The sequence below is a fragment of the Cupressus sempervirens genome, chromosome 11 (genome assembly GCF_028749045.1).
Source record: "Cupressus sempervirens isolate cs-2001-9-10 chromosome 11, ASM2874904v1, whole genome shotgun sequence".
In the NCBI taxonomy this organism is placed as follows: Eukaryota; Viridiplantae; Streptophyta; class Pinopsida; order Cupressales; family Cupressaceae; genus Cupressus; species Cupressus sempervirens.
Window position 1 is genome coordinate 63,514,475 of NC_143128.1, and position 72,089 is coordinate 63,586,563.

Sequence of the window (72,089 nt, forward strand, 5' to 3'; positions counted from 1 at the left end):
TAAACTTAAGTGTAATAAGTAAATACTTATTTACACCAACAGTATGAACAAAAATAGGATATCTGGTTACATAATGTCTGAATTTGTTCAATGCATAAACTACAACTAAAAGTTCTTTCTCAGTTACTGTGTAGTTTAGTTCAGGACCATGGAGGCTTTTACTAATATAGTAGATTGCATTTTCAAGATTAGTAGGCTTTTGTCCTAATACAACATAGTCTAATGCATCAGTATGGATATGAAATGGAATTGACCAATCTGGTCCCTTCAGAACTAGTGCTATGGTGAGGAGTTTCTTAAGCTATAGGAAGGCTTCATTACATACAGGTGTCCAAATGAATTCAATTTCTTTAGTCAACAACATATACAAAAGACTAGCTATTTTACTGATTTTTTATATAAAATGCCTATAATAGTGAGCATGACCAAAAAAGATCTTACATCCTTTGGTTTTGTAAGTATGGGCAATGTTAGAATTACCTCTATCTTAGTTGGGTCCACTTGTATCCCTGCAACTAATATAAAATGACCAAGCACCACTCCTTCTTGCATGAGCATGAAACATTTCTCACTATTGAGTAATAGATTATGTTTTTTACATCAAACAAGAACCTTTTCAAGATTCATCAAGGATTCATCAAAGGTGACTCCAAATGCTCTGAAATCATCCATGTTTATTTTCATGCAGTCATGCGATATATTAGCAAAAATGTTGATTACAACTCTTTAAAATGTTGCAGGAGCATTACATAGGCTAAATGGAAAGACAAAATATGCAAAAGTACCCAATGGACATGTGAATGTAGTTTTATCCTAATCTTTTGGAGCTATACTTATCTGATTATAAGTATTGTACCCATCAAGAAAAGAAAATTATTTCTTACCAGTCAAAGTGTCCAGAACTTGATCGATAAAGGGTAAAGGAAAGTGATCCTTCTTGGTTCAATTCTCTATAATCTACACAAATTTTCTATTTCCCTCCCTTTTTAGGTACTATTACTAGAGGTGAGACTCATCTACTATCAGATATAAAGTATAGAAAACCAACATCAAGCAACTTTTGCAATTCAATTTTGACTATTTCTCTAAGTGCTAGATTAATCCTCCTCTAGGATTGACAGAGTGGTAGGCACCCTTTATTGATATATATTTTATGAGTGCATAATGGAGGACTTAATCCTTTCATATCCCCATAGTCCCATGCACAAGCCTTTTCATGTTTTTGATGAAGCTCTGTTAACTATTTCACCTGTTTGGAAAGCAATTTGTTATTGACATGGAGATTATGACCTTTTGACAACTCAATAGTAGTTGTGAGATCAACCATAGTAGCTTTAGAGATTGGACTTATATCTAGTTCACATGGTAAAAGTCGATGGATAATGTTTGGCTCCTTGGGTAGAAAACAATTCTCATTACATTCCTCATATGTAGTTAGTTTCAACACAGAACTGTCAAATACATCCTTTTCTACCACACAAGTATTATTAAGAATACTCTAAATTACTGAATCCTCCTCCTGCAACTTTAGAAAAGACTGTCTATGTCACATCATAAGTGGTGCTATAGAGTTTAAATCTTCCTCTCCATCCCCTAAATCTAGCCACACAAGTGTGCTTAAATCTGGTTGGGGTTCTGTTGGAGGATATAGGACAAATTTCTTTGTTGCTTGTCCATCTGATATGGTCATACTCCCTAACTTATAACTTATATTTGCATCGGTTGTATCTAACCATGGTCATCCTAAAATGACAGGTTAACCAGCTAAGTTGATTTTTGGGGACAGAATCATGAAATTTGTAGGGTACTCTAGAGAGTTTAGGGTTACTACTATGTCTTCTATCATCCCATCAAGAGTGACAATAGAACTATTTGCAAGTTGCAAAATTGTTGGGGTAGCCCTTAGTCCTTCTATATTAATCTTTTTCATAGTATCCTTGGTCATAATATTTATAGCAACACCAAGATCAATCAAGGCATTTTTAACAGACTAACCATTTATAATCACATTTACAATTGGATTTCTTGGATCAGAATATTTAGATATAACCAATTGTCCTAACATATTATCAACCAATTATCCTATAACATGGACTGTGGTTACATCCTTTTTCTTTCTCCCAAGTTTTTTTAGACAAACTTCTCTGATGGCTTTGCCATAAATAGGAACATCTTTAATAGCTTAGAACAAAGGAATCTGGACATGCATGTTCTTTATCTGATCAATGATGTCAAAGGATTGTTCCTCTATTTGTGCAAGTTTACTTTGTATGAGCTTTTGTGGAAAAGGAGGTTCAATTGTTGTTTGAGTTTGAGCTAAGCTAGTTACATTGGTTGGGTCAACCATTTGTGGTAGAGAAGTTGTTGGTTTTGATGCTACAGGAATATCTAGTATTTCAATTATGAGAGGAGGTTTAGGCACTAGTAGGGTTGTACTAGATCTCAAATGTATATTTGCAATATTTAGAGAATAAGCAGGATATTGTTGAGCATTAGAAAAATACACGGGTTGTTGTGGCTATTGGCTATTTGGATTTGGCTGAGGTTGTGTAGGCAACTGAGTCTACTTTTGAGGTCCAAAACTTGTAGGTGGTGGCATTAGTGCAGGTTGTTGGACTAGAGGTGGTAGTTGTGGGTTACCATGATTTTGGTTAGGCCATTGTTGAGGTCCTCTCCATTAGTTTTTAGACTATCAATTCCCTTGGGGTGGTTTCCATTGGTTATTTTTTTGGTTAGGCCATTGGTTGTTTTGTTGGTTTTGCTAGGAAGGTTGGGAGTACTAAGGCCATTGAGGCTATTGTGGATTATTTTACCAAGCATTATTCCAATTGGGTTGACTATATTATGGAGGACCTTGGACACTACAATTTTGCCATTGATTACCATATGTATTTGAATTTTATAAACAGTCTTGAGGCATACCTTGATGTGGGACCCATGGTTGGCATTGAGCAACGAAGAATACTTGCTCATCCTCTCCTTATATCTTGAGGTGCTCAGTTGGAAGATGTTGGTTCTCCACACTAGGGACTAATTTGCATTGACAATCTTTCTTTTGCTTTCGACAGTGTGGACATTACTCAACTAATTGCACCTCAGCCTATGCATGCTTCTTCTTTGTAGTCATTGTGTCGAGAAGTGTAGTGACATCATTTATGATGTCCTACTTGAAATCTAAGAGTAGATTAGATATCTTGATATTTGAAATACCCTGACTAATCCCTTTGCCAAGTGTGGACTTGTATCCTCCACCTTTCTTCATAGTTGACTTTGAGTAGTTAAGATAGATTTTCTTGAGGTCATCCCAAGAGGATTGATTTACATCACCACCAACCATCAAGTGTAGTGCCTCTAGACAATTATCATTTACCCCTCTCAAGAAAACTAGTTTCTATGAATCCTCTACTAGTACATGCTAGGGATTCTTTTGTAGTGTATACAAGAAATGTGAAACATAGTCTTCCAATGTTTCATCCTCCTTTTGTGATATTCTAAAGCTATCATCTCCTCTTGGATCATTCCCCTTGCAATACTCTTTGTATTTCTCCAGAAACAGAGTTTCCATTTCATCCCAAGTACCTGCTACATTGGCTCCTAAGCCCATGAACCATCGTAAGGTTGATTCTTTTAGTGTTGCTGGAAATAACTTGAGCTTATGAGCATTAGTGTTATAGTCAAAGTTACGTCAAAGTATGTCAAACTCAAACAAGAAAGTATTAGGATCCTTAGTTACAAGGCCATAATACTTTGGAAGAGCAGTTACGGGTATATTTTGAGATTAGCATTGGTTATGAGGCTCGGGAGAGGAAATGGAAAAGTAGGTTGTGCCATTATTGGAGGTATTTGATTATGGGGTTGCTACTAAAAAGGAGTTTTGGCTATAGGATTGTTAACAACAGGGGGATTTGGACCAGAACTATCAAGAAAGTTGGCCAAAATTTCAGCAAAAAGTTGAAGACCGCTTGTGTCCAAGGTTTTTTGCTCTACAGGAAGATCCTACAGGAAAATTAGGGCTTGTGTCCTCAAAAGGCAACTCAGCTTCTTCTTCAATTTCTTGGTTCAAATTAATAGACTCCCGTGGAAGAAATCTATCATATTCATCTCATTGTCTTCCTCTTTGATGCATGCAATTGAATTGGTGACTTGTTAATCAAGCCCACAACTTTATGGTTTTTAGCTAACAAGCTAATTTGAAAATAAAGGACTCATGATGGTTCCTAGTTTGACAACATCCTTGGCAACGGTGCCAAAAATGTACAATTTCATAATAAATGAAGATAGTCACACCATTGTCTTTCTCGAGGATACTATATCTATTCTAAAAACTACCTCTTCCATCATGAAATACGCTTGAATTTTCAACCCAAGGATGTAGGACTTGAAATGGGTCAGCATGGTATGTGCACTAAGTTCCTTTAAGAGTCTTAACACCTATGCTATAGGAAAGTAAAATGATTGAAAATAATCTATACTACTATTGCAAAATAGTAAACAAATTTGGATTAACAATATATAACTGTAGAAAGCTTTGGAAAATGAACCTAAACTAGTTAACAACTCAAAACATCCACCATGATCATTTTCTACAAGTGCTGTGGGAACTTTCACAGTAACAATGTTGTAGGACTAATACAATAATTCTATCTTGAAAATAGGAAATTAAAAAGAATGAATCTACTCTACCTAAATCTATGCCACCTCCCAAGTGGGCCCCCTTCGTTGGTTTCAAATAACTACAAACACAACAAATATTCCAATATTACTCTTTCATTAAAATCCTTCTTGGATTACATCAACTGAATAATTCACGAAGAACAGAAAAAGAATAACTTTTGAATTTTAAACTAGCATTGCCTATATTCTCATTAGCTCACTAAGACGATCTAAATTCGTAATATAGAGGATTGGATACTTATTAAAAACATGACATAAAAGTCTTGAACAAACATCGCCAGAAAAGAAGGCAGAAGATCAACCATGACATAGTACATTTATTTACTAAGCAACAATATAACAACTTGTAGGAAACATAGCAAGTTGTGTCTCCTAGATTTCCTGGAACAGAAACTCCTCTGCAAGCGTAGCTTATCTATAGGAACTAAACTATGCTTTCCTTGCCATGATTGGCCTCCATCATCCTCTTCCTTTAATGAAGTAATCACCACCCTCTGCATCACTCTTCATTTTCCTAAAAGTTAGAAACATCTGAAACATATATGCAAGATAACACTCCTACTTTTATTCAGATATTAGAACATAGCTTAAGATATTTATATGAAATATTGCATTATATGTAAAATATTAAGCAAAGTATGTCATATACACTACCCATAGGTTTAGTAAGCTATAGCTATCTCTGGCATAAGTTCACAAGAAATTTACACAAATGTTTTGGAAATATTTTTGACAAAACACAAAGAGTAAGTCCAAACCATTAAATCTATATCAAAATTAAGACATTAATATGCCTCATCACTCACTAGTACATGATTTTCAAAAAGTTTGGCCTAGGTAGTTGTTAGAAATGGAAAAAGAAATATGTAAATAAGCAATACCAGGAAAGAATCTAAGTGAGTAAATGCATGAAAAGATATTACCATAAAATAGGAGAGAGAAAGCTTCGAGCTCCAACATCATGAGACAAGATATTTGGAAAGGGGAAAGCAAAGAAAACCCCTTGTGACATTATGAATGAGGCATGAAAAGCCTAAGAAGGAAGAGAGAGAGCAAGAGAGCAATCGCTCATACAATATTTGAGAAGAGGAAGAAAACCTCATTGTGAAATGAGAGAAGAGGGTCATCTCTTAAATAGAGATGAGAGAGAGGAGTTAGAATGTAACTCCCATGTCTATGAATGCCACCATTCATAAGTGTGTGAGGCCAAGTGTGAGATTCCTCTTAAGGAGGAATAATCTAAATTACAAATTACAATAAATATTTGTCCTCACATATTCCACTAGAGGATAAAATACAATGTAGTGGAAAAAGGACAAAAAAGAAATATATTAGGATACCTTGGCTTATATCCTAATATATTACAACAATAAAGAAAGAAGGTCTAACTTTGGTTTATAAATATACCAAGGAAAGATTACAACTTCTAATAGTAGTGGATTCAACTAGTATCTTCTTCAAGTCATCCTCTATGAGGAGATTGATGTTCTGAGTGATAGTATCAGAAACATCCTTAATCTTTACATCATCACATTTTGTATTTACCTCATGTTGAGGACTGATACTTGGTACTAGTGTATCTTGTACACTCTATTCTGTCTACTGCTCTTCCTCATCCGATGCTTGCGTTTCTTCATTATGTTGCTACTATTATGGATTTGAGTTCATATGTTGTTGCTGATAGGGCTTGAGATTTGGATATCATTGCTGATCTGATTTTCATGTATGAGGATGATGTTATGGATGATGCTGATGATAAATTATAGATGGAGCATTGTGATTTTCAGTTGAGTTCATATGTTGATTGGTTGGATGAGATTCTGATTTTTGAATGGATGAAGCATAGATGGTTGATTTTCATATTTGATCTTGTAAGAATTTACCTAAGGGCAAAATTCACCCAGGAACTAAGAACTCAAACACAAGCACATAGTAGACCAAAGAGAGAGAGAGTATGATCAGAATAACAATGTATTCAATAACTAGTTCCTCGTAAGAGTACACTAGGAGTACCTGAATATAAAGGCCTCAGGAGAGCTTCTAGAATGCATAGAAGTTAGCATCATGATGTGTCATAAAACCAAGCACATGTCCACTAGATATGAGTTATCCTCCATTAAGCACGGAAGTAAGTGTGGTGATGAGAGGATAAGCCTACAAGGGTGTGACATGCAAAACAATGTTGTAGACACCATGTGCTTGAATAGAGTTGCGTACTCCTGTGTTGTCTACATGACAACTCATAAAGGTGTGCAAACTCCTAAGTGTCTCACAAATAAAAATAATAAAATAACGTAAAATAATTAAATAATGCATTAACCTAAGTAAACTTAAGTAAGTGTAAATAGTAAAGTATGTATTTACACCAACAGATCTCTTTTCTTTGATGGAGTGGAAACCTTTTGTGAAAATGAAGTTGAGTATAGAATTTTCTTTCAGAAGCAAAATATGTGACACATTTTTCTATTTACCTAGGGAATTTGATGTAGGAGCATCTGAGCTCTTTTCTATTTACCTCGATAGTCTAATGTAGGGGCATCCTGGTCATCGTGTTATCTCATTAATTCCATTGGTTACTACCAAGTTACAACAATTACTAAGTGCCAATAAATTTTTAGTCATTGCTGAGTTAAAATTATCCCATGTCTTGTTAATATATTGGTTAGCATGTTATCCCATTTATTCTGCCAGTTTCGATCGAGTGATCTTTCAAGTGTCGAGTTGGTCAGTTGTAGTGTTTGTCAAGTTGCAGTGTTTTTCGAGTTGCAATGTGTTTCAAGTGTTCCTTCATGTGTCGAGAGTTTTCCTGTATGTGTCGAGTGCCAATATTAGTTTTTTGTGTCTGTTTCTAGTTTAAGCTAACCTTGCACGTATTTAATTTTGTGATGGGTATTTAATATTTGTTGAGAGTTGACTTGTGGCTTGGTTATGCATTTAATGTAAGGGTTTATTTATTTGGTACTTTGTAATAGGTCGACTTGTAGTTGTGCAAGTCTTTAAAGGGTTATTGGGTAGAGTCTTAGGCATTATGATTCAATGTTGGATTATTGTTCAAGCATGGAGATGTAGAGAAGCCTGAAGAAGTCATTTAGTTAAGGGATCTTACCGTAGAGTAGCTTGAAGATAGAAGTTTGCATTTGAGTTTGAAGATCTGTCCTTCTTTGAATTATGTTTTCTTCTTTGTAGTGGCTACAACTCAGAAGGTCATGCAGTTGGGCATGTTGGATGTAAACTTCTTGTTCAAATATATGAAATATTGTCTCTCTAGATTTGAATCTTGTTCCTCTTTTTCATTTTCTATTGTGTATTTTTTTGTTGGTTTCTGGGTTACCTTATTTTGGGTTACACCCAGATTAGCACTACATCAGTTTCAATGCCTTCCTCTTGTGTAATTGTCTCAGTGTCAACTATGATTACCTCAATTACTTGTTTCTGCTCAAATTTGTTCTCACCTACCTAAATAGGTGCCTACATGATTGCCTTAGGTGTTGTCAAACCAATTTAAGATTTCAAATCAAAGTGGTCTTTTGTACAATATCCTCAACCTTGTTTTGCAATATGTTGAATGCCCTAAAGTTTGGTGCATAATTTCTAGAATGCTTCTTTAATGCCTTGGCCATTGTTTCCCTGTCCAATTCTAGCATTACTTGTGCAAGTGTAGTCTCTCTTATTTGTCTATGTTTAGACTATACTGCCACTTCTGCTCAACTCTATTAGATAATTCCTTTGGTAGAGAGTTGGCAATTTCAATTGGAGTTTGTTTAAATGCTACCATCATGTCATATATTGACTCCTCTACTTGGTTCATCTCCACTTTTCCAAGTGTATCAAATTTAATATGCGTGAGACCAGATAAATCAACATTATTCCTTATGTTCTCACATATATTGTCTAAATTTGAAGAAGGATAGTGACTTACCACTTGAAATTGGTTGTTATCATCAGATTTTGTCTTCTCTTCATCAGATTCAATTAGAGCTATGTATTTTCCCCTTGATCTCTTCTCAAGCTCCTCTTTATTGCTAGTTGATCTAGCCTTCTTCTCTTTTGGCTTGTCTTCTTCTTGAGCCTTCTTTGCAGTATCCCTTGTGTTTCCTCTTGTAGAGGGAACTGTAGGCTTAGGTTTTGCAACCTTCCTTGGTTTGCTAGCAGCTGGAATTTTAGCTTACCTCTTCTTTTGCTCAGGTGCTTCACTAGCTTCTTCTCCCTTGGCACCTTCTTCAATTTCCATATCTTCTGTTTGATCTTCTCCTTGACCTTGAGTTAAGGCCAATGGTGCTTGAGCTAGTATATCCTCTTCTTCTTCTACATCATATGCTCCTTCACCAAATTTCTCTTTTAACTTCTTGACAATTTTGTTCTTCTTCCTAATGATTGAGGCGGTCTTCAAATCCATTGTTATCTTAGATTTGGCTATGTCATAGTTTCCAAAGGTAGTAGCTTTAGCATCTACATCTTCTACAAGTAGTGTTGTTATTGCTACAGAGGCTTCATCAACATTGATTTCATAGCCTAGTGGCCTTAGCCACCTTACCCTTGAAACAACAACCTAGACATATGTAAAATCAGTGTCAACTAGAAATCAAACATCATTGAAATATTTCTCAACTAGTGAAATAGGTATCCTTAGTCTTAGTCTTTTCTTTATTTATTGCTTGAAGTCCTCAAAGTAGTTGGTCATAACTAACTCAAAATTGTTTCCTAGTTGTTCAAGAAACTCACTTATCTATATTGTAATAGATTTGTTTGTTTTCCAAAAAACTTTACCAAATGTGGGGAATGCATTATGTACATAAAAGAACATACATACAAGAATTGAACCAAATTTACATTATGCACTTTTGGACTTCCTTATAACTCCCAAAATTTTTGTCAACTATTACATCTACAACTCGGCAAGGTCATAGATATGATCCTTCTTTACTATCTTATAGCCCATGTCAACATCAATATATGGTACACTATTGAGCCTGCTTGATTGGTAGAATTTATGTGATATTATCCTCACTGCAAATGCAATTAGACGATTAGAGATAGTATCAAATGTCATGCCTCGTTTGTTCCACATTGCCCCTGTATACTTTCAATGACCTCTTTAGATTCACTTCTCATGGCTTTAGGTCGGTCAAGTGTTGGATACCCTATTACTCTATGTACAATTTTCTTTGTGATTTTCATTGGTCCATTATCCAACCATATAGAATTGTCATGAATTATACTTAGGACTATCTTAATCCATTTAGTCTTGAAAACATTTGGAAAAATCTAGGGCATGGGTCAACCCTTTTCTCTCTACTATTTTGAATTCATCCTTCAATGCTTCATTTTCACATAACTTCCCATAGATCTCCCCAATCTCCATGTCTCCTATACTATCCACCTTGCATGTGTAGAAACATCTTACATTTTGAATCAACAAAACTCAAGGTGGTATCATTGGCAATGCACCAAATGGATCTTGCTTGTAAGCAATATCAGGAATGGCTTTGAAGTTTAGTTGTCTGATCTTATTGCTTACCAATTGCACATTCAAAAAGTCTTTACCCTCTTTAACCTTAAGAGCTAAAGAACTAGATTCCATTATGTAAACTAGGGTTTACAAAAATTCAAACTGTGTAGCTCGACACATGATAAATACCTTTACAAATTAGTTGTTATTGTGTTGAGCGACTATTAAATTCTACTTGCAAACAATGGTATGATCGCTTTCAATTCGCCTTTCGCTCTTCATGTTGTCCTTCAAATTTGAATGATGTCAAATGAGTAGAAATTGATCATATAGACCTTAAAACCTTGCATTTAATGCTCAGTGCTTGTGTAGTTGTAAGCTTGGCTTCAATAAAGATTTAGACTCACTCGACTTCCATGAAGTTTCCTTTTCACTCAGCAACCACTACAAGCTCAGCCAACACTATCACCTTTGATAGCTCGACATCTATTAACATTTCACTCAACAACCATAGTGAAACTTTTCATGCCCGGTAGTAACATGAAAACTACCACAACTTAAAGATTTCTTGTAGATTATAGTCAATACTTTGCATCTTTCTTCATGCATATGTAATCTTTTTAGAACTTAATCCTTGGAACTGATGTATAGTATGTCCTTTTAAATATTAGTCCCACTTACCTTTTGGTTACTTAATTTGAGGAAGTGTGATCGCCTGACCTATTGGGTGAAGTGATCCCTTCTAAACTTGATGTGTTGCAATCTTCTTTTCTCTTCCATGTCTTGTTTATCTCATCTCTAACATTCTCAACATCTACCTTTCCTTTGCCTTTGTTGAATTCATTGCTTGGTGCCTTTGACCTTGTTGGAAATTTTTGCTTATGCGACCAGTCTTCAAACAAGTAAAACACGCGGTTTGACTCAACCACCTTTTGTATTCACTTCTGAAATGTGTTCTTATGCAATTTTCAGCAACATGTCCATACTCTTGATAGTAGTGACAACTATACCTTGTATTATAATCTCAATTATAAGAGTTGTCATTGTGCTTTATCTTTGTCTGCTTGTTTGATGATTTAGGCTTATATCTACACTCATATGTTCTATGTCCATTTTTTGACAGTTATAATAGTATCCTTCAAATCTTTGTGTGCTTATGGTCTTGGTTTGGCATTCATGTTCCTAATGCCCTTGTTTGTTGCATTTAGGGCAATGTCCCATGAACTTTTGCTTAGAATTATGATTTTTCGTCTTACTCCTGCAAACATTAGCAATATGACCTATCTTATCACAATTATGACAAGTGAGTTTGGAGTTCTTGCCTTTTTTATTTCTTTCTTCACCACTTTTGGATGATTCTCCTTTTTTAATACTAGTGTATCCCAATCCATAAGTATCATTGTTGGATCTAGGGGATCTCATCAATTGTTTAGAGTACTTAATGACTTCATTAGGTTTGTTGAAACTATCAACAAACTCTTTTTCTCTTTTTAGATCATTTCTCAATTGTTCATTCCATAGCTTTAGTATTGTGATCTCAATATCCTTTGCTTCTAGTTCATGATTTGCAATCATCATTTGACCCAAAGTTTCCAATTTCATATTATCAATCCTAGTTACCTTTGATGTTTTCTCTTCCAGTCTATTGGTCAAAATCTTTTTGTCATCTTCAATCATGACTTTGTCCTCTTTAACTTTTTCTTTTTTCTTAGTCACCTCACATAGCAATACTAATTGGACTTCTTGTTCTCTCTTTAGATTTACGACTTCTTCAGCTAGGATTCCACACTTTTCCATCATATCTACAATTGTTACATCAAATTCATTGGAGTTTCCATTTGCGAATAATTCAGCAGTGTCAATCTCTTCAATAGCAATTTCCTTCCTTCTTTTCAATGATTTCTATAACTCATCTCTTGCTTCATTCAACATGTATAAGGAAAGTTGTATTTCAATCATCTGGTTCTCAATAGTCATTCCCAACTTGTAGACTTCCATCTTCAATATCTTTCCTCAAAGTTGCAAAGCTTTACTTTTATAGAATTGTGCTCTGATACCAATTGTTAGAAATACAATAGGAAAGTCAACTCTAAGGGGGCGGGGGGTGGGGTGAATCAACACTTTAAAACTTTCAACCTCCAAAACTATTCACCACACATCCATCTCACAATCTATGCATATAAACTGAAATACCAAATTAAACATATACATCCATAACATGAAAGTAAAATATTCAACACGTGTATGATACAAGATATTTGGTTACCTAGAAACCCTCCAAGGAGAAGGTAAAAATGGTGTGGGGATGATACCCACAAATCTTCACTACTGTAGTAATAAAGTGCATCTAATGAAGGTTACAATGTTTAATCATGAAACATGATCTACCCTGTTAAAGGCTTACAAGATTGTTGGATCTTACCCTGTTAAAAGATTTAAACACCGTGCTAAAAGTGTGTCTGGTAAGAGGACTTTAATTTATAATGAAGTAAGTACCCTATTAAAGGATTTACAACAACTTGTTAAGACTACTCTGTTAAGAGATTTAACTAAATCACCTATTAAAATGTCACATCAATGATCCTTTGGTTAACACTTTGTTGCTTGATGTCAGATCACCTCTATATTGATGTGTACTTGATCCTTTCTGATTAGATGTATCTCTACTATCCTCTGTTTTCCTTTAACTAATTTTGCAATGTAACTCAATTCATAACACCTTAATCACTATGAATGCTCTATTTGCACATGTTAGCTCTCTTCAATTCTCGTTAAGCATTCTTAAAAAGTTTAGGGTTTGTCTTTCTTAAGAAAACCTAGGTGACTTAGGGTTAGGTATAAATCAACGATTGTAATTCACCCATATTGTTGCTTAAAACTTCCCTTTTTCTAATTGGATGCATGTAATGCATAGGGATTCACATTTAAGATCCATCCTTATCAACAAAGATCGTAAAACAATCCTTAAGTTGACCAAAAATGGTTTATATAGAAGTTTGTGCCATTACAAACAACTATGTCAAAACTATGTAACTTGACACTTGAAGGCCCTGATGCTCAGCATCAACTACAACGCTATAACTTGGCCTTTGAATGACTCAACATCCATTGATCACTTGACATCTAAATAGCTTGACACATACCATCTGCTCGACACTTGAGTGACTCAACACTTACTAATTACTCAACTCACACTAAATATCCATCGCTCGACATATACTATCTGATAACTTATGCTCGACATGGATTACTTGTTCGACATGAACTAAGTAAATGACTTAAGTATATTGTCACTCATATGTCAAAACCAATATAGGATTAACAACTATGACATTTAATAGGCTCATCACATGCAAAGACAAAACACATTACAATCAGATATCATTATTTGAGAGAATTGGTTCAGGACAAAGAAGTAAGAATGGAGTATGTGAATACAAAGGAACATATGACTGATATCTTCACAAAGGATTTACCTAAGGATGCGCATGAGTATCTAAGAGGTAAACTAGGGGTGATACCCCTATCTCAACCTACTTGAGAAGTTAGAGTGATGCCCTGCATCAACTGAGTTGAATGTCATATGTTACAACTTGATGCAGTGGATCTTACTTCAAGAGCTGCCTCAAGTAATGAAGGAGCTAAAATAGAAGATTTAAAATCACAAGTAAGGTGACAAAGGAAGAACCTAAATTGATAATATTTGCATGTTAAGATGACGAATCTTTGTCATTGTTGTCAAAAAGGGAGATAGATATACATTAAACATCTTAAGAGGTAGAGATACATAGAACGAGGGAGAGATACACTGATGAGGAAGATATTGCTGATAGAAGTCAGGGAGGAGATTGACAAATCTTACATTACCTTTTACAAAGGAAGGACACATACTGATAGAGGGAGAGTTTTAAAGGTATTAAGTTTCTTTTTGGTATTGTTGTTGGTACTGGTTTGCCATCAATGCCAAAGAGGGAAACTGCTGAAAGTAGATTGTTTGAAGTGTGGAACAATCATTATTTTTTCAATGATGTCAAACCTGCTATTTGTTGGTAAGACAATTATTTTTGGTCTGAATGTTATCATTTGATTGATTGATGAAGAGGATTTGAAAAGATAGGATAACAAGAGCACCTAGAGAAAGGTTGAGTTATACGGTGTATAAAAGCAACACTAGGACCAAGTAAGACATTGATGATATTATGTATGGTTGATCTACTTAAGGTTAAAGAGAATGGTTACTTTAGTGAAGCCAAGAAGAAGCATTTTCATAAAAAGTGTATACCAAGCTTGGCCGAGAAAACAATGTAAGCCAAGCAAACTTAGTTTAGGCTGAGCAAAATTCAATAGGTGTTGAGGGTCAAAAAATATAGTATATGCCGAGCATCAACAAAATTCAACAAGTGTTGAGCATCAGGGAAATAATAGTGTTGACCGAACAAGGAAGACTTAGTAGATGCCGAACAACCCAACGTTAGCTGAGCATCAGAAGAGTGTTATTGTCGAGTGAACACTGTGGATGTCGAATGACAACAAAAAGAGTTAAATCAAAGATTTGACGGATTTGAGCCAACTAATTTGATTTCTTGAATTGTGTGAAGCGTATGAGCTGGTGGCACAAAATTTAAGATAAATTATTTTGAGGCAAATTTAAAGAAGATTGCAAGAGAAGTTTCTAGAGGGAACCTAATGGAAAGAGGGAGGATTTAATGAATCTGACCTAACCCGGGAATAGACGATTGTAATTAAGCGACAAAAGACCTAAATTCTCTATTTATACAGATAGTAGGCTAGAAGCAAATATTTTCATGTGCAAGAACATAAGGAAGACAAAAAGTCTATGGTGTTGCTTCATATGGTGGTCAAAGGGATGAATCTGTAATTGACATACTGAGTAGGAAGGCTTAAGGAGTTGAAGGCTTGAAGGGTGAACAAGCAATCATAGATGAAGAGTACGAATGCCAAGCAGAATGGAGGACTGAACTAGAGATCTGTAATATGCAAGTGAGTTGTGTTTTATTATTAGATCAAGTCCTACTACTACTTTCTAACCATTGTATCAGTTTGGATATATCCTTTGGATTAAGATTGACCTGACAATCATTTGTAAATCTTTTAGTTGGGTGACATTCTAATGGAATGTTCTAAAATCTTCTAACAAGACTCACTCCTAACATGGTGATTGAAATGCTTTAATCAAGTCACATTTAACAGTGTGTGTTGTAAACTTAACAAGGTTGGCTCCTCACGGGGCTCACTTTAGAAGAATGAAAGTTGGTAGCATGTTATTGGTGGTTTTTTCCAAATTGGGTTTCCATGTTAAATTCTTGTGTCAAAATGTGTGAATGATTTTGTAGGGTTTAATGTTTACATTTTTGCAAAGTTATTTTGACCTATGATAGTCACCCACTAAGTCATGGAATTATTGGATGCATGCATGATATGGACATATGGATATGAATCTGTTAAGTATCAAAAACTTCTATTCTAAAATTTAGTGCTTGGATATTGATTCCCCCTCCTCTCAATTATTCTAAATATTCCAACAGTGTATAAATATGATTGATGTGTAAAACTCGAATTAGGTAAGGGTCTCATGAGAGGGGTTTGGGATCTATTTTTGTGGAGTACATGGTCCCATAATTTTTTTTTTAGGGGGGCCAAAGGTTTATATGGAATCTTTCTTTATAAAATAGGAGCTCCAACTTTTTAGGCTGGGGTTCCATGGACACCTGCTTCCTTAAAAATAGAGCAGGTGTTGTTGAGATTTTTTAGGAATATTTAAAGAGAAGTGATCCCATGATTTTTATATGTGAATCCACTTTTAAAAATTGGCTCCTAAATTCAAGTTTAAAAATAAAAAGTATACTTCTTGATAAATTTGTATGGTGAAATTATTTCATTTTTATGGGAAAATGAAGAGTAAGTTGTTTACAAATAGAAAGATTCTTTCCTACCCACCACATTTTCACTCGCTTAAATTGAGGGAGGTAAAAAGTTGGAGCTCTTATTTTTTAGGAAATGATTCGAAATAAACCTTTAGCCCCCCTTGAAAAATTATCATGGGACTACCTGCTCCACAAAATAGAGCCCAAGTCCCTCCCATAGGACCTCTGCCTTAGGCTGGGAACCCATGGGCACTCACTTCCTTAAAAATAGAGCAGGTGCCGTCAAGAATTTATAGGAATATCTAAAAGGAAGTGGTCCCATGAATTTTATATGTGAATCAACTTAAAAAAATTAACTCCTAAATTCAAGGAAGTTTGTGGTGTTATAATTAAAAAAAAAGAAAAATTCTTCATAAATTTCTTTGGTGGGAAAATGAATAATAGGTTTTGATAAGTGGCAGATTTCTTCCCTAAGCTGGTAGGGCTATTTCCAACCCCACCCCACTTTCACTTGCTCAAATTGAGGGGGCTAAAAAGTTGGAGCTCCTATTTTATAGAAGTAGATTCCAAATAAACATGTAGCCCTCCTTAAAAAATTATCATGGGGCCATCCACTCCACAAAAATAGAGCCCAAGTCCCTCCTACGGGACCCTTGCCTTAACCCTCTCAATTTGAGCAGTCAGCTAGCCCCATCAATTTAGAAATTTTTAGCCACATGTCAACAATTAATTCATTATTTTAAAATTTAATTATGATAGTAATAAATCAATGACACCATAAATTTAAAATCTAAATTTTTTTTTCACTCTAAAATCTATGGGACCACTAGCTTCCTTAAATTTAGGAGCTATAATTTCAATAATGAAACAAACTAAAAAACTTCATAAAAAAAGTCGAAAGATACAAGATCACCTTGCGAAAGTCCACACGAACATAAAATGCCCAACGCTGGCGATTCTTCTTACCCGCTCTATTTTTAAGGAAGCCCCTCCATAATATCTCTGTGTTAATCTAACAACTCTCTCACTCCCGCGCTTTTTCAGGGTACAGTATTTCGAGTTTCAAATTCTTCCCGGTTTTTCAACGGAACCCTCAGTGATGAGCCCAATATTTGGTACATAAGTTATCAGGCAGAGATGTGACACCTGATTGGTAATGTGGTGTTGATAAATATAATTTCTGACTAAGTGATTCCGAAATCCATTGCAGTTTTGTTCATGAATCCAATCAGACCTCATCTTTTGTGATATCAAACTGTTTTCTAAACGTAAACCCATCCCGACAAACCTTTAAACAGATTTTGGTTAAAAATTACATCTCACATCTTTTCGACAATTTGAGAATTAAAAACCCCTAGACAAAGGGAAAATTGCAGATTGTTCCAACCTTCCGGAGAAAAATGAAAGCCTCAGAGTTCGAAGAGATTCGAACATTCCTGCTCCAAAACGAAGACGATGCCAGACTTCTTTCCCTTGCACAAGCTCAATTCCCCTCCATCCCATTTGACACCCTCATCGCAATTTCCTCGCAGGAAAAATCCCGCCAGCTACGCTCTGACATCCCCAGGCTTACCAGATCCCATCTCCTTCGTCAATACATTTCAAGGTAAGCGTTTTTGAAAGTTTGATTGTACTGTTTCGTCTAGGATATTTGAAATCATCTGACCCCTGCAGATTGCATCAAGCATATTCTTCGTCTTTAACGTCGATGATGGATTCTGGAGGAGCCGAAAACCTTTAGATTTTAATGCTACGCTGTTGATTTAGAATATCTACATGAAATGGCCAATTAGCATAAAAAACAACTCGTGAAAGTATTCTGACCCTTGTTAAGAACAATCAGCAGAAAATTTAACTCTCTTCTATTAGAAAATATTTAACCTAATTGAATGCTTTTGGTTTTCATAGCATTTTAGTGTTTGATTGCACGTTTCTAAGATCACCGTGTCAGAGTTTTTGATATCTACAGTTCCATCAGTGTTCTTTTTGACCAGGTACATTGCAGGCGATGAGATTTTGAGCCTGAGCAAGGACTCCGGGTTACCTCCCTGCCTTCTTTGCAGGTTTCTGTTGGAGAATTTGTTTGGGTTGAACAAGCAGCAGATCACACAGTGCCTTAAGGATCCTTTGGTTCTGAGCAGGTTTCAAATAAATTCAAATGCAGAGGAGAAAGTCGTGGTACCAATTGCCAGAGTTATCGAGGATGTGCAGAAATGCGTGGAGTGTGATCAAGTTGTTTCGCCTTGTGTAGAGATGGTGCGAAGAGTTACAGGACTAGAGTAAAGACACTGAAACTTTTTCTACTACGTATTCGATTTTAGCGTGCGCTCCATTGAGGTGCCTAATGAAATTGATATCTCTTTAAATTCTTCATCTGTTAGGTAAACTACACACAGCAAGTTGGGCATGCTGTATTGTTCAATTGAAAAATATGCCTCGTGTATTTGAATGAAGGCTCCGTGTTTGAAGTTTTCGATGCTTTTACTTTTTAAGCTCATCTTTTATGACAAATTGATATTTATGAAGACTAAAATATATCTATTTACCTGTCAACTCCAATAATAAATCACTGACAGTTCGATTTATAGTGGTTTTGCCCTTAAATTTCAACTGACAAGGATGATTGCTACGGTATTGATGGATTGGTATTTAGGACATTCTCTATATTGTCTCAAAATTTTGCTTCTTTAGAGTTGTAATCTACTTAATTTTCTCCTATGCACGTTGATTGTACCCCATTTTACTATTGATGTGTTGGATGAGCAATCTACTTTCATTCTCTTCCATTGACTACTCTTAGCCACTTGGAGCTAATAAAATCTGAATCTAAATTAAACCCTTAGTTGATCATAACTAAGTTAAAAACTCATGTCAAATCAGTCAAGTAAATTGAGTTCACCAAATTCAGTTGGACTCGGACTCAAGAGAGGCTGGCGTGAATAGGAGCACTTTAATGTGACGAGTATGCTCATGGGTTTCAAGTTTGAATGATTACCTTGAATCTTGATACATGCATGGAGCTCTTTTTGAGCATTTGGTTGGGAACCCGCATATGAAGACAAGCTCATGTGCAGGTAAGCCCATTTCCGTATAACTTCTTGGGCACATGAACCTATGGCTCATCAAGATTATGCACTTGCTTTACCATTTCCTCTTCAAGCTATCAACATGTGTACTCAGTCATTTAATTCATCCATTATTGTGTTTATTATTGTTTTTTGTTGGACAAGGAGAACAATCTATAAATCCAAGGAAGGAAATACAATCCATCCTCAAAAAATATTGATGTCCCAAAGTAATGTAAACTAGGTTAATTAAAGTGTCACGTGTCCCCAAAAGAAAAGAAGTACCGCTAAAAAACATGGCATACAAAAGGAAATGACTATTCATAAATTGAAATTTCATAAAATCACGTAACATGTCTGATAAAAACTAAGTAGCCAATGCTATAAAGATTGAGCTAGGAGGGTTCTTGAATATCCAATTCACCACACTGCCCTTTAGACAATTCTTTTCCATCACTAACAGACTCCTTGCTTGTGAGAGCATTGTCTAAGGTCTTCATCTTCCTGAGCTTGTGCATCTAGGACATCAAGCTAATTGTAAGTCTGAGAAACATTTGTCATTGGTAAAATGGCAAGGGCTTGTCATGGAAATTTGTCTTGCCCTATGGGAGGAGCTCAATTGTGTTGTTGAGCAAGTGAGCAACTTGTTTATCTCTAACTTGTGTAATCAACAAGAAGGCTGCCCAATTGATCATGCTGATGATCCCTTGTGACAGCTTTATAAGTGGTGGAAAGTAAAGTCAAATTGGTATGGATATTATGGGCAGATTTGGCATGGGTAGGTGAGGAGGAAAAACATAAATATGTATGAGAAATCAGATATAGAAAATGACCTCACGTGATTAGCAAAATTTAAATTGATAGAAACATGAGCATACAAAATATCATATCCATATTTCCAAATGCTAGAAAGACTCTCCAATTTGAGAGCATGCTAAAGTTCCATAGCTTTCTCTGAGATCTCTTTTCCTTTTCTGAATCACACCTCCTTTCCCTGTCTGAATAAAACTGCTCTGTGGAACATTCAATACAGAGTCATCCGTTGATGTGATCGAAGGAGGGAGATGGCAAAGCTTCAAAATCAATCGCCAAGAAGGAGATTTGCAGGATGCAAGTGTAAAAACAGTAATCTTCAATCGTAAATAGAGCTAGCAGATATGAAGATTCATTGCATGGTACCAGATCAGAGAATACAAGCCACCCATAGATAAAGTATATAACACCGCACAATATGCAGATAAAACCACTGAATGCAGAGAACATCCGAACATTGGAAAACAAAGGAAAAGAGACAACGACACCATCAAAAACCAAACAGATTTCTAAGGAGCTTGATCTAGATAATTCCAAAAATGAGATCTTTGTTGCAGCTATAACCTTCAAACACACCAATACTTACAGATGCTTACCATACAGATGTACAAAAGAAACTCCTTTATTGCTGTCATCTAAAACTTGGCTGTGATACCATGCTAAAGTTTTAGCCCAGAAATAAAGATAAACAGCAACAACGAAGAGAGCAAAACACAAAAGACACAAAACATTTATCTTGGGAAAACCCTTCCACTTGAAGGGAAAAACCCAGCCACACCAGCAAAATAGCTCTTTTATTGATAATAAAAATGTTCAAGTACATGGCTTTTCATTTCATTGAATTACAATATACTAAGCAATCATATAAATAGATTGCATAAAACCCTTCAGTCTTACACACAAAGGTCTCTTTGAGTCCCAAAAACAAGACCCTTCAAATTTTCACATATTCAACCCTTCACATTTCCATACAAATGCCTCTTCGCATGACGTATGACACATGACTTTTGCAGAATATTAACTTAAATATAATCACAAATATTGCTTTCAGCTGAAGATGACCATAACGGTCATAACAAACATATTCCTATCAGAGATAAAGATCTCTATTGCAGCTACAAACTTCAACAGGGTGTACTTAATAGAAAATTTGGCCCGATCACCATGTAGAACTTGTGCCAAGTGAAAGGATGTGGTCTGAAAGTCCTAAAAATCATGAATCCACATCTAAGCTGATTATACATGGGCAAAATTCTAGAGCAGGTCATTTTATTTTTTCAAATTGCACATAAAACAAGCACTCGGGGCAGATGCACCTAGCTATGCTAACTGTTTATCAACAGGGAGAACCTGAAGCCAAGTGAGCAATTGCGGTCCCTACAATTGCTTTCTAGATTTTTTGAAAGCATTCATCCTAGATAAAAGATGCAGATTGTAAGATAAAATTTTCCATTCAACTTCAGAACCATAAGAAAATGTGGGGAAAGTCACTTTTATTCATTGTTGGGTTTGTAGTTAGCAAAAGGGGCATTAACATACCACTTCAAAAACATCCACCATGATTTGGTAGATTGCAGATGGATTTGGTGCAATTATTGAAGATGCATTGCCTGAAATAGCATTCGAAAAGATGCTTTATCTACATTACTCAAGTTAAATTGGGCCTTTGATTGTAGCCATGGATGTCATGTACAAGTGGTTTTGGAACACAAATCTTAGATGTATTTGATGCCTTGTGTGAAGCACTTTAGAGAGCAAAACTAAGAAAATTTGGCTAGTATTTTCCTTGTAAAAGAATGATATAATAGTAGAGAGAGATCGAAGAATGATAGAGAGGCTATTAAAAAAACCATGATTTGATGGCTTTAATTTTTGCTAGAAAAGTTCTTGAATCTTATTAGAGCAAGAGAAATAAGTTTTTTTTTGTATTTTGACAATGCTTTATAAATAGTTTGCTGATACAGGCATCGACCTGAAATCAATACAAGCTCTTGCAAGCACAACACTGAGACTAGTACCTGCTCCTTTCAAGCAACCACTCTAGAATTGTAATATCCCCTGAATAGGATATTTCTAAAATTCTGATTTCCACCCTAATTTATGATTTTCAGATATTATGTTGCATGAACATTGAAGGTAACCACAAGAATAACAACATGAAAATAGCTGCATTTGATATTTATTTTCTGATGGCAAGCAAATTCTATCTCAGAACTGAGATATGATAAATATTGCAACTTATTTGTTCAACGGAGACATCTATTCACTGGCTTATTCTGGAACATGACATGTCTGAGTTTTTATTGCAGAGATTACAATTTGCAGAGATAGTGGAAGTAGCCCAAAAAAGACAAATACATTTCTGAGTTCTTCCCATTTTTATGAGTGATACATCTGCCACAGTTATTTTTTGTCTTATTCATACACAGCAAGGAACAGTTCAAATCTGATTTTTATGCAAGTCTGCACTTGGCTTTATTTGAATTTTGTCTCTTTCCAGCTGGTCAAATTAGGAGTTTTCCCCTTTCCTCACCACACGAGCATAAATCAGATACATACATTTTAGCCACTCCTTCATTTTTCCTTGTCATATGAATTAGTAAGTGCACTTTAAACAGCCAACAACAGCTACCAGTGATGTACACATTTCCTCAAAGCTAACTCTGAACAAGACACAGTTTCATCGTCTTACACCTTGACCTGCAATCTACTCAAAAGAAGCCCATAAAAGACCTGCAAGATCATTGTGCCAATATCTTATTCTTTAAATCGCTGGAATATTATCTTAGGCAAAGTTTGATATGGAATAAATTTTTTTGATTGGTCAAAAGCAGCTAAGGGGGCTGCATGCATCTATATTACTATTTAAAAAAATTACTTACTGTTGTTGGCTTCTAGCCATAATTGTCTGATCCTTGTATACCCTTCAGCTTCCCTATCACCTAGATTGTATTATCTGACTGCAACTTATATCATGTATCAAAGTGCCCCTCATTACTCAGGATTTCATACATCAGGAAAATGACCCAATGTTGCCTTAGACAGTGTCAACCGTATAAACAGAGACATACTTGTGGACCTATCAACAGACACTGGACACTGACATATAGCAATATGGAGACAGCAGAACCAAAAGGAAAAACCACCCTTTATTGACAACACTTTCTTTGCAAAAATTTGCCCTTAATTGGTCACAAGAAATCAATGATACTTCAGTTCCTCCACTGCAGCACTTGCCTCTTCCTCATCCACAAGCTACTGCTTGATACTCTCATCCAGATCCTCAGAGCCCCCATCACTGCCAATGAGCCCTTCATCCTGTTGTGCCTTATACACACCCTTGTCATGGATAAGGACTCCCCAAATCTCTTTTGCGTTGTTAGGTTAGGTTGAGTTTGCCGCTCTGCATTTGGAGTGTTTTTGTTAGAATTCTACATTTTATCTCTGCATTAGGAAATCTGGAATATATATTGCGGTCAGATGCAACTTTGGATCCTGCATATTGGATTAGAATGGGATAGCAAATATATTTGTTAGGATACCCGAATTAGGAATCAGTAAAGAAGTGAAGGAATTGGTTAAGGAATAGGATTTGAAACATGTTAAGTGTCAGCTAAGTAATTGAAAAAACAAGTATTAGAATGGATTTTGTGAATTTGGAAATGAATGTTTTGATTGATTAAGTTATAAACTTAAAGGAATCAGGTAAAGATGAGAAAAATGGACAAGGATGGGAAAATCACAATATTCAATTATAAATGAACATAAAGAGCCATCATTTGCACTTGAAAGGATTGAAGTAAGGTGATGGATAAAAACATATGATGGGGACAAACTTATGTTTTGGGTAAAATCTTCAAAATCAGCAACCTGCCATTTCATACGCTCCATCTAAGAGCTTCTAAAGCAATGAAGGAAACAAATGCAAAAAGCAAAATAAAATGGATAATATCCTTTTGGCTCCTACAAGGCTAGAACACTGAAAATCTGGAAATATATTCTTTGGGGGCCATTCCTTGTGCCATCTTTATGTGTGCCTAAAATAAAAAAGGAAGAAAGCAAAGAAAAGCCAAAGGGTGGCTAGAGAGACACGACGGTGTTAAGGCCATAACAAGGAAAATTTATTGGCAATAAGTTGGCAACTTATCAGCAATTAAGTGTTGGAATTGATCGCAATAAGCTCACTTTATTGGCAATAAGTGCAACTATGGTGTAAATAATCGAATTAAGTGCACTTTCACATTGTAGTGGCAAGAGAAAAAAATGCCCAATGAATATTTTGGTCCTGAGTATTATGAAGACAATGACATTGACAATCTTGATGCATTCGAGTGTGAGCTTGAAATGGAAAAAAATAATTTGTGGCAGGTTATACCATATTTTGCACTGGCATTTTTAATTTTCAACCAAGAAAATGAAATTAGATATAAAATGCCACTCTCATTCAATATATTTGTATGGGTAAAGTTTGGATAAAATTATAATGTTAGTGACAATGTATAGCCTGCAATATGGAGGGAATATTGATGTGAAATTATCTTACTTGTAATTTTCTCATTTAGTTTTCACTTCTTTGCTACCAAGCATGTCATAATGACATAAACACAACCATCTTAGTTGTCATCACAATCTTTTAGGGAAGAACCTCCACATTTATATAGTTAACAAACTTAAGATGATGTCATTATATCCTTAGTTATCTTTCAGTACAATCCTTTAAATTTTTCATAAGGATGCGTAGCTAACCTACGTAACAAGATGTAATTTGGAAATTTATATGTTGTTAATATTTAGAATCAGCAGAACGATTATTTTTTGGCAACGTCTTTATTTGTGTCATTTTTCTCAATGCAAAATGCTTTTGGATTGTTTTTTTAATAAGTTTTTAATCTCTATCTGTTAAACCATTATATTTTTAATTATTTCCATCCAGGAAGATGTACCACTTTGCTAAGGTTTGTTGTTATGCTATATCAAAGCATTTCATCAAACGTAATTAATTGTTTATTGTTCAATCCTAATGCCTATCTTCTCAGTATTTGTCTGGTTTACATTATAAATTAATCAATAATAGTACGATAATGGCATCAAGCTGGTTTACAATCCCATCATCAAATCAAAGGATGCTTTGATTTTGATTTTTCCATTTTTTTTGAAATTTAAAAAAATGTCAGAAATTTACTCTACTTTTTGTATTCTTTTCACCTTGTTTATCTTATTTAGAATTTTCTTTTCGTATTTTATATTATTGAATATCATTTCTAGCCAGAATTTATTGTTTCATGTTCTATTTATTGAATGAACTTCTTGACTGGAATTTCGGTTTCCAGTTTATTAATTGGCCTCTCTTTCTATGGTTGTACCTTGTTTTATAAGTTTTTCCCACTAGATTTAGCTGATACTGTGGAGACATAATTAATGACTTTTTTTCTTGCAAAATAAACTCCCTGTAGTCATTTAATAATCATCATTTCAATGATGTTTTGGCTGGGTTCTATAATGTTTAATTCGAAGGTATGAGCATTTGCTAAGGAGAAGGCTACAGAAATTGGAGATACCATTCCAACCAGAAGAAGCTTTACGTGCAGCAGGATTTAGCAAAACACCAGATATCAAATTGGAGGTTCCTATTGGTGTTTGTGGTCGCATAGTTAATTGGATTGACAGCAAAGCTTCCTTTGGAGATGATTACAGTCACAAGACCCAGGGAATTCAACAATTCCAGATGTAATTTTCTTGCCCTCTATCAGCTTTTGCTTGAATGGAAATTTAAATAATGTATTATATTAGAACAAGCTTTTGATACGTCACTTTTGCATCCACATTGCACCAGGCAGATATGATGACTTTGTTCATCTACTCATGTTTACAGATGATCACATATTGAGGAAATTGTTCAGTTTATAATATCTTAGGTTTTGGTTTTTCTTGGATTGAGGAACTTGGTAGTAAAATTAAGAAAATTCCTTGGTTATCCTTTTATGTCATACATTTCAATCTGATGATGATGCTGATTCCTCCTACAAGTCTTCCTTACACAAAAGTTATAAGAGCCGTTTTCAGCATAAAATCTGCTATTTCACTTCTAAGTTCTAACCCAATGAAAATGATTGATTTTTAAATTATGAAGCATATTCTACCCCGAAGGCCCTAAATTTTTTGGCTTGAACCTTAACATATCTTTGACTAGAGATTTTAAAATATCAATGCTAAGCTTCTATCAAAGTGACCAGAGCATCCATTTCATCTGTAAACAAACATGCATTATCTCTCTCTGCTCTGCAAGATACTCTGTAATCAACATGACTACCATAATGATGACTTGAACAATCAAGTGATATGATATCCTAGGTACATGTGCCATCTACCTGCCAAATTTTTGGTGTGACTCCTCAAACCTGCCCTTTGTTATGGCAAACAACAAATGCATTGTTTCAGCCTCAGGTAATATTTTTTGAACACAACAAGGAATTGTTTGTTTAGTGCTCATTTCTCCTATGAGCACATAGATTGGTTTGTACAATATCTAAATGTCAAACATGCCCATAACATTTTCATGGTTTGATGTGCTTCCTACATTTCTGTAGTCTCCAGTGACTTCTTAAAAAACATAAATGTGTAGATTTGAAAATAATAATGGGTGTGCAATAGATGTGGAATCAAAGAAATACTTAATCTAAAATGATATTTTGGTTCTTTTTAAGGGAATGAGTTGATTTCTGTGCTTTAGTCTCATGTGCAGTGAATAAATTATTGCAAATAAATGAAATTGTAAAATTTCCAATTTAGATTGTTGATAGGGATTGGGAGGAGATTGGCTATTGCAGGTCATGAGTGTCATGAATAATGTTAAATATGTGGAATATGGTTTGTAATATATTATACACTACAGACAAATACCTTACAAGAATGCATGTTAAATGGGTTTTATTTTTCCCTTGTATTCTTGCTTAATAGTAGAGTTAGAAGGGGATTTCATGTTTCCATTCTAATTGCTGAATTGGAATGTGGTAGGGGTATGTAATGTTCCCAATTTTAATTAATTTGGGCCCAAGTTATTAATGTTTGTATTTAGGAGTTCTGATTGATTTAGTATCTCTCGGACCTATTTTTATTTAATTGTTCCGTAGGTGTTGGCCGTTGGTTATTTTTGTAAACCCTCGGGATGTTTACCTGAAGGGTATTTAAGCACGGCTTGTAGGTAGTAGTAGGTATGCTTTTGGATTATTTTCTATGTACTGCGAATTCCTATTGGGATTCTCTGTTGTTCGCCATTTCGGAAGTGAAAGATCTTCCCTGTTTGGCTCTTGCGGTTTTGGTGGGAATCAACCCTCACCCTATTCTGCCTTTGTATTACTCGGCTCAGATCTGGCAAATTGGAGTATCATTATTGTTTGCAAATATTTACATCTATATCAATCGGCAATTCTTATTCTATACGTGTACTGGTTTTATTGATATCTCTGGCAAAGGCGATCGAGTTTAATATTGATTGTATTGAATTCATTCACCCGATTTCATTGGTACCACATCTCATTGGCTCCAGCCACCAAATACTACACGACTCAACTAGCACCGTACGACTCTCTACAATCATCTGTACAACCGGCTCATACTCACCATACGATCCTTTGAAATAGTTCGTACAGTCCTGCTTGAACTCATCGTACGACCCTTTGATGTCCTCCGTACGGGCCTACTGAATCAACTGTACGACTTGTCCAAATACCAACCATACGACCATCAAAAACACTCCCTCAGCACAGTACAGATTGCCCATTCATGTGTATGGTCATTCTCCTGTAAGGAAACACCATTATTTCATTGTTTGTTTATCTCAGAGGTGGATAGGAACATTACAGTAGTATCAGAGCCTTCGGGCTGAGATCCCCTTCGGGCTGAGATTGCCTTCGGGTCGAGATCCCCTTCGGGCTAAGATTGCCTTTCGGTCGAGATCCCCTTTCGGGCCGAGATCCCCTTTTGGCCGAGTTTGCTTTTGAAACTTTATAGTGGTATCAGAGCACAAATCATCGGGAGCATCTTCAAGACCGTTCGAGAAAGTTCCCAATTCAGCCTCAGTTGCCTGTGCTGCGCAGCCACTTTCTCGAATGGTTTCGGAGATGCTCCCGTGTTGCACGTCCTCGGCCTGTGCTACGTGGCCTCACCTACTTGTGCTGTGCGGCTATTGCTTGTGCTACGCGACCACTTTCTCGAACAACTTTGGAGATGCTCCCATGTTGCATGGCCTCAGTTGCCCGTGTTGCGCGCTCACTTTCCTGAACAGTTTCGAAGATGCTCCTAATGATTTTTGCTTTGATACCACTATAAAGTTCCGAAGGCAAACTCGGCTCGAAGGGGATCTCGGCCCAAAGGGGGATCTTGACCGGAAGGCAATCTTGACCACAATCTTGGCTTGAACAGGATCTCGGCCCGAAGGCAATCTTGGCCCGAAGGGGATCTTGGCTCGAAGGCAATCTTGGCCCGAAGGCTCTAATACCATTTTAATGTTCTTGTCCACCTCTGAGATAAACAAACAATGAAATAATGGCGTTTCCTTACAGGAGAATGACCGTACGCGTGAATGGGCAGTCCGTACTGTGCCGAGGGAGTGTTTTTGATGGCCGTACGGTTGGTATTTGGATAAGTCGTGCAATTGATTCAGCAGGCCCGTACGGAGGACATCAGAGGGTCGTATGGTGAGTTCAAGCAAGATTGTATGGACTATTTCAGAGGGCCGTACGGTGAGTATGAGCCGGTGGTACGGATGATTGTAGAGAGCCATACGGTGCTGGTTGAGCCGTGTAGCATTTGGTGGCTGGAGCCAATGAGATGTGGTACGAATGAAATCAGGGAAATGAATTCAATACAATCAATATTAAACTCGATCGCCTTTGCTAGAGATATCAATAAAACTAGTACACGTATAGAATAAGAATTAACGATTGATATAGATGTAAATATTTGCAAACAATAATGACACTCCAATTTGCCAGATCTGAGCCGATTAATACACAGGCAGAATAGGGTGAAGGTTGATTTCCACCAAAATCGCAAGAGCCAAATATGGAAGATCTTTCACTTCCGAAATGGCGAACAACAGAGAATCCCAACAGGAATTTGCAGTACATAGAAAATAATCCAAAAGCATACCTACTACTACCTACAAGCTGTGCTTAAATACCTTTCGAGTAAACATCTCGAGGGTTTACAAAAATAGCCGACAACCAACACTTGTGGAACAATTAAATAAAAATAGGTCCAAGAGATACTAAATCAATCATAATTCCTAAATACAAACATTAATAACTTGGGCCCAAATTAATTAAAATTGGGAACATTACAAATCCTCGCCGCCCAAAAATTGCTTGTCCTCAAGCAATTTGTAACTCTAGGATCCCAAACTGTGCGCTAATGCGAATAGCCATATTTGTTGGAAATTGCATGCTTCTTCAAGATCACATGAGCATGATTGAATTCAACTGAGGTTAGTAGACCACCATCAGGATTCCGATGCACCACTTTGATATAAACGTTGTCGTATCCTGAGTCACTGGGATCCCAAGGATGCCAATCATAACATATATCGATGTCATCATGTTCATCAATTTCTTCGGGTATGGTCATACACACAGATGTCGATGTTGGTACAAACCCAGCAATTCTAGTTGTAGATAAAACCTTGTCGGCACACAGAACCCTGGTTGAAAGCTTGACGATGGATAGAGCCTCAACAATGAGCAATGTCTCAACGATTGTAGCTGCACTGGCGGACACACAATGATGACATGGATGACCACGACGACGATGGGCACAAGCTCGACGACGGACACAGACTCGTTGTTGGTGATAGACACAAACTTGGTGTCGGTGACAGGCACAAACTCGGCATCGGTGACGGACATAAACTCGACGATGGACACAAATTTTGGCTTCGATAACAGACACAACAACGTTGACTGACACAATGATGGTGACAAACGCAACGACGATGACGAATAGAACAATGGTAATGATGGTGACAAACGCAACGATGATCACGAATAGAACAATGGTAATGATGGTGATGGATACAATGATAATGACGAATACAAACTCGATGACGGTGATGAACACAACAACAAAGATAGACACGACGGTGGTGGACATAACGGTGACTGACATAAACTCGACAACGATGGACACAACAACGTTGACAAACATGATGACGATGGACATGGCGATGGACTTTGCAACAGACATGGTGATGATGATAGACACGGTGACGACCATGGTGAGGGTGACGAAAAAAAACACAACTATGGTGACAGATACAACCACAATGACGGACATACAACCTTGGCGATGGACATCATGATGGACAGCTTCGGTGAAAGACACAGTTTCGGCAACAACCTTGGTGATCAACATAACTTGATCTGTACATGTCTTCACAAGATCCATGCGAGCAACTTCTTCAGTTTTTTGGTGTTCTCCCTCGGTTGGTGTAGAAGAAAGTTTTAGCAATTCCTCTTGGAGCGGCCTTGTAATAATGTCTTCCTTCCGGTGTAATGCATCTTCCTTATTGCTTCCATCTATTTTCTCCCACTTGTGCAAATGAGATATTAGTTTTTCTTCACAATGCTCGAAAATATGATTGACCAATTTACATGCGGCTATAGAGGGGACACATTCAAGATTACGAATAGCCCATAACATAGATGTGATGGGTTGGGATATTTCATCCATCTCCTCAATGCACGAAATCATAAGACTCTCCATAGCAATTGGAATCTTAGTATCATGATCTTCCTTGATGGTGACCAAAGTGATGAAACATATCATGGACCAAATTTTGCAATTTGAGATCTAAGAGAAGATTACTTACTTTGACATTTACACAATTCTCCAATATTGTAGATCTCCTACCAAAAGGGTCACTACTGAAGTCATCAAGACTCTGAAAGTTGTCAATTATCAATTGCAATATCTCTATCATGGTTTTATCATCATACGGTGCTTTAGGAGCCAAAATTCTCAAGACCTCGCTGAGACATGCTACAACTGCCAATCTTTTATCCTTGTTAGGGTGTCTCAAAAGCCTGGGTTGACTTAAGGCATCCTTAATTGGCGAGAGGATTCTCTGTATAAATCTTGAAGATAATTGGTCCACTTGACACAAACATACTTCCAATATATCTAATGGAAGAGCAACACCCTCAGTGAGCTCTTTGCCAATCCTTTGTAGTGCCTTCAATCACCACTCTTCATCATTGTTCGGGGCCACAGTGTGATTCAAGTACCAAAATCTCTCAATCATCCCAGCAGGCTGGCAAGATCACTAGCTCTGATACCACTGTAAAGTTCTTGAACGGTTTCGGAGATGTTTCTGAAAGTTTCGGAAAATTTCCCGAATGGTTTCGGAGATGCTCTCGTGTTGCGCAGTCACAGCCCGTGCTGCGTGGCTACTTTCTCGAATGGTTTTGGAGATGCTCCTGTGTTGCGCATCCTCAACCCATGCTACATGGCCTCAACTGCCTGTGTTGCGCGACCACTTTCTCGAACGGTTTCAGAGATGCTCTCGTGCTGTGTGGCCTTAGTTGCCCGTGTTGCGCGGCCATTTTCCCGAACGGTTTTGGAGATGTTCTTGATGATTTTTGCTCTGATACCACTATAAAGTTCCGAAGGCAAACTCGGCCCAAAGGGGATCTCGGCCCGAAGGCTCTGATACCATTGTAATGTTCCTATCCACCTCTGAGATAAACAAATAATGAAATAATGGCGTTTCCTTACAGGAGAATGACCGTACGCATGAATAGGTAGTTCGTATTGTGCTGAGGGAGTGTTTTTGATGGCCGTATGGTTGGTATTTGGACAAGTTGTATAGTTGATTCAGTAGGCCCGTAAGGAGGACATTAGAGGGTCGTACGGTGAGTTCAAGCAGGATTGTATGGACTATTTTAGAGGGCCGTACGGTGAGTATGAGCCGATTGTACGGATGATTACAGAGAGCTGTACGGGGCTGGTTGAGCTATGTAGTATTTGGTGGCTGGAGCCAATGAGATGTGGTACGAATGAAATCGGGTGAATGAATTCAATACAATCAATATTAAACTCGATCGCCTTTGCCAGAGATATCAATAAAACCAGTACACGTATAGAATAAGAATTACCGATTGATATAGATGTAAATATTTGCAAACAATAATGACACTCCAATTTGCCAGATCCAAGCTGAGTAATACATAGGCAGAATAAGGTGAGGGTTGATTCCGACTGAAACCACAAGAGCCAAATAGGGAAGATCTTTAACTTCCGAAATGGCGAACAACAGAGAATCCCAACAGGAATTCGTAGTACATGGAAAATAATCCAAAAACATACCTACTACTACCTACAAGCCGTGCTTAAATACCCTTCGGGTAAACATCCTGAGGGTTTACAAAAATAGCCGACAGCCAACACCTACGGAACAATTAAATAAAAATAGGTCCGAGAGATACTAAATCAATCAGAACTCCTAAATACAAACATTAATAACTTGGGCCCAAATTAATTAAAATTGGGAACATTACAGGGTATGTGTATGATAACTTGGGATGACTTCTTTTGGGGTTGCATATGCCTGTACATAGAGTAAAAACCTACATATGTACATATTTGCAACCTAAAAAAACACCTGGTTCAAACTATCACAATATTAAACCTCTTGGCAAGATATATATTTATTATTAAATTTTATGCTAGTGATATGTATAAATGAAATTGTATATACTATTATTTAGAGATTCCTAACCAATTCTGTACACCAATTTCTTTAAGCTTCACCAATCACATAAAAACAACATACAGCTTCTCAGATTGCATTACTATAACTTACAGAAATACAGAAGTGAGATATTTTCAGCATAATAATGTCCAGATCAGACAGCTCAATATATTTTCCAGAATCAGATCTGTGTTATTGTTTTTTTCATGATCAAAGAGAAGTTTACAATTTCCTCTATTTTATCTAAGAGTGGGGGAAGTCTAAAAGAAAGCATCATACGAGAATTTTCCCAAAATCCAGCTACTCCCAGTTGATTGTAACATAGTGCAATCTCAGATTTTTGTCTTCCTAGATTTTGGCTTGTGTGCAAGGTATCCGATCTCTTCCTGTGAGCTTAATCTTCCTGCAATCTGCTTCAAAAGATGATGTGAATAGAGTGCTTGTGACAGTGCGCTGCTACTGCAACCTCCTTATCAGACTGCAATTCTCTTCCATGCTAGACCAACACACCTGATATCTCCCTCGTGATCAGAACTTAAAAAAATAGAAAATGAACAGAGTAGGGTAAATGGTTTGAATCTACTTGGTGAAATTAGGAGACAAGTTTAAGGTGACTCTCCTAATCTGCCTAGGCAGTAAGGTTTTCATCTTTCCTGCTTTTGGTGCATAGATGCAATTCTAACTTGACCAAGCATCCAAAAAATAAATGATTTTTCACCTATTAATAAGCACCTAGCAAAGTCGGCCAGGTTAAGTCACCTAAGGCTGAGACACCAACATTAGGTTTATTTATTTAATTATGAATTAAGCAACCATATATAGCAGGGTCTAAAGAGCACGATGTGGGCCCTAGACCCTATTCTAATTAGGGCTCATTACAGTACTTCTGCCCTCCAATTGCTTGACATAAAGCAATTGCAGATTGGGGTGTTCAATGTTGAAGATGGTAGCTACGATAGAGATCTTTATCTCTAAAATATGAACGTTATTACCGTTATTGTTACATTCAGCTGAGAAGCACAATGAGATTGCCATACTTTGATTTGAAATCTGCCACGGTGAGCCTTGATGACCTGATGACTCCCTTCTTGCCTTCATGTACCCAATTCTGTTCTAGGAGAGTGAAGTAGGCATCTTGATTATTCTGGTGGAACTTGGAAGCTTGATCCATCGTTTGTCTCTCAAGTATATCATGTTTACTGTACCGATATTGGTATCGTTAATTTGCCTCATTTTTGAGAAGGTGGTGGTTTTGGGCATCATATCCTCTTTGTCTTTGTTAGTATTTGTTCTCTTAGGGTTCTTGCTTGCACTAACATCTACTATCCTAAACACTTATTTCTGCCCCTTCGTTCTAAGTGATATGGACTACCCTTATCAATCTCCAACCTTCTTTCTATCGATGGATTCTAACTTATTTCTGCCTCGCCAAGTCCTATCACTACACTTATCAATCTCCAATTTTCAAACTAGGGGTGGGACTACCACTTATTTCTGTCTCTTTGTCACCTTAGGATGGACTACACTTATATCTCCCAACTTCATCCCTAGGGTGGTCTAGTTTATTTCTGCCTCGCCAAATGTCCTATCATGGATTCTACACTTATCTCTCCAATCTTCAACTTATAGATGGGATGATGAAGTGGTGGACGATGAATGCAAGAAGAACCAAGAGAAACAAAACTAGACAAGAACAAGGAGCGAAATCCGCTTAAGGACCACCTTTCAGTTCTAGAATGAATTGAATTCACCTTTACCAATATCCGGGTCTTCTTTGAAGTTCGGATCAGACCAAAGAATTTCAAACCCTTTGCAAATAATGATGCCCTTGCTGGAAAAATCAGAATTCTGTCCTCTTGAAATTGCCCATGCATGTGCCAAAATTAGATTTCAATCAAATATTTCCTTTACTAAATAATACTGTCCAGATTTGATGCAAAATCGTGGCTCCTCAAGAAAATCTGACCACAAATTTTGGCTCCACAAAGTTCGGCTCCACAAATTTTGGCTAGGGCAAAAATCACAGCTCTCTATGGAAGAAAAAATCAGACATCAAACATGAAAATCTGCTCCTTGCAAAAATCGCTAAGTCTGATAATGTTCTTCTTTTGCAAAGAAAAATCGCCAAAATGGAAGAAGGTTGCCTCAAAATTGCCAAGGAAAGGAAGAGATCTGCTTGTGGAATGAGAAATGAAGGGGGAAGCCTTCTTATACCCAACTCCACACATTCCTCCTAGCTAACCGACTAGCCCTGGGAGAGAAAGAAAATTTAATTAGTGCACAATTCTAGCCCAAATTAAATGCCAAGCTAAAAATTAATTTTTCCATAGTGAAATTTTACATTTTTAATTGCCGGTTAAGACCAAAATTGCAAAAATAAAATTAATAAAGCCTTGGAGATGCTAAATATTTTCATTTAATGACGTTTTAGTAATTAAAATATCATTTAAAATCGGATTTGGCAAGTCAAAATTGATTTTTTCAATTTTGATTTACCAATTTCTTAAAAGACTTTAAAATCTTCAAGGCGAATTTTAACCTATTTAATGCCAATTTTTGCAATTTAATCCAAAATCAATTTTGCAATGTCATTTTAATTTTTTTACAAAAATAAATCATTTTTCTAGAATCCAAAATCGATTTTTTGAAACAATTAATTCTAAAAAATTTATTTTGAAAATGCTAAAAATTATACAATTACATCCAATTTTAAAAAAAAATCATCTAAGTCCAAAAATTTGTAAATTTATCTTGCCAAGTATTGTTCTTAAAAAAGTCGCCTTTGAAACTTGTTCGGCCTAAGGATGAGTTAAGAATGGGCAAAAAAACAAATTTAACCACATCTCTCTTGGCTCGAAGGTGTCCAAGGCATAAAATTTTCTAAGATCGGAAATTTTTGGACAACTTCAAAAAATTATTGCCTCCAAGGTGATCAAAAAAAGGGGGGTCCCCAAAATTTTTGGGGCGATGATGTGAAAACTTCACAACAGAGACTTGATGGGTTTGTGGCATAAGATTGGCTATGTGGACAACCTCTCATGCTCTATTATTCCTAGTCTTCATAATATCGTTGCATCTCTCCTTCGGCTAGTGGTGTTAGATTGTGGTGACTGATCAGGAAAGTACTGTACATACTTCATAAATAGTGGGGTTCGGGGCATCGCCTCGAAATTTTTTTTTTTGGGAAGTAGCCGACATGGTAGCCGACATATTATGGCCGACATATGGCCGACATGTTATAACCCTAAAGCGGTTTAATACGTGTATAAAAAGGGCTTAGGGTTGGGTATTTTTTCATGTGTGGTGATACGAAATTGGTTCTTGCGGCGGTATTGAGCTGTAAGGGATTACGGATTGTAATCAGGTAGTAATCACTGGATTGTAATAAGATCGGACTTGCTGTTTGGTGGACGTAGCCCAGGGATTGGGTGAACCACGTTAAATCTTGGTGCCTTGTGTTCATTTCTGTGTGTTCTATTATTTTCTGTTATTGGTTATATTTGCATGTAGTTTTTATTTCTGTCCGTGGTTTATCCTAACAAGTGGTATCAGAGCCTGGTTTTGGCTTGGTCATGGGTTCAAATCTCCCCGGTGCCTTCCCGACCCGCGTAAGCACCTGGTATGCGCGTCGAGGGGGAGATTGTTGGGTGATGCGACGCGCTCCCCTGCCCACAGGTGGTTAATTATGTGGTGTTCCATGTTCACTAACAGTCATGGCTTTTGGTGCAACGGCAAATGGGCCCTACAATTGGTATCAGAGCAAGGTTGTCTTTCAGTTATCCTCTGCAAGAAAGTCTCACGGTTAAGTGGGAGTCTCACAGTTGAGTGGGAGCAATGGCAGATGAGGGTAAGTTGAGGGTTGACAGGTTTAATGGGCAGAACTTCCAGTTATGGAAGATGCAAATGGAAGACTATTTATATCAGAAGGATTTATGGAAGCCGTTGGAAGGAAAAGCCAAGAATCAGGGAACTATGTCAGAGGCTGAATGGGATCTTTTGGACAGAAAGGCACTCGGAAGCATTCGGTTATGCTTGGCACCATCGGTGGCATTTAATATTACAAAAGCAAAGACGACAGAAGATTTGATTAAAACCCTAGCGACATTGTATGAAAAGCCCTCCGCTTCAAATAAGGTATTTCTCATGAAGCGTTTATTTAATATGAAAATGGCAGAAGGTGGATCTGTTGCAGATCATTTAAATGAGTTTAATACTATTACTAGTCAATTATCTTCTGTGGGTATCAATTTTGATGAAGAAATTAGGGCTCTCTTGATTTTGTGTTCTTTGCCTGAAAGTTGGAATAGCTTGGTAATGGCGGTGAGTAATTCTGTTCCTGGATCTAGTACCCTAAAATATGATGATGTGATCGGTGTTATTTTAAGTGAGGAAACTCGTAGAAAATCCTCAGGTGGATCTACATCAGGAAGTGCTTTAAATGCACAAAGTAGGGGCAGAACGACTGAAAGAGGAAGTAACTCTGGAAATTGTGAGAAATCAAGAGGAAAGTCAAAGGGGAGGAGGTCTCAATCGAGAGGACCAAATGATTGCTGGTACTGTGGGAAACCAGGGCACAAAAAGAAAGATTGCTGGACTCGAAAGAAAAATGAAGGAGATAAATCAGATGGAGACAAAGAGGCAAATGTGGTAAGTAACAAATCCGAAGAGGATGCTTTGCTTCTGTCTTTAGAGAGTGTTGATGATTCATGGGTTTTAGATTCTGGTGCTTCTTTTCATGCTACACCTCATAGAGGTTATTTCATTGATTATGTCCAAGGGGATTTTGGGCTTGTTTATTTGGGGGATAATGAACCCTGTCAGATTGTTGGAAAGGGAAAAATTAAGATTAAGTTGCAGAATGGGAATCATTGGCTACTACATGAGGTAAGACATGTTCCAAAGCTGAGTAGGAATTTAATTTCAGCAGGGCAACTCGGTGATGAGGGTTGTGTAGTTACTTTTAATGATAAAAATTGGAAGGTTTCAAAAGGTTCCCTTGTAGTAGCAAAAGGTGTGAAAGTAGGCACCTTATATCTTTGTACAGGTCATATTGTTCCTTCTACTTTGATTGTTTCAGAGAAAAATGAATATTCAGGAATGATTACTGCAGTTGAGCAGGGAGAACAAATAGCTGCTATAGATTCTGATACAGCGCTGTGGCACAATAGACTTGGGCACATGAGTGAGAAAGGTATGAAAGTACTTCAGTCAAGGAAAGTTTTACTAGGTCTAAAATGTGTGAATATGGATTTCTGTGAAAGTTGTGTGTATGGAAAACAAAAGAGAGTGAGTTTTGTAAAGACTGGGAAGGAAAACAAAAAGGAGAAATTAGAGCTTGTGCATACAGATGTATGGGGACCGGCTCAGGTATCTTCCCTTGGTGGCTCTCATTATTATGTTACATTTATTGATGATGCAACTAGAAAAGTATGGGTTTATTTCTTTAGACAAAAATCTGATGTATTTCAAACTTTTAAGAAATGGAAATGCTTGGTTGAAAATGAGACTAGTAAGAAATTAAAATGTCTCAGATCTGATAATGGTGGTGAGTATTGCAGTCATGAATTTGAAGATTATTGCTCCACTAATGGTATTCGTAGACAAAAAACTGTTCCAAGGACTCCACAGGAAAATGGAGTGGTTGAACGCATGAATAGGACTATAATGGAGCGCGCAAGGAGCATGAGGTTGCATGCTGGGTTGCCCTTACACATGTGGGCGGAGGCTGTCAATACTGCAGTATATTTGATTAATAGAGGTCCCTCTACTCCTTTGGGCTGTGGTATTCCAGAGGAAGCATGGACTGGTAAGAAGGTGAGTTATTCTTTTCTCAAGACCTTCGGTTGTGAAGCTTTTGCTCATATAGACTCTGAAAATAGAACCAAGCTAGAAGCTAAATCAAAGAAATGTGTCTTTATTGGATATGGCATTAATGAATTTGGCTATAGGCTTTGGGATTTTGAAAATCATAAAATTATAAGAAGCCGGGATGTCATATTCAATGAAAAAGTGTTGTACAAAGATCTGTTGCAGCAACATGAGAAGAAAGAAGATGATTATGTAGTGCTGGATGATACTCCAAAAGCTGATGTTCCAGCCATTCCTCATGATGTGCAACAACTGCAACAACAAATACCACACACACCAGTGAATGTTAGACGGTCAACAAGGCCAATTAGACCTCCACAAAGGTTTTCTCCCTCTTTGTATTCTATTTTACTTACTGATGCTGGTGAACCTAAAAGTTATGATGAAGCTGTGCAGGTGGATACTAAGATTTAGTGGGAGTCTGCAATGAAAGATGAAATGGACTTTTTGCTGAAAAATAAAACATGGGATTTGTGCAAGTTGCCTGCAGGTAAAAAGGCTTTACAGAATAAATGGGTTTACAGGTTGAAAGAAGAGGAAGGAGGTAAAAAAAGATTTAAGGCCAGGTTAGTTGTAAAAGGATTTGCACAGAAAAAGGGAATTGATTTTGATGAGATATTTTCTCCTGTTGTTAAAATGACTTCTATTCGTACTGTTTCAAGTCTTGTGACTACTGAAGATTTGCATTTAGAGCAGATGGATGTTAAAACAGCCTTTCTTCATGGTGATTTGGATGAAGAAATATATATGGCTCAGCCACAGGGTTTTGAGGTCAAAGGTAAGGAGAACTTAGTGTGCAAATTGAAGAAAAGTTTATATGGCTTGAAGCAAGCACCTCGGCAATGGTATCTGAAATTTGACAGTTTTATGCATGAGCATGGATATAATAGGTGTCATTCAGATTACTGTGTTTATTTTAAGAGGTTGGATGATGATAGCTACATTATTTTATATTTATATGTTGATGATATGCTTATAGCTGGGTCTAACATGGATCATATTAAGGGGCTGAAACGCCAATTAGCGCATGCATTTGCTATGAAGGATTTGGGGGCAGCAAAACAAATCCTTGGTATGAAGATTTGCAGAGATAGGAAGAACAGAACATTGACGCTATCTCAAGCTGATTATGTTGAGAAGGTGTTGCAACGTTTCTCTATGGAGAATGCTAAAGCTGTCAGCACACCTTTACCTGGTCATTTGAAATTGACTAAGGAGATGTGTCCCAAGACACAGGAAGAGGAGGATAAGATGTCCAAGGTACCCTATGCTTCAGCTGTAGGAAGTTTGATGTATGCTATGGTATGCACTAGGCCAGATATTGCACATGCAGTGGGAGTCGTTAGCAGGTATATGAGTCATCCAGGATTTGAGCATTAGAATGCTGTCAAGTGGATTCTCAGATATTTGAGAGGAACATCCAATAAGTGTTTACACTTTGGGGGCTCTACTACTGATTTACAGGGCTATGTTGACTCAGATTTGGCTGGGGATATTGATACCAGGCGGAGTACTACAGGTTATATCTTTACTGTTGGTGGGGCAGCCGTGAGCTGGGTTTCTAGGCTACAGAAGATTAATGCTCTCTCCACTACCGAGGCAGAGTATGTTGCTGCTACAGAGGCAGCCAAAGAGATGATATGGCTTCAGTTCTTCTTGGAAGAATTGGGACATCCTCAGAAGGATAATTATTTGTTCACAGATAGTCAGAGTGCCATTCATCTTGCTAAGAATTCAGCTCTGCATTCTAAGACCAAACACATACAGTTGCGGTACCATTTCATTCAGTCAGTTTTGGAGGATGGACAGTTAAAGCTGGAGAAGATACATACCAATGAAAATCCATCAGATATGTTGACAAAGGTTGTAACAAGGGAGACGCTGAACTCCTCTTCAGCTTCAGTTGGTCTTTTAGACTAAATGTGAATAAAAGAACAACAGAGTCCAGGGTGGTTTGATCCAGTGGGAGCCCCATGCGGTAGTTGTATTGCTACAGGATCAGTCTCCAAGTGGGAGATTGTTGTTTAGTGTGGAGCCTGATTAGTCCCCAAGTGGGAGATTGTTAGATTGTGGTGATTGATCAGGAAAGTACTATAGAATTTTTTTTTTTTGGGAAGTAGCCGACATGGTAGCCGACATATTATGGCCGACATATGGCCGACATGTTATAACCCTAAAGCGGTTTAATACTTGTATAAAAAGGGCTTAGGGTTGAGTATTTTTTCATGTGTGGTGATACGAAATTGGTTCTTGCGGCGGTATTGAGCTGTAAGGGATTACGGATTATAATCAGGTAGTAATCACTGGATTGTAATAAGATCGGACTTGTTGTTTGGTGGACGTAGCCCAAGGATTGGGTGAACCACGTTAAATCTTGGTGCCTTGTGTTCATTTCTGTGTGTTCTATTATTTTCTGTTATTGGTTATATTTGCATGTAGTTTTTATTTCTGTCCGTGGTTTATCCTAACAAGTGGAGTCGTGTGTCTCAAAGTAGAGGTTTCTTTATTCTCCAATGACGATCATCCCATTAAAAGGATTCACAGAAACTTGGATGTTGTCATTCTTTCTATGTTCTTTGCATATGGTAATGTGGTAGCGGCAGTTGGTTTTTAATTATGACTTGGCATCCATCATTCACCCTTTCTTTTCTTCTCAGGCTTCCTTTATTATTTATGCTCTTATATTTATTATATACATCAATTTCGCATCCGAAGGAACATTCCTTTCATCATTGTCGGGTTTTGCAAATATGAGTAACGGTTCATATTTGTTATTTGCCAGTAATTTATTGAAGAGTATGTCAGTAACATCTTCATAGTAAGTGTTTTTTTTATAGAATGAGTTTACACGAAAATTTGTCTGTATCTTTTCGAAAGTCGAGGTTGAGTCAGAAGGCCACTCTGCTCCAACGACGCTTATCAAGTTTGTGTCGACATCATTTCTCTTGTTTGGAATTTTATAACATGGCTCATTTTCTATCTATTGAGGATTGTTGTGGTCTCTTTTGCTTGATAGTGGCATATTTCTAGTCATTTTTTTGTTACTTCATAACGACTTCTCTTTCATAATTGACACCCTTTTATTTTTTTTCGTGTTAAGACTCTTGGAGGTCTTCGAGTGATCTTTGTCTGTGTTTGATTGGGAGTTGTATGACGTCTCTGCAAAAGGAAAATTGGATCATATTCTTGCATGCTCACCGTGTGTGTCTTCAGTTTGGAGTTTCTTTTGGTTCTTTTAGAATGTTTCGTGCATTTGAACCTGAATATAGCCAAGGTGTCATGCTGATAGAAATTATATGGTGTGCTCTTCTTTTGATCGTGCGATGCGTGTATGGTCTTTCATTTATTGCTCTCAAGTTTTACCGGCTGAGAGGCATATTGAAAATACTTAGATTGGCAATTACTATATATATTCTTTTCCTAGAATTATTTCCTCTCCATCCATCGGGTCTATTCAAAGAATTAAGTTATTCAATTTTGATATAGAGGATAATTTGACATGTGATAGAGGATTTGGAGAATTTAAAGGTTTGAGGTGGAATTGGCATCGAACTTGCTAGAGGTATGGCAAAGATCGGTAAAAAATATTTTGGCTATATAGGAACCTGAGAGGTCATTGCTGCCATTGATTGGTATTTTGGCAACGTATTTACCTTTGTCATTCCTCTGTTTATTTATTTATTTTATTTTGACAAGCAAGTAATTTGGTGTGAGCTTTTGGAAGAAGAAAGGATTCATTCCCTCTTTGGCTTTGTATTGTTCATCAGAATTCCTCTGTGGAGTATAGAGCACTTAGTTTATTTTGTTGTAAGATATTATTTTTGTGTTTGGATTAATAAATTTTGGTCTGTATAATTTGTCATATTGTATGAGATTCATTATGTTCTGTTGAATAAACAATATTGCTCTATATATTCTGGATATGTTTTCTTATCATAATAGTAAAGGAAAGGAAAAGCATATACAACATAACCATGGTGGAATGATAGAATTGCATGAGGTTGCAGAGATAAGTATTGCATGGAATTGAAGAGATAAGTATTCTTATAATGCTATGAGATTTACATTAGCTGTAGAGGCATTATTCTGAATCTCTTTGTGTATGTATGAAATTAGACCACAAAGAGATAAGTATTTATGATTATATTGCTTGAAAGAGATTATTTTTAGTATTGATAGTCGATTTTAATAATCTCTTGGTTGTAGGATGCAACAAGATAAGGATTATAGCTCTAGAGGGAGATGTTGAGCTTTAGAGGGAGATTTTAGCTTCAGAGGGAGGCTTCGTAATTAAGAGGGAGTGCTTAAGAAATCCCCTTTATTCTCATTCATGATTGTGATGCTTGTGGTATTTGTAAAATTTGAGACTTAAATGGAACCAAGTCTTGCTTTTATTATGCTTATTTCTATTTTTGTGTGAATATATGAGATTGTAAGATCAGCTATGATAATTCTTTCACTATGAGATAGTGAATATCATGTTGAGAGAGTCCATGATGTCATCATGTTGAGAGATTCCGTGATGGGAGTTGGATGTCATGTTGAGAGATTCCATGACAGTTCACATTGAGAGTCCGTGAATAAAGGCTTAGCTGTGAGTCTTGCAAATCTTTTCACGTTGAGTGATTCCATGAACATGATTAATTGTTACAGGGTTTCATGTTGAGTGATTTCATGAACATGATTAATTGTTACAGGTTTTCATGTTGAGTGATTCCATGAACATGATTAATTGTTATAAGTTTCCATGTTGAGTGATTCCATGAATGAGTAATGTGTTACAGGTTTTCATGTTGAGTGATTCCATGAATATGAGTAATTGTTACAAGGTTTCATGTTGAGTGATTCCATGAATGTGATTGATTGTTATAGGGTTTCATGAATCTTATAGGATATATGGGATGAGATTTTATCATTAACATTTTGGTTGCAGTTGTTGTCGGTAGAAATTGTGTATCAGTTGACAGGTCCCTTCGGAAAGGAAATTGTGTATCAGCCGACGGGTCTCTTCGGAAAGGAAATTGTGTATCAGCCAACGGGTCCCTTCGGAAAGGAAATTGTATATCAATCGACAGGTCCCTTCGGAAAAGTTCTTGTTATGTAGCCGACGGGTAAATAGTTTGTAGCGACATGTTGTATGTGGCCGACAGACACCTTCGGGAAAGTTCTTCGAAAAGTATTTATAACCCCTTCGGGAAACATTGTAATCATAAGATCTTATCATCGAAGCATAATGTAATGTTCTGGCATATGCGAATAATAATGAGAGTTCTGCTGTTCGTGTTCGTGTTCTTTATCTGTGTGCAATTCTTAATTAACCTATGCGGTAAACAACAGTCTTGTGTGATTGTTCAGCTAAAGATCTCTCTCTGGCTAAGAGGGAGTGTTGAAGGTCGTAGCTATGATAGAGATCTCTATCGCTAAAAATATGAAAGTTATTACCGTTATTGTTACGTTCAGCTGAAAAGGACACTTTGCTTAAATTTTAATATTAAATGTAATGGCATGTGTCATTCGACATGCATTGAGGCATGGAAACTCAAAGAGTTGTTATTATATTTGTAATAAATAGTCTTGTTTTGGGAATATGGAGAGACCTTCAGTTGGAATGTGAAGAGTTTCTCCTTAAGTTATTTATATCGCATTAAGCAATAGGCATTGTACACTTAAATTTTATTCTCAATAAAATGATCTTTTGTTCTGTGGTTGGGTTTTTCCCTTTAGTTTCGAAGGGTTTTCCCAAGATATTTCTGGTGTTTGTTGTTTCTGTTTTGGGCTCTTTTCTCGTTGTTGTTGATCATCACTAATTTATGGGGTTAAAGTTTTAACATTCAAAAATCTCAATTCCTTCCCAATTGGCAACTTCAATTGTCAGTCCTTTCCAATTTACCGAATGTTTGGGAATCACCTTATTCCTCAGTCTCTTCTCTTTAACATTTAATATTTCAGGGTCTAATATCAAATTGTCCTCATAATTCTAATGGTGGCAACTCTCCTGAAGGCGTAATCTACAGTTCAATTGCCTTTTCAAGGCATGAAACATGAAATATATTGTGAATTCAAGCTCAATGGTATGCTGGAAACTTCTATAAAAGGACAATCCTGATGGTATGTCCTCAAATACCCCACTATGTTTATCTAAAATAATCTGAATCTGCATTATAACAATCCCTTTCTTAGTAACATTTTTGTTTGTGATAACACATTTCGTTGCCCATGCTACCGATCCATTACTATCTTTTTCCCATTATGTAGGAATGAGATTTCCTTCTTTTGGCGTTTTTGATCAAGAGAAGATAGTGTGTCTTTGACATGTTATTCTGTGTTGCTATGGTCAATAAACACCCATCAACACAATTGTGGCATATCATTAAAGAAGAGAGAAGGAACATAAACTTCTGTAAGAAATATAACGGTGGTTATGAAGATAGAGCCTATGTGGTGATTTTGATCTAGAGAGATAGTGTCTTTGACACTTTGTTCTGTATTGGTGTGGTTATAGAATACACATCAACACAACTGAGGTATATTGTCAAAGAAGAGAGGAGGAGCAGAAGCTTTCATAAGAAATATAGTGATTGTTGTGAAGTGTATTTAACAATAGAAGGCTCAGAGTCTTAGGGTGAGCAATGTATTGAGGATAGAGCTGCTACTTCTATTGACATAGCTGTAGGATGATTACAATGAACTAAGACTGGCATTTAGATACAGTGCAGGGAAGACATTGGACTCATGAAGGGTGTTTTGAATCACAAGATCAGAGTCGAGTATCAGAGATAAGTAGTTTATAGCCTTTTAGAGGCTGATTCCACCATTGCAATAGTGTTGATGCGAGTTTTGTATCACTTACATAACATATTAGGATTTGAATATTTGATACAGGATATCAAACATACAACTCCTCTCTTGAAAAGTTAATGCTCATGAGGCATGAGTATAACTCCAATGTTCCTTACATCATTGGATACTTGCTCAGTTTTATCGATGTGATTTGCTGGTAATCACGTAGGCAGCCTTACGCTATTCATTCAAGGATGACTTGGACTTTGGTGGAATGAAAGTGATGGTGACTCAGTTTGTGAAATGTGCGGACGCAGATAATGTTGATGGTCACGATGATGGAGGGTGTGTCTGCCGATGATGATGTTGATGGGAAAGCGATGGTTGTGGAAGGTGAATGGATGAGTTCTATCACTTGATCTACTCTAACTCGCTTCTCTAAGCTTCGACTACCCAACTACTCACTATTCTACTCTTACTCCTATGAATGGAAGGTTAGCAAACGGACGGGGATCGAACCTAATGAGAGCTGACCAGCGGCCTCACTTCCACAGGTGCAATGATTCAAAGGAATAATAGACTAGTTTACCACACAAAGCTTCCCAACCAGCCGCTAGGATGCTAGTGGCCTAGTATTGATCCCTATCAAACATTTACCAATGCTACCATACAACTATCCATCTACTTTAACTTCACTTAAACAACTTCAAATGCAACCAACTTAAAACAACTTGAAAGAAAATCTAACTAAGTGGAAGTAGAAAACATGCAATAACACCCAATGTTCTTGATCAACATGCCAATTGCAACAATGAAAAAGAGAGCATTTTGGTATTATCTTTGCAACAATTTCTCCGACCCCTTTACAAATGAGAGCAAATGGCCTTTTATAGGGGCCAGAAATACAATGGACGGTGGAGATCAAAACAAGATCAACAATCCAGATTGGATCCTCAAAACCCTAATTAGGGTTGCCACCCCATCGGCCAATGAGAAGCTGCCACCTCATCAATGGACCAATGAAAAAAGTGCAAAAAGTGGCAACCAATGAGAAGGCACCAGAATGGTGGCCAATCAAAAATAGACACTTGTCCTATTCTAGAAGAAAGGGGAAATTTGCCACTTGGGCTTACATCAAATGATCTAATATAAATCTTCCCTTTTCTTTCATTTTCTTAGCTAAGGAAATGAACTTAGCTAGCCTTTCGTTAACTTCTTCCATAGGAGGACAAGGTGTGTGTGCTTCGCCTTGAGTTCCGCTGTCTTTGCCACGCTATTCGCTGTTTGTATTTTTTTCATGATCCTTCTCATATTCTTTTGCAAATCCAATAAAAGCGCTGAGAGAGGGAAGGGTGCCTGAATGCTTTTTCTTGATAGCAACCTTTCCTAACTCATCCAACCTCGATCCAAAATTTGTCTCATTGACATCCTCTTCTTTGATATCTTCAAAATCAAGGGCTACGCCGTTGTCGCTCATCATGGTCACAGTGGAAGTGTCGATGCCTAGGCCGTGATGTGCAACTGCCTTTTGTATATCCTTTTATTGTACCATCATTGGTATTGGTTATTCGCCTCATTTTCGAGAAGAAGGGAGTTTTGGGTATCATATCCTCTTTGTCTTTTTTAGTGTTCGCCCACTTGGGATTCTTACTTGCACTATCATCCTCCATGCTCGTCGCCCTATTACGGGATGGTAGAGTAGTGGACCAAAAGGCAAGAAGAACCAAGCGGAGCAATCCTTAGCCTAGAACGAAAGATGGATATCTCAGCTTAAGCACTCCTCGCAACTCTAAATGATTTGAAATTACGTCTACCTATAGCCAAGGGGGATTGTCCTTCCTTCAGTCTGTCCCTCATCTGTATCATGTCCACTGTACAGATATTGGTGTCGGTTATTCACTTCATTTTCGAGGAGGAAGTATTGGGCGTCATATCCTCTTTGTCTTTCTTAGTGTTCGCCTGCTTGGGATTCTTACTTGCACTATTATCCTCCATGCTCGTCGTCCTATTACGGGATGGTAGAGTGGTGGATCAAAAGGCAAGAAGAACCAAGCGGAGCAATCCTTAGCCTAGAATGAAAGATGGATATCTCAGCTTAAGCACTCCTTGCAACTCTAGATGATGAAAATTCACCCTAACCGATAAACTTACAGCGACTTTTTGGAACCTAGGATATGACTTTCAAGAAGTTCAAATCCCTTTGCAAATCAGGAATTTACCATGCAATTCACCTCCAAATAAAATTACCCAACCTAGGGCAAAAATTGCAGCTTCTTGAAAAAAATCAGAATTTTATCTTCCACAAATTTCGGCTCCCACAAAATTCGGCCCCCACAAATTTCGCCTTCCACAAAATTCGGCTCCCACAAAATTTGGCTCCCACAAATTTCGCCTTCCACGAAATTCGGCTCCCACAAATTTCAGCTCCCACGTCTGAAAAAAATTTGCTCCTCCACAAAATTCGCCCACATGGAGAGGAAGAAATGATTTGTGAAAATGAAATGGGGAGGAGATTCCCTTTATAGCCAATTTTCTTTCTCCATAAAGCTGGCCTACATGGTCTAGGAGAAAACAAAAAACAAAAATTAAATTCAAGTTAAGGCCCACAATTAAATACTTAGCTTAAAAAAATTAATTTTGCCAACAGAAAATTGCACTTTTAAATTTACCAATTAGCTCCAATTGCAAAACGAAATTAAATGGTGCCCTGAGGGTGTTAAATATTTCCATTTAATGAGGATTTAGTAATTAATACGTCATTAAAATTTTATTTTGGCTAACCAAAAGTTATTTTTCAATAATAAATTACTAAATTCATTAAAAACTTAAAAGTTTTCAAGGCAAATTAATCCAATTAAAGTCAATTTTTTGCAATTTTCTACCAAATCGATTTTGCCAAGCTAAAAATTAAAAAATTAAAATTGCATTTAGAACCAAAAATCGATTTTTTGCATTTTTCCTCATTTCAACAAAATTAAAAAAATTTCACCAAAGAAAAATTTGAGATTTTCCAAAAACTTAAGTCTAATTAAAATTTCTCTTTTGAGAATTATCCAAATTTACAGAGTTAAGACCAAATTTTCAAAAGGAAACGCCTAAGTACAAAATTCACAACTTTATCCTGCCAAGTTGAAGTTAACTTAGAAAATTATTCGGCCTAGGGATAAAATTGATAGCTCTGGAAAATTAAGTTAAGAAAACCGGGTGAAAATAAGCTAAGCCTCTCCATATCTGTCTTGAAGGTGCCAAGGCGTGAAATTTTTCAAAACTCAAAATTGTTGGACAATCCAAAAATTTGCCAAGGCGATTAGAAAAAAGGGGGTCCCCAAAATTTTTGGGGCGATGGTGTGAAAACCTCACAACAAATAGTATTTCTGAAGATGTTTTCTAATAGAATCTATCTTCTGGGTTTCCCTCTTTGGTGTTTTTATCCACGAACCTTTGCTCAGATTGCTGTATTCGAGTCTTATATTCTTTCTGCAGTTGTGTTTTAGATTTATATTAAAGATCAGTAGGAAATGTATGTGTGTTCATGTTAGTTCGTGTTTTTGAATTTCACTGTACATTCATTGTAAGTTGCATCATCTCACAGTGCTTCTTTCTTAGCACGAAACTGTGAGAAACGTGTGATAACATAGACATAGATTAGTTTGGTGTGGAACTGAACAGTATTGTTAACCGCAACAACTTCCACAAAATTTTAACATGAACATCATTTTTTTAATGATTAAATTATTTAGGTTGGAGACTGACTTGGAGGAATGGAGCAAGTTATGGGAATTTTTTTTTCCAGTCTTGTGATTAAGATCTTATCAACCTTCACATGCATTCTGATTGGGAGTCCATTTTATTCATGCCATGCGTTTATGGTCATATTTACATGTGTCAGGGAGATAAAAATACAATTAGATTGTGTTGGACTAATATTTGAAAGGGGACAGGTTTATAGCCTTGGAATTATATGTATTGTAGTCCGATCACTTGCGACCCTTCGGAAATCAACATTAATGTAACCATTGTTGGAATGTGAAGTCATCATGGAGAGTCCAGCTTCTTTGGTTGAGTCCAAAAGTAATCACAGCAAAGCCATCTGCCAAAGGTGGGATTTGTTTTATACATATGTTTTTGTTGGTAGACTTACTATAAGTAGTAAGTTGTTATGGTGAAGTACAAAAATAGTAACTTTGACATGTGTTGTACATGTAGATTGTATGAGTCATACTGAATGTAGTGTAATTAAGACTCTGCAACTCAGTTGTTATATGCAACTTGAAGTCATGTTTGTTGTGACAATTTGAATAATATTGTAACTGTGAAGGTTCCTGAGAAATAATATTGAAAGATATGTGCTCCTGGTTTTTAACTGGTATAATTCACCAAGTTTTTCCATGCGAAATTTTGTGTTATGTGTGTTTGATCTTTTCTGTAATTTTCTACTTATATTAATTTCATAACCATCACATACTAATAGAGCTTGAATAGGATACATTGCACATTGATGACACATAAGTATTTTAATGTCTCCATATATGTAGGTCGGAGGAAACAATCATTTAACTAAAATAGTAATAAAGCTGCCATGAAACCTGATTGGAAGCCCTTATAGATCAACTTGTTTGAGCATTAGTTAGTTTCATTAAATGAACCATAATTGGAGCAACCAAAGTTTTTGCACTCTCTAAATTTTTATTTATATTGTTTACTATTTGTAAAAATAACAAAAAATATTAACTTTAATTTGATTGACAATTTTTTATGACTCTCCCTTTGTTTCAATAGGTTGCTAGTTTCTCTACGTCTGAGTGAAATTGGAGTTCATACTCCTTTATTCACTTGGTGAAACACAATCAATTGGCAGCAAGTAAAGCCGGGATAACTAGTTTATGTGCATTCCAACCTGCACCTTCTTAGTCATAGTCAAAATGAGTACAAGGAAGGGGGCATAAAGTTTTGGGATGTAGATCCAAAGAGAATTGATTTGGATTTTTCAGCTGAAACACAATCTTTACTGGATGTGCAAACAGATAGCAACTGTCCTTCTAGTGCAAGCGATTGTGGGGTTGCATGTGATTCTAACTGCATACATCATCTAATGTCAATGATGTTTCTGATATTGATGTTGATAAACTTATATGATGCATAATTAGTCCTACTAGAGTAACTAATAGATGTGTTATTTTAATGTTGAGCCAATAAACAATGAATTTCAATTCAATAAATGTATCATAAAATTCAAGTTTTGACATATTGAGAGCAAATTAGTGTTATCATATTTTGAATTTGTAATATTAATGACAGTTCTGAGTTTTGTTTATCATGCATGATGTGTTCTAAATTTTGAAGGCTGCAAATATTTATAGAGTTATAATTTTATTTTTTTATTGTTTTTCTTTATTAGCATACCCAACGTCCCCCCTAAAATGTGTTGTACCAGTGTACCGTACCCACGTACTGTACCCGTATCGGCAACTTAGGTTACAGCTTTATAGGCAGCCATCCATCAGGAAGAGTGTAGCTGAGAAGCTCAAGCCTTGCTATTACAACCCCTTTTGTGTGGTTAGATGCATGGGTGAGGTAGCCTATGATCTTGATTTGCCAGAGGACAACAGAGTTCATAATGTGTTTCATGTATTGCGCCTCACAAAGCCATTGGATAGGCATGTTGTCCCATTTTCTACTTTACCCCCACTGGATGATGAGGGGAGGTTAGAGTTGATCCTTGTGGCTATATTGGATACTAGGGAGAGGCATTTGTGTCGACAGATCATCAGAGAGTTTCTGGTGAAGTAGAAGGGTCTTTCAGATGAGCTTGAGGATATTCTTTAGCACCCCAAACTGCGATTGCTTGGGAACAAGCATTCTTAGGGAGGGAGGACTGTAATGTCCTCAATTTAGCAAGTTTGGGTAGCTTGATGATGTCAGTTCATCATTGTAACCCTCGTGAGCTGCCATTGTTTTTTGAGATCTCAGTGGAGTGACTTGCTATTTATGGTAAGTCAGTTTTGCAGAGCTTCTGTTTTTGGTAGTGCAGTTACGACACCCTGAGTCCAAGCTTCTTCAGTGATTGATTCGGGTTTATTTAATGTGTTAGATATTGCAAGTTATCATTTAAACATAATTTAATGAAGAACTTTATTACTTAATTGTTCTAATTTGATAGTGTAAAGTTGAAGCTTCATTAGTGAAAAGTGTGTCAATGATGCTCTTGGGTGTTTGGTGTATGGATGGAGCCACACTTCATTGATTGTTATAAAAAGGACTTCCTCTTGCAAATCGATCATGTTTAATGGTGCATTTTAATTGTATTTGATGAAGTTTCAAGGGATTCATCGTTGGGTTTGGTGGAAATCTGATATTCTCCACAAATTCAATTACACTTTGAGCTGGTCTATATATCAGTGAATCGTGCCTTCTGCTGAGTACAAGTTCTGCAATTTTGATTGATTCGTTTGGCACCGAGGTATACAAAATGTTCCTATTTTCTGTTGTGATTTGCATAGAAGGTGGAATCAAGCTGGGGGTTCAAGAGTTTTGCAATTCCCTGTCATTAACGCCACTGGGAAGTGTCCACAAACAAGCTGCGATTTCTTTTACTGAGGCAGTGTTGAATCTAGTGTAGCTGCATTTGAATTCAAGGGTGATTTCTCAATTGTGTGCTAGCTGCATTCACTATCTCTGGCAGCGTTTTCAGACCAGGAGGAGCAATCAATTAATTGGTGGCGTGACATTACATGTTCAGCTGCAAGTTGCTACCTAATGTCAGCTATCAATTACAGGTTTCATTTTAATTAAGTTCTGGCCTTACAAATTGCAATTGGTAGATTTGTATTTAAACAAAGTTAGCATTTGTGGCGATTTGTTTTGAGTAATTGTATTTGTTTTCTCAAGTACTTCTATATATTCTAAAAATACAAAAAAAAGCATATAAATATCCAAAACAACAAAAAAATTACAAATACTTTCAAAAAAAACAAACAACCAATTCTACATCATATTTGAAGAGAGCCAGCAGGGCTTCGTACAGGATTTCAGTTCTTTGTGTGAGATATATATGTTGCTCTGTAGCACAATGGCAGTAAATGTTTAATTCTCAGGGATCCATAACAACATTCCAATATAATCTGGTTTTTCTTCGCTGTATGGTTGACTTACATGAGCAGATAATAAAATCTAGAAAGGTTTAATTTATATAAGATTGTCAATGCTTTGCAGGTTGTGCTAGTCATGTGATGTAGTATGTATCTAGGTCTTCATATTTGCTAGTTTTGCCAAGAGATTTCAAGGACCTAAATTGAAAATAAGTTTAATAGCTTGGTACACATGCAAAAAGTGGAATAAATCTAAAAATGCAAAATAAACAAAATGCGTGTTTGTTACAGACACTTGTTCTTAAATGTAGCAAATTTTTTTTTTATCAATTTTTAATTTAATAAATTTCTAGATACTTTGTTGCCACCACATTTGTTTGGATCACAAACTCAGAGGCATAGACTCCGAAAAATTTATAGGGTATGTTCTAGAATTTAAGTCCTTTTTAGTCCTTCCTACCTCATTTGCCATGCCTTTCAGGAATGCCATTTGGCACATCACGTAAAGGGACAAGCTAAGTCAAACTGGCTATCAAGTGAAAAAATACAAAGGAAAATCAAGCAGGCAGCAAAAACATAAATTGAGTAAAACTGGAAACCATTAATAAAACAGAGGTTGGTTATTATTATTTTGGACTTATTTTTGGTTTAGGTTTTTGTTGTTATATTGCTATGTTTTTCCTGGATTTTTCTGTGCTGCAATGTTTATGTTAGAAAAGATTGCTAGATTCATAACGACTTTGTGTTTTCTATTTGTATGAAAGAGGCAAGTCAATCCTTTAATGTGACCAAGTTGAAGACATAATATTGCCTGTACCATTTATATATGTTTGTGATCAGTTTTCTTTCTTTGATGTAGGTACGTAAACAGATTTGGCCCGGGATTGGTGATTTACTGGTTTGGGTTCATTGATGAGCTCAATGATCATTCAGATATTTTATTATTGGATCATTTTCCTAGTGACAATGAACTGTACTGCTTGACTAGGTTGGATGTACGGCCCCAACTGTGACAGGTGTATTTTGGAGCATGGCTTACTTAAGGAATTCCCAAAAAATCTCCTGTGTTCACATCCATTGACTTTTTATTCTTTGAAGAGAAGAGAACAAGATAAGGCCATTGATCTGTTTATAAAATCTCAGCTGATGCAGGACTCTAGTAAATTCTTAAATATCATTTCAAGTTGCATGTCTTAGTTTCTTAAAGTAGGAACTTTGATAACTTAACATGAATGATGCCTGGAAGTTTTCATGGCAAAATTGAGACACAGTATTCATAATTTATAACTGTTTTTACTTGCAAGAGACAAACCTTTCCAAAGTTACATAGTTTGTACTACTCTTTCCTTGTTAACTTGGATCATATCCCAAGTAAATAAGGGCTTTCTTCAATGAAAATACACTGGATCAAAGAAACTGATCCATTAGACGATTGGGGATTTTTTTGACTATTTTTACTACTGCACAGTTATATACTGGACCGTTCATTTGCTACCCTCCCTCCTTTGAGTAAAAAACCACCTAGATTTAAGGCTTTGTTTTCCTTTATGCTGATTCCTACTGGTTGTCTGTTGATGCTAGTCCAAGAATTATTGCCTATTTTGTGATCCATATAGGTTTTGGAAAATGTATTTCAGTAGAATCCAGTAAAAAAAAACAAATCACAAATAAGGCAGTGAACATATTTTTCCTCCACTTTGGGGGTTCAAGGTTTAAATTTGAGTTTTCTGAGTTTTGCAAGTGTATATTTTTGTTTTTGATCCCAAATTTCTTTGAGAAAATTTCATTTGCATTAACAAGTAGTAACTGTTTGAATCAATTTCTTGATATTGATTTAGTCATGATGGAGGGTCAAATGGAAGACCATTCCGCCATTTAGCTTGACCTTAAGATCTAAGTAACAACCATTTAGATCTGATAAAATAATATACAAAATAAAAACAGAGCATATACATAGAGAAATTGATGTCTTTATACATTCACAATAATCACATTTGGAGGTATCTTATATGGATCTCTTTATACACCCATGTTTGTTGGATTTTGGATCGCCATGTTTCTTAGCTAGGCTAGAGACTCTTGATCTGATTGTTACACTTGATGACACTAACATGGGGGCTCTTGATAGAGTCTAGTGACATCATACATCTCTTTTATTTGTCCCTTATTTCTTTAAAACATGTGAACACATCCTACATAAATCCTTGGGTTTGTTGCTTGCCAAGGAGATCAACTTTAGCATTCATTGTTTGCCAACCAATTGTGACTTGAGATTATACATGGAGACATTGTCCACTTTTCGTTCTTCTTTTTTACGGAGCTTGACATCATACATCTCTTGTATCCTTCCCTTATTTCTTTAAAACATGAACACATCCTACATAAATCCTTGGGTTTGTTGCTTGCCAAGGAGATCAACTTTAGCATTCATTGTTTGCCAACCAATTGTGCCTTGAGATTATACATGGAGACATTGTCCACCTTTTATTCTTCTTTTTTGTGGAACTTTACATCATATATCTCTTGTATTCTTCCCTTATTTCTTTAAAACATGAACACATCCTACATAAATCCTTGGGTTTGTTGCTTGCTAAGGAGATCAACTTTAGCATTCATTGTTTGCCAACCAATTGTGCCTTGAGATTATACATGGAGACATTGTCCACCTTTTATTCTTCTTTTTTATGGAACTTTTTCTTCACATGGTGTTATCACTTTTTCTCTCACACTCTTTAAGGGATTTTATATTTTCTTTTGGAAGTTTTTCTTCTTGCTATAGGAGTTTTTTTTTTTTTCTTAGTTTATGATAAAATTTGTACATGAAAGTGTCATCAAGCCTTTTAGTTGAGACCCATCATTGTATTATTGCATGTTTTCTCATTCTCCTTATGTTGCACTTAAGTGTGGGGTTGGTCTAATTGAGGTATATTACTTACCCTTTTAGGTCCTTTTTACACTTTTCTACCTTAGCTTCCTTAGGCATTTTTTTGTCTCAATTAATATAGACTAAGACATGCCATAATCCCATGTTACCCTATTATAACTTTTCCCATATATGAGGGTTATTAATGTAATTACAATTTATTCCTTTGGTGGAATATATTTGTTCTTTCATGTTATCTCTTTTGCTTGTATTGGTGCTCCCAAATCTTACTTTTCTCTCTTTGTAGTTTAGTCTTGATGGGATTCAAATCTTTACCTCAAATCATGTAAAAAAAGATAAACATTTTGGATCCAAAATTCATCAAATTGCTAAAAGCAACCATTCTAATCCAATTGTTAGTCATCACCTAGTCTATTCAATCCAATGCTGTTTGAATGAGTGCCTATATTTCACATTTAAACTTGATCATTCATATCTATCTTTTACACAAAACTAGCACCCATTACTAATCTTTAAATTAGACCATTTCTATTATTAGTATATTTTTATAAACCTACTCCAATCCTTTGTCAAGTCATCCATGATCATCTTTTTGAGTTTGTTAGGTAGATGATAATCTTTTGCAAGCCTACAAGCAACTAAATCAATCAAATTGTATGAGCAAATCTACTCATCACAAGGAACTCTTGCTTTGGTAAGCAACATAAGATTATTCCATCTGGTCTACTTTATGCTCAACTAGAAGTTTATGCTTGACTTAGATTAAAAGGGTTTAATATTATTTTAATATCTTTGTATTATGTTATAGATTAGTCATATGCATTTTGGCATGTTTGTGAGATCTTTTCCCTTTTTGTTGTAGATTAGTGATGCATTTTGACCATCATGAGAAAATGAAAGATACTCCTTTCAAAGCTAGGCTTATAGATTTTCCTTCTCTTCCATTCAAGAAATCAAAAACCTCTTATATCTATATGGAAGATTATTAAAAAGAAATGCATGACCTATAAATATCATTGCCTCATTGTGGTAGAGGTTGTTGCTTTAATTGATTCCTTGCACTTGCAAGAAATATGATAAAGATCTTACAATTGTGAAACCCCAATCTTGGCTTACGCCACCTTAAGCAGGTTGCACTTGCAATGAACCCACCACTAGCTAAGATAGTGATTCTTGCACATAAATTAACTAGAAATGGGATGGATTGCCACAAATGCAACTATGATATGATGGGATAAAACCCTTGATCAAACTACAATCTTGTATTTGCTAATGCGATTATGCAACTAGGAAGAACTTGAATAACTATAAAGGATATTGGTTGTGGAATGATTATAATAGTAGAGCTAAAAATGACTATGAAGGGAATTTAAATATGCAGAGCTATGGCACTGGTAAACACTAAGAAATCGGGGGCGCTAGGAATGGAATTACCATATATAAATTGCTTCTTCTGCATGCTCGGTTATGAGCTAGAACAATAAAAGGTGATGGTGTGAGTTATAATGGTAACACGGAGCCATCGGCTTAAGTGGCTAACATATAAATTTTAGTCACTCAAGTGACATAGAGGCCGATGAAATAATTAACAAGGTGACCGCTCAAGGCAAACTAATAAGACCTTAGCCAAGGATGAAAAATAAATAATAATATCTTAATATCTAACATCATTTTATCTATATATATATATATATATATATATATATATATATATATATATATATATATATATATATATATATATATATATATATATATATATATATATATATATATATATATATATATATATATACACATGCGTAACTCCCAATCTTATATTTGTTATATATACGTCAAATATCAAGTATGCGTATATGTTCTTATATATCTAAATTGGTTTACGCATATACACATATACATGTATGTTCATTATATAGATATTTAGGTATCATGGTGTCGATATGTTAGGACCTGCCTTACACACTAGGAGGCTCCAAACAAATAACACAATGAGAAAAGTAACAACTTGCTCATAAATCAATTTATGGTTAGTGATTTCTTTTTTTGTTAAGTGATATATAATTTAATTGGTTAGTTCATGGTCGTCCAAAGAATACTCTTGCTTGCCTAGCCGTTTACCCTTAGCCATGGTGGTTTAAGACATACGTATTGCTCAATGATAGGTGGTGCCTACGTGCCCAATTCCTTCTCTGGCAATGCTTCCCCCCCTTCGTCGTGCTCTTGCAAAATAAATTTTCCATGATAACAACAAATTTCTCATCGTTCAATGGATTCACAGAATTTGATCATTTTAGCTATTCATTTCCAATTTATATAATGATAACCAATATTCCAAGTTCCCATCATTATAGATAATCAATAGTTCACTTCCCAAGAATCTATAACAAGTAACCAACTTTTCCATAATTTCGAGATAACAAATAATCAATTTTGGATAATATCGTAATGACTAACTAACAAGTCATCTTCACATGAAATTGTAACGAATAACCATATTTCCATTTCACATGATCATGATGTTTAACTAATTTTACTAGTCAACTGATTTCACATGAAATCTCATCGACATAATTGAGCCAAAAATTAGGATGTATCATACCCTCCCCCTTGTGTTTCATCGTCCTCAATAAACTTTGCAAGTTTAAACACAAAGACTATTTAAAATACAAGATACATCATGATTTTATCTCATTCCAATTTGAATCAAAATCTAAGCCAAAATCCAAATCGAGTCTATCATTCCCTTATCTTAATGCTTTCAACAAAGTGCTACACAATATCATAAAATCAAGGGCGAAACACACACATACTCGTATTTTGCTTTATCATACCTGTGCTCCCTTTCCATAGCATCACATTGAATTGATCATGCTTTTGCATGTTCTATTTCATATTCTTGTCACCCTCATGTAAATACTTACAATATTTTAGTTCTATTTTCATATCATTATGTTGTGTAAGAAAATTTTCAATGTTCAATGTTCAAGGGAAAGATAATCATTTAAAAAACTTGCAACTCTTTGATCAAAATGCTCTAGATCATAGCTTGATCACATGTAGTTTAATCCCTCATACACACCATATGGCATATGGTACTCATTAAATGAACAGATCACCCTTGTAGGCTCATTAAATTTTTGCAACAACATATGTTTCTAAAATGATAGATCCGTTTGCTTTAGATATTTCATTAGAATGGTCTATTTTTCAAATAACTATTTATTTACACAATAGTGCTCTTTTGAACAAACTTCACATCTTTTGAGATTTTTTGGAATAATTAGGTCTTCTTTTGATAGGATGTGTCCTAAGCATATGTTCTCTCCATAGATATATTTTAAAAATACAATGTAATCTAGATATTTCTTACATGAAACTAGATCATATGAGATCTTTTATTGCTACAATTTTGTAGAGTAGGATCTTGTAGTTGTGTACAACAGAGCACATTCTCCTTCAAGAAAAAAAATTCTGGTTGATTTTGAACTTCAATTCCTTTGTTGAACAAAGCATGATCATATATGGAATCTTCTCTCGAGGGAAGATCATCTTCTTCCACATATTCATAAAAAAATATTGCCTCTAATCTAGGGTCATCATGGATGTTTATTTGTTTCAATATGGCATTTTGATACTCCATATCTAACAATTTTGAAATCTAATCTTTGTTAAGTACTTGGCTTTCTTTCTTATAATGTTCTAGATTAGGTTCTTGTGTAATGCAAGAATGAAATGTATAAAGGAACCATTCTTCTAATTGATAGCATGATGAAATGCTTCCTGCTGTAATTGACTTGTATTTATATTTTGCATCTCCCTTGAGAGATTTCACAAAGAGCATCATTACATTATCTTCTTTATAAACTTGGTTATCATTTACATAATCATTAAATACTTCTAGATGATCAACTGTTGATCCTTCCCACTCTCCATGAAACCTTAGAACTTTATTTTTTAAAGTTGAGCATAACTTTTTAGGTCTATATACAAATTTTCTCAGATCCAATGGCCTGAGATCATCTAGAATTAATGGTTTTCTGTGAGGTGAAGATGTAATTTGAAAATTCCTTAATAGAGTCACCATTTTGTTTTAAAAAACAAAAAGATATATTTATTGGGTTCTTTATCCAACAAAGTCACACTTTCACTTTTCTATTTACTGGTCTGTAAAATTGAAAATCTTTGGGTAACTGCACAATATGAATTGTGAGCCACTTTTCCTAGCGCAGTTGCCAATCTATTGGTGCACATTATTGTTGGTTGACTTCCTACAAGATTTCCTACTTGATGCTAAGAAACTCAACACAATTTTAGCCAACAAAGAAGATTGAAACTTAATTTTTATCAATCTCCACACTTCAACATCCACAAGACCTAGGTGGTTGTACCTATGGTAAATGGTTATGAATGAAGACTTAATGATACTATTGAGTTGGCAAAAGGTTCTCAAGGAGAAATTATAATGTTTCAATGATATAAGAAAGGATGAAAGTATTTAAGGATAATCTATGCAAAACCGATGGATTGAACCTCACTAACCTAAAACTATACATATACACTTACAAGAAACATACAATGGCTAGTTCTTAGTCCTTTTGGGAAAATAGAGTCAACTCCCATGTAATCTTATTATTCGAACCCTTAGAGAATGTGTCCACCCTATCAACTATTGGATAAAAGGAAAGATAAATGCAATATGAAGCCTAGATGAATTTAACCCCAACTTAAGGAGACGATGTAGACAAACTCATGCAATTATTTTCATTCATTTATACAACAATATTAATCCAAGATAAATAATGAAGAACATGAGACATTTAATACACCACGAGCCAAAAGAGATTTAAAGGAACTATCATTGTTTCCATTTCTTTATAAGGAAATACAACAGAGGAGTTTGGATTCAAGAGCCATTTAGTAAATACAAAGAAGATATTTAATTCATAGTGGAAACTTGTAACTACTATTACTTCTTATTATCAATATCATTTCTTTCTCTCTTTTGAGTTTGTATTATAAATATAGGTCTTGGTACAAAATTGTACAAACAAGCTTCAGACCTTTACATAACTATAACTAATTACTAATTATGAAAAATAACAATATAAACCATAAAAAAAACATTAGACTTCATTGGCCTCTTCTTCTGTAGCAACATTTTTATCTTATGCAAGTACTTTCATGTAGATTTCTATCTAGTTGGCTATTAGAGCATGAGTTGGCCATGCAAAGGTAGAAATGGTAGGAGAAAAGGTCTATAAATCACTTCATCTCTTGCCTTGGGCTATTTTAACCTCGCTGATGAACTTGACAAACTTATTCTCCAAGGTAAACAATTTGCTGAGCAATCTATGGAAGGTATCAATCTGAAATACTTTATCACTTTTATACTTTGCTATTATCATATGTGGAAACATCTTGAATTCTTGATTCTAATTTTCTAGTGACTTAACCTTCCCATATTCATCAATAATTAATGGGATACATGCACGTTCCATAGTTGTTATTGCCTTCTATGTATCTCTAAGTTTATGCTTTTCTTGATTCATATGAGCTAGATTCTTGGAAACTACATCAAGGAGATCAATAGTATGCTTGATTTGGGCAAGTGCATCAGGATCCCTTTTTGTAACTTCGTATAATATATTCAATTCAAAACTTTAAGGGATTCCACTTCCTTCCAATTTCAGTTAGCTTTTCAATTCCTTTAATAGAGAAGTCTAACATATTTGAAACATTATTACATCCTTCAAAAGCTTCATTGCATTTGTCTAAAACAACATTCACCTTGTAAAAAAGGACTTCTTCCAATATGTTAAAAGAATAGTCATGGTGATCTTCCTTCTGGATTAATTATGCACTTGGAGCTTCCTCTTCGATCATAACAGGGGACTTCCGAATAACTACAACATTGGAAGTCTCACTAGAACTCTTTGAACTCAACTCTTGTTTCAATCTTTGATTCTTCACATGCATCTTATTGATAATAGAATTCATATATATTTCTCTTTGTTGTAATTCTTTGATCATTTATTTCATATGACTGATCTGTGCTTGGTTAAACATAGATTCATGAGTGAGTCTTGCAAGAGTAAGTTCTGGGTCAATGTTTCCCACGGTTTGAATTAGGGCCATCCCTACTTCACCTTTTAAAATGTTAATCAATTTTGGCTTATTTCCTTTGAAGGTCACCCAAGTGGCCAATGTTTATGTTTTTGGGTCATATCTTGTGCCTTCTACCTTATCAAGTGATCCAAACTCTGTTACAAAGGTAAAATCTTCTTGCTTTCTTACCTGATCAAGTAGAAACAATTCTTTGAGAGTCAGACCCAGAAGAATCAAGATATCACTTTTCTCCACAATTTCTCTATCTTCTTCCTCTGTGCATGTGATATTATCCAAATCTAGTTCACTCATAATTTTTTGTATTATTCTAGCATGTTGAGACTCATCAACTCCTTCAAGTCTTTTAGCCTTCTTCTCCTCAAAATCTTTTATCTTGTATTTAATCAGATAATCTTTAAACTCTTGTGACTGAACACATTTTTCTTGCTCAATGAACCACATAGAAATGCCCTCTCTCTCATCCTCATTGTCAATTGGAAGATCAATCTCCATTGTTTGTGCATAATAACCATGCCTTTCTTTTGAGTATTTGAGAGAAGATCTTGAAAGTCCAAGTCCTTTGTCTCTACTCATGCTTTTAAGAACATGAGAAATCTCCCTCAAGGCTTCATCATCAGAGTAATCATATGAAACAAGAGATATGTTGGATTCTACTTATTGCTGTGATTGGGATGTGGAGGCACTAGAGCTATGCTCTACTTTCCTCTTTTTTGCTTGAGGGGAAGATGGTATGTTTTCAACACTCTTATCTTTCTCCTACTTAGTGTACTCTTGATATGATTCATCATAATATTGAATATATTTTTCAATCCTTATTACTTCTAATTCCATGTTTGAATAAAACTGGGGCTTGCCTTTTCTTAATCTTGTCTCTTCAATCATGGACAAAACATGCAATCTTTTATTCTTTGGTAGACTTGAGCCAAATCATCACAATTCCTAATGACATCATCTTCTAGGTCCAATTGATGAACACATCGGGCCTTAATACTTTTAGTATGCCCTTCATGGTAATATTCTCTACTCTTCTCATTGGTCAACTAGTAACCATTCTTGATATACTCTTGTACTTCTAAAATCATGTTGTATTCAATGATAAAACCATCAAATATGATAAAATGGGTGAGCAGTTGCTCTTCCTTCTGGGTTAGGCTCTCTCTCTCTCTCTCTCTACCCACATAATTTGCTAAAGAAACACCATAAACCCTAATCTCTCTGGGACAAATAGTGACAACTTATGAAGACATTGTCTACATCTATATATTCTTAGTAGTGTATGTTTGGGTTTGTAAATCCAATCTCCCAAGTTAAAAAGAAAACCTTTACCAGAATGGAAATCTTTAGGTCTCAACATATTCTTCATTTCTTGAGAGATTCTTGTTATGGGCTGACCTATCATTCTGATAATCCATTGTACAAATACATCTCTAAAGACCGTAAAATTATCGTCTTTGGCATGTAAATCCCAAAAAAGGCACTACATCTGAATGGACGTTGGGTTTCCATCATTATCTATAGTCTCTAGCTTCATAGAATCCCATACTTGGTCAATATTATGATATAATATCAAATGACACAATAAATAATAGTTTTTGAAGGAATTTGAAGTCTTTCATTTGATCAATTGGTTATGCAGAGTCTTTCCAATCTCACTAGCAAAGTCAAATCCCATATATGTGTGTGGATTATGGATCTTCATGCACAAATACATATAGTTCAGAGGGATCTTCTTCTTTCTAAAAAGATGGAACCATGTATAAACAATATTTTTGAAAAAGTTTATGAAGGAATCTACATGACGGGGTTCCATATTATTGACATACATTAGTTTTTTATTATGACCTCTACATATAAAATGTGCAATCTCGTCGAATTTATCAAACTTCATAGTCTTTTGTATTCGTTCTTAAAATATTCCCTATCTATCTTGGTGAGGGCCAGAGTACTTAATCCGAACCATTTCTCAACACATGATTTAGTAATAACCAATAGAGGCATTCCATCTAATTTTCTTGCAATTCTAGTAAATGCTCCTGCCAAATCAATGATCATATAGGATAGGAATGAGAAATATCACATATCGATACATTAATATAATGAAGTATAAGTATGTGGAAACTAAATTGATGTGCGGGGATTAAGATTCCTGATATTAGGAATTATAATGTTTACATAATAGAAGATAACTGTTATCACTGAATATATCCAATATATCATGTCGTGATTCCATCAACATCGTTGGGCAAAGTATATGTTGGAGACAATGTTTTTGGGAAAGTATCAAAGGATTTATAAGGACATAAAATTATGCAAATAATGTCTCAAGATAATGAGCACAATATATGACTCATCACTTTACCTTCTTAAGGCAACATAGATGGTGATTGTTTGTAATCATTTTCTAATCCCACTCAAATATATTTATTCTATGCTAGAGACCCCTCCTTGATATGTTTCACATGCCACATAAGAGAAACATGGACTAAGGAAAAAATAAAAAAATGCATAAGAATAATTTAAAGAAAAAGTAAAGATGAGTGGATATATATTAGAATATGAATGAGATGATTAAGACTTATTGTGCATGCCCACATCACCAAATTGGAGAGGATAGCCGATATTTATACAATACTATTCAAATACACATAAAGGGTGGAATATTCGCTACATGACAAGAGAGTAAAATGATAAAACAGAAGAATAAGTGTAAGAGACACAGTTAGTATATGTTATTGGTGCTATGTATCTACCTTTCTGAATGGGATACTTGAAGATGAAGTGTACATAGAGCACCCTTAAGGTTTTGTTGACCCTAACAAGAAGAATATGGTGTGCAAGCTGCACAAGGCTTTATATGGTTTGAAAGAAGCCCCTAGAGCATGGTATAAAAGACTACACAATTATTTGGTGAAGATTGGATTTGCAAGAACTAGTGATAACAACAGTCTGTACTTAAAGAATGGAAAGAACAATGAGGTATTTTTGTTTAAAAGTTTTGTTGATGATGCCATATTTGGAGGAAAGGAAGCATTATGCAAATCATTTGCTGATGAGATGAAGAAGGAATTTTAAATGTCAATGTTTAGTGAGATTAAATTCTTTGTTGGATTACAAGTATATCAAATGAAGCAATGTATCTTCATTACTCAATCCAAATATGTCAAGGAGATTTTGAAGACTTTTGGAATGGAAAATTCAAGATCAGTTAGTACTCCTATGTCCACTAGACATACATTATCTAAGAATGATGATTCTATTAATGTGAACCAGACATTATATATATCAATGATTGGAAAACTATAATATGTTATTCATAGTAACCTTGACATTGCATTAGCATTTAGGATGATTGTAAGGTTCTCTACAAGTCGTAAGGAGAATCGCATGATGGCAGTGAAAAGGATATTGAGATATCTGAAGGGAACATAAGACTATGGATTGTATTACAAGAAGGATGATAAGTTTGAATTGAAGGTATCTACTAATACTTATTGGGCAAGAAGTAAGGACATCATTATGTTGTGTCAATCATACACAGATGAAAAATGAAGAATTTAGTTCTAACATGAAGATATCTACATGAAAAGACACGAGTTAGAGTGTCTTTGACAATGTTGTCAAAGAGGGAGATAATGTAAACTAGTTACAATAATAAAGAGGGGGAGATTACTAAGAGGGAGAATTTGAATGAAAGGTATTGCCAGCAATATAGAAGAATTTGATTAATATCATCATATGATATGATAAAGGGAGCATATCTATTGCATGCCAGACCTACATGGATGAGAATCAAAATGAAACTAAAGAGAAGATTGTTGAACACATGGATGTGTATCAGAATGAAACTAAGGATATCTAAAGATTTGATATTGAAAAAGAGGGAGTTGCTTGATTCAATACATTTTTTTGGATTTCATGGTAACTAGAGGTGTTGCCATCAATGCCAAAGGAGATTGTTGGAAACTATAATTTTAATAATTGTAATGTTATCATTGATGTCAAACCTTATTGGTGAGATGGTTTTCTACATGATCTAAGTGTCACTATTTGATTTATGAAGTGGATTTGAGAATTTGGTCATAACAAAAGTATATAGAGGAAAGGTTGCATTATGAAGAGGAAACTATAAATGGACATTTGATTAGTTGGACTTTGACAAGATAAAGTTATTATTTAAATCACGTTACAAGTGGAGAAGATAGTAACACTAAATTCTTGAAGAAGAGATCAAGGATAGATCAAATTCATAGGCTTGGCCAAGCAATAGAGCTAAAGATTAAGGAACTTGAAGTATAAGCTTAGTGATGCTAGTGTCGACCGAGCCACAATATGAGCCAAACAAAAATAGAGTTGATCGAACAATCAATATTGATCGAGTGATAGTATATGTCCAAGAAAGAATTCTAGTAGTGATCGAGTGATGACAAAGTGCCATAACATAGTGTTGGCCAATGAAGAACATTTTGATAGTGTATGATAAATCATAATTTCTAGCCGATAGAGTTGATTTCTTCGAATATGGAAAGAATGTTGAAGATAAGTATGGACGACTTGGAACATTTAAATAAAGGGAAAATGTGTTTGTGCATTTTTATGTAAGGATTTGTGAAGAAGTTTCTAGGAAAGAAGAGGATGAACAAAAATGTGGAATATTCATTGTATGTGTTGAATCTGGTTGTAACCCTAAGATCTACAGTGGTGTTTAAGTGGCCAAAGATTAGAATTACATATTTAAGGAGGTACAAGTGCTAACTTTTGATAAGGTTAAAAAGGGTTGGAGTGGTAGCTAATGCTATTGACTGGTGAACTTAAGAAGAAGGCTAAGAAGAGTTGAGAAAAGGAGAAGTGTGATTGCTTGAAGGGTTGCCAAGTGAATAAGAGTCTAAGATGCCAATGAAGGCCTGCCAATGCATCAACTTGTGAGATGGATTGAGAACTAGGATCACTAAGCTTATACTTCAATCAAGGCTCCTTATTGTTATTGGCAAATATATATTATCATTCCTTATTATATGACTTACGATTGTCAAGCTTGTAATTAAGCTCATAATTTTGTTTTGTTATGAGGTGACATGCCTCCGAAGATGGCCTTTGGGCCACGTAAAGACATGAATCTTTAGAGTCATGTACTCTTGCCCACATATTAATATGCTCTCTGATCGTAGCGAAGATTATCAATCCATGACAATTTCAATACCTGCAATCAGAGCATAGACATTGTTTAACATTTACTTTGTAGATTAAAATCACATCAAATATATGTTACCTCCATTCATTTTAGTATACAATCGAAGGAAGGTAGATTATAATCACTGGCAAAGCTATAAAGGAGAACATACTTTCAGCACTGAAATCATTCAAGTAAGGATATTCTCTGTAATTATTATTGTTGTAATTGTTTTGTCTATGAGAGGTCCACAAACTTAACTAGTATCAGAGCTATACTGATAGGAAAACTATTACAAAGTATCTATTCAATCTGAAATTTCAAAAGCTAAAATAAAGAGTTTTAAAAACATATTATTAAAATGGTGAATCATGTAAGGATAGAAGATAGGCTAGATGGGGCATCAAATTTCTCATCCTAGAAAATTAGATTATTAATAGTATTAAGAGAAATGCAATTAGAGAAATATATTGAATCAAATTTAACCATGCCTAAAAATGAATCAGAAAAGGTAACTTGGAAAAGGCATAATAATAAAGCAATGAAGATCATTATAGATTTAGTAAAAGATCATATTCTTCCATCTATAACTAATCTTCAGACTGCATTTGAAATGTTCTCCTCTATTCAAAATACATTTGAAATCAACAACATTAGTAGATTATTAACTTTAAAACAAGATCTACTATATGTAAAGATGAAAAATGGATAATCTATAACTTCATATTTCTTAAGGATTACTGAATTAAAGGATCAACTCACAACTATGAATAATCAAGTTGATGACAAGGAGCTAAACATGATTGCTCTTAGAGGTCTTCCTCTTTTATTGGAAACATTCATTTGAGGTTTAAGTTCACGACCCAAACTTCTAAAATTTGATCAATTAAAGAATGAATGTAGTCAAGAAGAATCCATACTAGCTTCAAGAGGACTAAGTACAAATCAAGAGGGAGATATCCAATAACTGTATACTAAATCAAATAAGAAAAGAAATCTTAAACATAACAAGAAGGAATTCAACAAAAATAAAAAATATCACAAACAACGTGACTGGTCCAAAGTTAGATGTTTTAAATGTCACAAAATTGGTCACTCTTATTATGTATGTCTAGAGAAGCAGAAAATTCAAGCAACATTAGCGGAAGTTAAAGATGAAAATGTTGAGAAAGTAGAAAAATAAAATTATGCATTCTACTTAGCTCTCTCAAGTGAATTAAATGCTAACCACAATACTTGGATCATAGATAGTGGAGCTTCTCATCACATCACTGGATTTAAGTATAAGTTTGAAAGTTTCACTAATCATGCATTAGAAGAAGTAACCATTGGAGATAATTCCTCTCATCCTATTAAAGGAATTGGTTCCTATTCTATACAATTGAATTCTAGAATTACACTTCAACTCAAGAATGTTTTATATGTACTAGGAATAAAGAGAAACCTTGTCTCTATCTCCGGACTTGCTGATCAAGGATACATAATTGCATTTCAAGAGGATAGAGTTCTATCTTGACCCAAGAACTCAAATATTAAGAAAGCCATCTCCATTGGAGTCAAAGATGGGAGTCTTTATAAGATTTGTAATAATAAAAACCCTAGCCTAAACTTAACTCTTAGTTATGATCATTCAAATTCTCTTGAAATTTGGCATAGGAGACTAGGTCATCTTAACTATCAGGCATTATCATCTATAGGGAAAATTGTAAAAGGTCTACCTAATCTGAAAGCTGATCATATAAGTATTTTTAAGGGATGTGCATTAGGTAAAAATACTAAACATTCCTTCCCTAAAAGTGATCATAAATCCAAATCCATTCTTGAACTTATCCACACAGATTTCTGTGGCCCTATGTCAATCCCTTCTCTTAATGGGTGTCTTTTCTATATAATTTTTATTGATGATTACTCTAGGAGAACTTGGATATATTTTCTAAAAAAAAGGAATCATCTAAGGTCTTATCCAAATTCAAAGAATTCAAAGCCTTAGTTGAAAACCAATTAGGTCAAAAGATCAAAACCCTAAGGTCAAACAATGGGGGTGAATACAAATATGATATCTTTAAGAACTTCTACATTTCTTTTGGGATTAAGAGGAAGTTTTTTGTACCTTATAATCCTCAACAGAATGGAATAACTGAAAGAAAAAATGGATCTATAGTTAAATCAGCTAGAGCTATGTTGCATGATCAAAATCTTCATTATTCATTTTGGGCTGAAGCATCTAATACAATAGTCTACATTCAAAATCAACGCCCTCACTCTGTATTAGAGAATACCACCCCAGAGGAAGTATTCATAGGCATTAAACCTGATCTAAGTCACCTGAGAATATTTGGATGTCCAGTTTATATTCACATACCAAAAGAGAAAAGAATGAAATTAGAGCCTTCCAAAAAAAAGGGAATATTCATTGGATATAGTAAAACTACAAAAGGATACAAGATCTACATTCCTGGGAAAAGAACAATTGAAATTAGTAGAGATGTAATATTTGAAGAAGACACAACCTTTAAAATTTTTAGTAATAGTGATGAATCCATTTTTAAAGAAGATTAACCTACAAAACTTGAGAGGGAGGATGATTTTAATCCCTCTTCCATGTCTAATCAGAGAGAGTCTGAAAACATCAATAATAATAAAAAGATACCTCTTTGGGCTAGGAAAATGTTAGAAAAAAATCAAGTTGAACCAAATGAAGTAATGTAAGAAAGCAAAAGGACTAGAAATCAATCATGTTATGTTGCATTGCTATCTGAACTCATAAAAATAGAACCTGCTAATGTTGAAGAAACACTCTCACATCAGTCATGGAAGGAAGAAATGAATGAGGAATATAAATCTATATTAAAGAATGATGTATGGGATGTTGTACCAAGACCTAAGAACAAATCAGTTGTCTCAACCAAATGGTTATTCAAAATTAAACATGCATCAAATGGAAGTATTGAAAAATACAAGGCTAGATTTGTAGCTCGAGGGTTCTCTTAGAAAGAAGGCATTGACTATGAAGAAACATTTGCTCCAGTTGCCTGGTACACTTCAGTCAGAACCATCTTAGCAATTACAACATCCAAAGGATGGAAGGTACGTTAGATGGATTTCAAAACAACATTTATCAATGGCAAGATTGAAGAAGAAGTCTATATTGAACAACCATAAGCGTTCAATACTTATGAAAATAAAACTCATGTTTGTAAATTAAAGAAAGCACTTTATGGGCTTAAACAGGCTCCCAGAGCTTGGTATGAAAGAATAGATAACCATCTATTGAAGTTAGGATATTCCAAAAATAAAGCTAACCCAAATCTATATTTCAAAACTGATGGTGAAGATATGATTATCCTTGTATTATATATTGATGATTTGTTAATAACAAGTGAGGAACATCTCATAAAGAAATGAAAACAAGAACTCACAATAGAATTTGAAATGAAAGACTTAGGGCTACTTCACTACTTTCTAGCATTAGAATTCTGGCAACAAGACGACTATATTATTCTGAATCAGGGAAAATATACAATTGATATTTTAACCAAATTAGGGATGATGGAATGTAAACCAGCTGCTACTCCTATGGAAATAAATCTACACAAATTGAAAGATGATATGAACAAATCTGAACCTATAGATCCTACTTACTACAAATAGATTATTGGATCCCTAATGTATTTGGTAAAGACTCATCCTGACATATGCTATGCTACTCATGCCTTGATTCAGTTTATGTGTGCACCTAAGAAGATACATCTACATGCAGCTAAATATATTGAGATATCTAAAGGCTACTATTGGAGTGGGAATCAAATATGATAAAGTCAAAATTAAACTTCTTAGATATTTAGATTCTGATTGGGCTGGAAGCTCTGTTGAATAGAAGAGTACTTTAGGATATTGTTTCAGTCTTGGATATGGTATGGTTTCTTGGTCTAGTTAGAAACAAACTTTAGTAGCATTAAGTTCCATTGAAGCTAAATAAATTGCATCCTCCTTAGGTGCTAGAGAAGCAATATGGCTATGAAAGTTGTAATCAGATTTATTCAAAAGACATTTGAAATCCACTGTGATTTATTGTGATAATCAAAGTTGCATTAAACTTTCATCAAATCCAGTATTTCACAATCGCTCCAAACATATTGAAATTCCATTTCATTATATCAGAGACATGGTGAATCAAGAAGTTATTCAATTAGAATATAGATGTGCAAATGAGAAAACAACTGATATTTTTACCAAGCCTCTTGCTAAAGTGAAGTTGAAATACTTCAGAGAAAAACTTGGTATGATTAATTGTAATAATGAAATTTGAAATAAAATGGTTATTTCATTTGAGTTTATGCTTCTATTTGGTTACTTAGTAGAATTTGATATGTAATGAAAGGTGATGATCTTTCATGGACATATTCATTAGAAGGAAATTATTTATAAGGTGATGATCTTGTAAATAATAGATCTGAGTGTATTATGGGCATCTCTAGACATTGCTTAAGTGCAAGTAGAGATCATGAGTATATTATGGGCATCTCTAGACATTGCTTAAGTGCAAGTAGAGATTATATGAGTATCATGGACATCTCTAGACATTGCTTAAGTGCAAGTAGAGATCATGAATGTGATATGGACATCTCTAGACATTGCTTAAGTGCAAGTAGAGATCATAAATGTGCCATGGACATCTCTAGAAATTGCTTAAGTGCAAGTAGAGATCATAAAAATTTAATCACTATAGACATTGCTTAAGTGCAAGTAGAGATCATAGGATATACTTTAAGTTGTTAAGAGATTTTAATATACATTGTGTTGATTACATAATGATTTAGATTCTAATCTAATAATGTTTTACTTCTCCCTTGCTAAAGAGGGAGCATTAATGTTTTAGCGTTAGTAGAAGTAAAATATGGATTATTTGATTTACTAATCTAAGCTTATGGATGAATTAAATTATTGCTGATTATATTAACTACATATATATAAGAACACACACACACACACACACACACACACACACACACACACACACATGCTTATGTATGTGTAGTATTGTTTGCATTGAATTTGATTATTGGCAGCCTTTTAATATATTGTGATTAGGCTCCTTACTGTTATCGGCATATGTATATATATATATATATATATATATATATATATATATATATATATATATATATATATATATATATATATACATATATATACATATGTATATATATATATATATGTATATATACATATATATATATACATATATATATATACATATATATATATACATACATATATATATATATATATACATACATATATATATATATATGTATGTATATATATGTATATATATATATATATATACATATATATATATAGATATATATATATATATATATACATACATATATATATATATATACATACATATATATATATATATATATATATATATATATATGTATATATATATATATATATATATATGACTTATGATTGTTGGGCTTGTAATTAAGCTCATAATTTTGTTTTGTTATGAGGTGACATGCCTCCAAAG

At 35.4% G+C, this 72,089-nt stretch overlaps 1 protein-coding gene across 5 annotated transcripts; it reads left to right on the plus strand.

Annotated features, from left to right (window-relative positions):
- Positions 1-16,977: 16,977 nt before the first annotated feature.
- LOC149528263 (uncharacterized) lies at positions 16,978-53,799 on the plus strand. 5 transcript variants are annotated; one of them, XR_016358846.1, is made up of 5 exons: positions 17,048-17,614; positions 18,003-18,287; positions 25,401-25,613; positions 52,849-52,982; positions 53,227-53,361. XR_016358846.1 is itself a non-coding variant. In XM_089810358.1 (4 exons), the coding sequence occupies exons 1-4, from the start codon at positions 17,409-17,411 to the stop codon at positions 53,378-53,380; spliced, it is 846 nt and encodes a 281-aa protein (XP_089666484.1). In that variant the 5' UTR covers positions 16,978-17,408; the 3' UTR covers positions 53,381-53,799. The 5 variants fall into 5 exon arrangements, 3 of the variants coding, with proteins under 3 accessions (XP_089666484.1, XP_089666483.1, XP_089666485.1); XR_016358847.1 differs by having other exon boundaries at positions 53,239-53,354; XM_089810358.1 differs by lacking the exon at positions 52,849-52,982 and having other exon boundaries at positions 16,978-17,614; positions 53,239-53,799.
- Positions 53,800-72,089: the final 18,290 nt, after the last annotated feature.

What these genes read in the sequence shown, in the direction of transcription:
- LOC149528263 (XM_089810357.1), top strand. Translation starts at nt 17,409, where the DNA reads ATGAAAGCCTCAGAGTTCGAAGAGATTCGAACATTCCTGCTCCAAAAC. An exon ending in CTTCGTCAATACATTTCAAG is followed by an intron (nt 17,615 to 18,002) that starts GTAAGCGTTTTT and finishes CTTTTTGACCAG; the next exon opens with GTACATTGCAGGCGATGAGA. An exon ending in CGAAGAGTTACAGGACTAGA is followed by an intron (nt 18,288 to 25,400) that starts GTAAAGACACTG and finishes TTTAATTCGAAG; the next exon opens with GTATGAGCATTTGCTAAGGA.